The sequence below is a fragment of the Mercenaria mercenaria genome, unplaced genomic scaffold (genome assembly GCF_021730395.1).
Source record: "Mercenaria mercenaria strain notata unplaced genomic scaffold, MADL_Memer_1 contig_3813, whole genome shotgun sequence".
Classification (NCBI taxonomy): domain Eukaryota; kingdom Metazoa; phylum Mollusca; class Bivalvia; order Venerida; family Veneridae; genus Mercenaria; species Mercenaria mercenaria.
The window spans coordinates 1-69,805 of record NW_026461990.1 but is presented as its reverse complement, the minus strand read 5'-3'; the positions used below and the strand labels follow the sequence as shown (position 1 = coordinate 69,805).

The 69,805-nt window shown below is 34.2% G+C and overlaps 2 protein-coding genes across 2 annotated transcripts; both read left to right on the top strand.

Moving 5' to 3' along the window:
* The first annotated feature begins 21,469 nt into the window (after window positions 1-21,469).
* Window positions 21,470-43,358, top strand: LOC123526829 (uncharacterized). The gene is made up of 5 exons (XM_053534572.1): window positions 21,470-21,760; window positions 35,335-35,774; window positions 35,918-35,989; window positions 38,854-39,205; window positions 42,778-43,358. Exons 2-5 carry the CDS (start codon window positions 35,388-35,390, stop codon window positions 42,861-42,863), a joined length of 897 nt encoding a protein of 298 aa, XP_053390547.1. The 5' UTR covers window positions 21,470-21,760; window positions 35,335-35,387; the 3' UTR covers window positions 42,864-43,358.
* Window positions 43,359-50,692: 7,334 nt separating this feature from the next.
* Window positions 50,693-55,647, top strand: LOC128553424 (trichohyalin-like). Its single transcript, XM_053534571.1, has one exon. The coding sequence runs from the start codon at window positions 51,026-51,028 to the stop codon at window positions 52,109-52,111; it is 1,086 nt and encodes a 361-aa protein (XP_053390546.1). The 5' UTR covers window positions 50,693-51,025; the 3' UTR covers window positions 52,112-55,647.
* Window positions 55,648-69,805: the final 14,158 nt, after the last annotated feature.

Here is a 69,805-nt window from a genome sequence, read left to right as displayed (position 1 = left end):
GATCTGTTACTAATTCGCGGCCGAACAAGTAACAAATAACGTACGGGTTTTAGTATAGCTTAATGAATCATGTTGAACATAAGATTTGGAACTTCATCTGGTTCTAGTTCATCTGTTACCTATTCGCGTTTGAATAAGGAATAAGTAACAAAATGAAACCAGTTACTTATTCCTTATTCGTCTTATATGATTTTTCGGTGAAATAGATATGAGATGTGTTCAGAACACGTTTTGTAGGTGTTACAGTGAGTAACAAAATCAAGTTGAAGAAGTGGTGAACGAGATGAGATGTTATCTGGTGTTTATTCATCTTTTACTTATTCGAGTTCTAATTATTCGACTTCTGCAATTTTCTGGTGAAAGAAAGAGCCATGTGTTCGGAACACGTTTTGTAGGTTAAAAAGTGTGTTACTAAAACATATTGAAAAAATGGTTATCGAGATGAGACTTTATCTGGTGTTAATTTGTCCGTTACTTATTCGCGTTTGAATAAGGAATAAGGAATAAGTAACAAAATGAAACTAGTTACTTATTCCTTATTCGACTTGTATCATTTCTCGGCGAAAAATGACAAGTGTTCAAAATAAGTTTTGTAGGTCTTATAGTGAGTAATTAAATCGTGTTGAAGAAATGGTGAACGAGATGAGAATTTATCTGGTGTCAATTTGTCTGTTACTTATTCGCGTTTGAATAAGAAATATGTAACAAAATGAAACTAGTTACTTATTCCTTATTCGACTTTTCTGATTTTTCGTTGAAATAAATATGACATGTGTTCAGAACACGTTTTGTAGGTGTTATAGTGAGTAACAAAATCAAGTTGAAGAAATGGTGAACGAGATCAGATGTTATCTGGTGTTCATTCATCTTTTACTTATTCGAGTTCTAATTATTTGACTTCCGCAATTTTCTGGTGAAAGAAAGATGCCATGTGTTTGGAACACGTTTTGTAGGTTAAAAAGGTGTGTTACTAAAACATATTGAAAAAAATTACTTATTCCTTATTCGACTTGTATGATTTTTCGGTGAAATAGATATGAGATGTGTTCGGAACACGTTTTGTAGGAGATGAGACTTTATCTGGTGTTAATGTGTCTGTTACTTATTCGCATTTGAATAAGGAATAAGTAACAAAAAGTACCTAGTTACTTATTCCTTATTCGAAAAAGGAATAAGGAATAAGTAACCAACTTTCTCGTCATCACTTGAAAGCTCATGTTGAGCTATTGATTTCACTTTAGGATCTTCAGCCTCGTATTATTAGAAGCATATTAGTAGCTTTATTTATCAATTTCTATAATTGTATGATTACCAGCACAGTGGACACAGTAATAAAGGAAGGAAGGCTTTGTTATTGTCTATGATATTCAAACATTTAAAAATCTGTTGTTTCAATTAATGTTAGCAAGAGAGGGAGACATATTAAGTACAGAGGGCTCTCTATCTAAGTAAGAAATTACTATAAAAATTAGATGTGTGTATGTCCAACCGGATGCAAATGTGAGGATTTACAACACTAAATGTTTGTATATTAATTTTTCTAGACAACCAAATTTACCTGTATTCGATTTTATGCTTAATAGTTTAATAATGCTGAAATAATGCATAAATTAATAGTAGCACAGGAACGCTACGAAACGTTATTGTGTAAAAATGACGCCACAGACGTCTTCATGTTAAGTGTCAGTAGCTACGCAAAATTTATAGCTTTTATCTAGAAAGTATATGATTTTATTCAAGCTAACAGGCATTATTTGCCGAAATACTTTTCACAAATCTTTCGGTTTCGAATAATGATCAATAATTCTCAGTTTTCAAGTATTTGTATTGAAACGTTGGGCGGAATGTAAGAACTTTGTTATTGATGGGAACATAGACTGGTCAGTTAGAAAAGCAATTTTTAATAAATTGAGCAGATTGATTTGCAATACTATTATTTCTCTTGTTCATTGAAAATTTACATATCAAAAAATATGTAACTTAATGACGGTTATATTTTGTAAGTACTTAACAATTATTAAAATTCATTTTGATGCCACAGTAACATTACAAATCAAATTGGGTAAACTGATTATAGATTAATTGAACTTGGCGTTTCGTAAACCTTCTTTAATGATGTAAGGAAAATATCAGGTTCATATTTTGCATTTACTGAAATTGCATTAAAGGATCCGCTAAGATACAAGTTGTATAGAAATGTAATAATTATTTTGTTATTTGCTACGATTCGTCAAAATTTGAATACGATACCATTGAAATGTCGTTATTCATGTGTGCATACATTATTATCCTAGAGGCCTTTATCATCACAACAAAACATTGTTACAAGATACTTGTATATGTTCTTTTAATCTTTTTTTCCTCCAAAAACTCGTGGTTATGACGCATCAATGACATTTTCATAGAAAGGAATATCTGTTTCGTCGAACCATATAAATTCCCCTAAACATGTTTCTAGTTTAACCATCCTGTTTTCGTAAAAGTTTAAATAATAAATACCCTTTTACGTTTTACGTTTAAAAAAGGAAAAAGAAGTGGCGACCTTGCACACTTATTGTACGCGTGCGATAAAATTAATCATAAAACTATAAGCATATAAAGCAGGCAATAAAAAAGTTGTTGCAGCTGCTGAACTTATTTTGTCATTTCAATATACATGTTGCCATGCTACATTTTAGAATAAAAACAAAACTAAAACCGTTTGCAATTGATACTTTATGCTAGGAAATTATCAAGTTGTATAGCTATTTATTTGCCTCAATTTATTTCTTGTAGTATACATTTGACATTATACCACTATTTAAGTGGACTGAAAATGCGTGGTAGTTACCAGGGACATTAATTCGTAATTTAATTTGTCTACATAATGCCTTGTAGTATTTACAGTGACATACTCTATCATTGAAATGCTCAAAAATGCCATGTAGTATATGCTTTCACCTGCCAAAAACATTCCAGCTGTCTCAGTTAATGCCGAGTAGCATACCCGTGGCATTCCTCTTCTATTCAACCTGAGTCATTAACGTCTGGTAGTACACCAAGTGTCTGCCTTCGTCATTGCTGGCCCATTAATGTCCAGCTGTGCCTTTTGAACATTGTGGGAGTAAAGGTGAGGTTAAGTGTGAGCCACTAGGTGGTATAAGTTTCCCAGTGATGTTTTTGCAACTGGTCATTCAAAGGCGGTGAACCACTGTGTTCCTTTATTTGTTCGTTTTGTTCATGTGTGTTTGCTTTAAATGTGCGCGTGGATACACGAGTTCGTGAGCGCGCACTTGTTTGTGCGTGTGAGTCTGTCTGGTCATATGAACACCCGCGTGCTGTGGGTAGCGATTTAGTGAGGCTGCGTTGTTTGAACGTGATATCCTCTGTTTGATATTTATCCATGACAGCCCATCTCAATTAATGCCTTATATAATGCTCGAAACCATTCTCCACCATTCAAGCCGCTGAATGCTAAGTAGTAATCTGTAGACCTTCCTCTATCATCAAAACTGCCGTAATTAATGCCTGGTAGTACAGTCGAAACCTTCCTAAATCATTTAAGCTGCCTGAGTTAGTGGCTTGTAGTTTACTCGAAGCCTTCCGTTACCATTCAAGTTGCTTCATGCGTGGTAGTACACCTAAGACGTAATTCTATCATCCAAGCTGCCTCAATTAATGCCTGGTAGTATATTCGAAACCTTCCTCCATCAGATTAAGATCCGCCATTTAAGATAGTTTGAAAACTGTTTTGGTGTTACCTAAATGCAAACAATAACAATACGTATCTAATCAATTCGTTTTTATGGTTTTTAATGTATGACGAGAAAGTATAGTAAACATGTACGTTATAAATTTCATTAACAGCTATATAACGTTAACATTTGTTACATAATATCAACAGCTATACGACTATAACATTTAAATTTGTTACACTTGATTAACGGCTGTGCTAAGTTGATATTTGTTACATATAATCAACAGCTACATAACGATAACATTTGTTACACATGGTTAACAGCTACGCTCGCTCCGCGCATCTCAGAAGGGAGAGCGCAGGTCTACGGATCGCGTGGTTGTGAGTCCGATCTTCGGGCAAGGGCATTTTTTAAATCTTTTTTGATATCTGGGGAAGTTAGTAGTTACTTGCTGAGAGCAGGTTTGTGCTAGTACAAAATCCAAAAACACTGGTTACGTTATCTGCCGCCCGATAAATAACTGAATTTCTGATAAACGGCGTTACACTCTAAACAAACTATAAAGAAAAACATGTCTTTGAATACTATACGAGCTATAGCTCTGAAACTTGGAGTCTTTTGTAAATGATTTTTCTTGAATACTACAGCTTGACACTTTACACATTTTGCCATCAATAGGTGAATAAGATAGCCAAGAACTATACACGTAGCTGTTTTCTTGCATATTGCCTTCAAGCACTTACAGCCGGGTATTGGCATCCGCATGCGGTCTTTGACACATAAGTGTATATCGATGGCCTTTCTAAAAGTAATGACAATCGCGCGCTACCGTCGAAGTTTGTCACTCGTGATTTACATGAATGATAAATCAATGTTTTCTGCAAAGGAAGTGAAGGTTTTTTAAGACAGATTTATGTCCAGTGGGTGTATCACACATGTTAAACGAGGAGCAAAAGGCCCAAAGGATCAAATGTGCTAAATAAACACTGACAAATGCTCTCAAATTTAGATGATCGCACAATGCCACAGCTCCTAACAGGAGATGAGACCTAAATATACATTTATGAGCCACAGCGTCGCTTTTACAACAGACAGTGACTGCAATAAGAAGTAACTTAAAAAAAAACATTTGTAATACATCTTCAACTCAAAGAGTATTGTTGTACAAATTCATTTACCGTCTAGAGTTTTATAGAGACAAAGTAATAAAAGCTATTAAAAGAAAATACAAAAAAATGCGTCTCAAGGTCTGGTTTTTGCGGTCTCCAGTTGATCCATAACAACGCTGCAGCTCACAAAAGTGACATCGTTCAAACATGTCTGAGAGATGTAAAAGTTGTACAACTCAATTATCCCGCTTATTAACCAGATCTATGTACTTTTAAAAACTAAAACAAAACTGGGTGCAAATATTTATCGAATAAAGCACTTGGAAGTGGTATTTATCTGTTACTTAAGACCATACCAAAAGGAGACTATTTTGCAGCGCTGAAACCTTAGATTTATCGGCTTCGAATTTAAGGGCGAACTATTTGAATGAATAAACTATATTTGAAGTCTGTGAACAGATTTGGTACCATATTCAAGCACGATTGTTATTATTTTTTGAATGGCCCTCGCGTATTTTATCTAAAGTCGATCTTAAAAATTAAGACAAAATATCTATTAAAATGCCATGATATCTAAACTATAAAGTACATTGCGCATGACACTCCATCTCATAATGGTGAACATTCATGCCAAGTTACATCAACATTCCACCATGCATGAAGAAGAAATGCTCCGGACAAACTTCAATTTGACCTTTGACCTCCAACTGTGACCTTGACCTTTGAGATGGGAACATGGTGTTGCGCATGACACTCTTTCTCTTTGAGATAAACATTTATGCCAAAATATACTTAAGGACGCACGGTCGGGATAATTGCATTTTAACAAGGAAACTATTTTTTCTTATAAATATTTTTTTCACAGTTTCATAAAACCGAATGCATTGCGGTCATTTAGAAACCCAAAATTATGAAAATTGATTGCATAGTAAAGAAGTTATTGCGTAATAAAGTCAGTACCCCAAAAATCAAAAGTAACACTTTTGGCTAATTGTGATAAGATCACAACAGAAAACAGAATGAACCAGTTCATTGTTACTTTATGAAATGAAATTATCTAATTTTTTTAAACTGTTAATTATTAACTTGTTTTTCACACTTTTCTAGAAATGTTAGACGCAAATGAGCAATTAAAATCTTTATGAAAATGAATATCAAACTATGCCAGTGGTCAGTTTTAGAAATCGTAATGTTTTGTCAAAAGCACCCATGGAAATTGCATGCACACACAATTTTCCTCTATAAAAGATAATAAATTTGAAATAACTACTCAGACTTGCTAGCAAATTGTACGCAATGGTTCTACAAAGAAATAACCACTGAGTAGCTTTAGGACAGATTCAGGCTGGTGTATCTTAACAACAAGTCACAAACCGTTTTGGTGTCCATCGGTCTACAATTTCTCGGCTTCACCAGCGTTTTCGTACTACTGGTACCGCCAACGACCGACCGAGACCAGACCAGCGGAGGGTGGCGACAGCACGCCAAGATATCAGCATTCGCCTGGTACACATTGCCAATCGGTTTAGAACTAGCAGAAACTGCTAGAACTATTCCAGGACGCCGAAATCCGACGGTCTCTGCTCGCACCATTCGCCGACGTTTGAGGGATGCTGGTCTTCGATGTCACATGCCATACCGTGGCCCACGCTTATTACCACGCCATAGACTTGCCAGAAGACGCCCATGCCCGTTGGCGCTTAAACAGATTGGACAGCGTTATTTTTTCTGACGAGACCAAAGTAATGGTCGACTCAAGTGACCGAAGACAGCGTGTGTATCGCCGCCGTGGTGAAGGTTCAGGGATAGCTGTGTCGTGGAGGTGGAGCGCAGCGGACGAGCGTCGACTCTGATATGGGCAGGTATAACTGCAAACGAAAGGACAGATCTTATTTTCTTGGATCAAGGTGTGGGACGTGGAGGAAGAAGACGCCGCTTAGGACTGAGTGCTCAACGGTATATTAATACCGTCCTACAGCCTGTCCTGGTTCTATTCGTTCAGCAGCATCCTGGGACGTTATTTATGAAGGACAACACAAGACCACACGTGGCGAGAGTATCCTTGAATTTTCTGCAACAAAACGGGGTACAGCTTCTTGCTAACCGGCCATCCATGTCTGCAGACCCAATTGAACACCTTTGGAACCACTTAAAGCAGCGAATTCGGAAGAGACAAAACATTTGTGACGTACAAGGACTTCGGATTGCACTACAGGCCGAATGGCGTCAGATTCCACAGGCAACTATTCGCACCCTAGTAAGGTCCATGAGGCGACGATGTACATCTGATAGAGACGCTGATGGAGGACATTTCTTTTCTAAAGATCCCGACGGTGACATTACGAATAGACATTTATGAGTGACTCTGTTTTGGATTTTTATTTCGTTTTTTTTTTTTGCCTTTGTTAAGTTTGCATTACTGTGATGAAAAAAGTGTGATTTTGGAATTTTCACCTTAGGTACTTCGATGGACTGGTGTACATTTGATTTTAAACATTTTGAATTATTTTCAGTTGTTAAGTTTGCGTTTCGTAACAAAGTTATGATTGTACCATTTTCACGTATTCGGAATGACGCGGCCAGTGATTTTCAAAACACACACAAATGGAATAAAATTGATAAAACGTTTAGGATGATCAAATTAGTTGTCTGCAGCGGATAAATAGCTGCGAAGATAGAATGATATACCACTATTGTTTGAAAATTTGGATTTACTTTTATGAAAAGTGTAATCAATAAACCAAATTCAACAGCCTTGCAGAATGTTTTGTTTAACCCTTAACCTGCTGGTGGTCAGTGATTCTGTGATCTGTACTTTTCGTCATTCAGGCAGTATATTTTGGTAAGCACCCCTTTAAACAGTAAATAGTACTGTACAATTTGAAAGATGGGCAAGTTCATCACAGCAATTAAGCAGGGTAAGAGTGATTCAGTGTTGTTATATTTTCTGGTCCTTTTTGATCATGGAGTCCATTCAACATATGTGTAATAGAGTTCCGCTTAAGCCGGTGCTAGTGGGCGTGAGAGGTGTTGCACATTTTATTATCTCTCATGAACAGACTCAATCAAACCGAGTCTGCTATTTTTCTTCTTGGTTGCATTCTTTGCTTCCAAAGGATCGTTTTACAAATTTTATTAACTATCACAACATCAATCTTTAAGTGCCGTGTGGCGGTTGTAAAAAGTCTCCCCGTACTTGGATTCAGTGTTGTTATATTTTCTGGTCCTTTGGGATCATGGAGTCCATTCAACATATGTGTAATAGAGTTCCACTTAAGCCGGTGCTAGGGGGCGTGAGAGGTGTTGCACATTTCATTACCTGTCATGAACAGACTCAATCAAACCGAGTCTGCTATTTTTCTTCTTGGTTGCATTCTTTGCTTCCAAATGATCTTTTTACAGATTTTATTAAAAACCTACACGTACGGTTTCTTTGGTGGTATAAATAATAATACAATGAATGTACATTACAAAAACATTATGTACATGACATTCTCATGGTCTTGTGTAAGAGGAAGTGTTTCATACTAGATTGTGCATAGACTTGTCTCTTTTCTTTTATTTTCAAACCACGTGTTTGTACCTGTCGCCCCATGTCTTCAGATATCCACACATGCTTCACATGCGTCCCCCGAGCGCATATAAACTTCCAAATGTAAAACATTACCATCGGTCAAATTTAATAATCAGTAAACGAATATCTTTTGTTGAGAAAACTTTTACATTTTTTTGTATTTTGATGCATGCTAAATGTACTGAACAGATAAATTGCCAGAAGATATATAATATGTGATGACGCAATATACATGTAAATACAATGGGAAAAATCGGGGATTACCCAATATTTTTATGGGTTTTAAGTTTTATACAAAGTGTCGTTTACGGAGCTGGTTATAAAATGTTTTGGTAAAGATACGATGTGAAAAATCGGGGATTACCCAAAATATTACGATATTTACTTTCAGATTCAGGTTTTACACACGTTTCGGTTATTAAGTAGGTTCGGTACAAAAAGCGTTTAGCGCATATAGCAAGATTAAAGCATCGGTCTCGTTTTTAAATACCACACGTACTTAAAAATCGACCCTTTGGCGAGACATATGTTCTTACTGACGATTTGATAAAAGACATTGTATCTGAAATCATGTGTCATCCGCCTTCTGATTCATGCGGGTAAGTTGGGAGTTACAGAATCCAATAATATTGGTAAGGTTAACTTCCTGTCTTACATAAATGAAATACTATTCAAAACGGCGTAACCCCCCCCCCCCCACCCCTGCCCCACAAAAAAAACAACACACACAGACAACATTTTATTTAATTTGGTATTATGTATTGAACTAATGTTTTTCTTTTTGCTTTTTTGCATTGTCTTTATAATAAAATCAGTTGAAAATTTGTCATTTCAAATAGCAAGAAGAATTCTCTAAAAATTGATTAATGTTCATCTTCTTTACATAAAAATCAGTGTTACTATTTAAAACCTTGTCCGTTATAGCATAAAAAAAACATTACACATAGATAAATTATAAGTGCACTTAATAAGTCGATGAAAATTGTTTATGTTATCTAAGAAAGTATGTTAGAATTCAAGCGAATCTTTCCTTTAAAAATATATACCAAATATGACTCTAAACTATACACTAGACAATATTTTTCTGGAGGCTAAGAAATCTTCCACTGATTCATCAATTGATAATGTCTAAGTGGGAAATACTTTTGTTTTCATTTTTTCTCTCTCTATTTTCTTATAACTACGTGTAATAGTCTTGCTGTTTCATATTTTTATTTGAGATGTTTTGCTGTGTTTTCTTTAGTCTACTTCTTATTTTTCACATGTACTTTATATCATGCAGACAAATAATAACAATATTACTTTATTTTCAATGTAATGCAGCACTTTTTTCATATAAGATTAAAATAATTATAGTTTCTGACGTTGCCTAGAATTTATACTCTATCTATGGTTCTACATACTGTTTATGTCACAAAGGATATTTTTCATGTCTTTCGCGTCTCTAGATCTGTTACATGCTTGTGATGGAGTTTTTAATTAAGTATGTTAGGGGACCGTTTGGTAGGTGGGCTAAAGAAATGTGTTCACCTCGTTAAAATTTCGTCTTCTTCTTCTCATTAATATCATTATTAGAGGGCTGCCAATAGCGGTTACAACGTCACAATAATTTATTATATGTCATATATCGACATTCCAGTTGCTTGATAGTAGAAATTTGCTTGATGGTAGAGGAAGACCACATGTCATCCTCCGTACACTGTTATTATGGGTGGGCACCTAAGTAGAACCACCAATCTTCCTTAGGCCAGCTAGATGAAAAACTTACATGAAGAATTCTACGCAACAAGATAAGCTCAAATCCACATCGGTGGGGGCAAGTGATTCATAGTCAGTGACCTTAAACCACTCGGTTACCGAGGTCCCTGCATTTTGTTAGTTATTGACAGCATTAAATTGGAAATGATTGTTTTCATTTTCTTTCTAATCTTTTGTTACTGCAGTTAAAGTCATTATCCTCCAGATTTTGGCTAAAAAAGACCTTTCTTTAAAATTAATGTTTGGTCATATTATGAACATTAGCATACGAGTTTTTGTTTCTGAAATAGTGGCAAATCAAGAACACAAAGATGCCAGTGTCGGGGATATGACCTGGGCCGCCAACGCAATGAAAACTTTTCTTCTGTCTTTACCAATACCGCCATGGAGGAATATGTGTACAACACGCCAATAAGATAGGTATTTATAATTATGACAGTTAACCACGAGTAGAACGTTAAATAAACGCTTTTCGATTTCCAGTGTAAAAATAGTACCAACAACTAATTCTCATGTGTTTCCATAACATAAATTATAGTCTTTCAGTAATCAAGTTTCAAAGCTTTTTTAAGAAATAAAGCAATAATGTCCTGATACCTATTTCTTTTTCTTTTATGTTGTAGTACGATACGGAGGCCAGTGTCTTTAAATTGCTACTAGACAGAATTTTGATTTGACTATTGAATTAGATAAAAAAAAATCTTTCTTTGCAAATATGATCTCAAACCGAAAGTCAGTTTTCAAGATCTGGCTTACTCTTATGATAGTTTCATGAGTTAGACATTTAGAAATATTCTTCCATAGAAATTACTTTTCCATTAGATCCGGTCGTGTATAACTGGGAGAAAAATCGTGCATAATTAACAAGGTAATTCACATGCTGTTAATATATGATTTTATTTTTGAAATGCTATGTCAGGGCAAAGTGTTTATTTCTGCATCTAGGACCATGAATGTATTGAACTTGTGCGATTGTTTATCATATCAACGATTTTGGAAAGTATCGCTCGACATGTTTTTTATTTAAAACCGCATGGAAATCATAAATCTTGAAGCATGTCAATACGTTGTAAACGGTACGTACTTTAAACACCTAGGATGTAAAATTTGTCTTTCTATTTTCCCAGTTGTAAAGTGATATGCAAAGATATGGTAAACGGCATGTTTGTTATCAAGCGGTTACTGTCCTCTTTCTATTAAAAGAAACACTCGTGACAATGACATAATTGTCTGTTTTCATGGAAAGGATAAACACTCAATTTGAATATCAAGCTTACACTTCATGTAAACAACCTCTTTAGATTTAGAGTTATACGAGAGTTATACAGCTTGTCTCTAACTGGTTTTGAATGTGTTTCATATTATCACCATTACATTTTCAAATAAAGTAAACTGGCCCAGTTTATATATCATGCCAAATATCACATGATAATCTATCACATGAAAATCTTATCATGTGAAGAAAACGTCCTGATAAAATTTGGGTTTTTGTTGTTTCCAGTGGTTTTTTTACTATGTATCAGTATCGATACGACTTAACCTGCCTTCACTGATCTGTTATTTATCTTCTCCTAAGGTAGCTGTACTGGATTCAGCCATGGCATACCTCTTGTTGTTATTGTAATGAAAAGACATTCAATATATCTTTTGTTCTGGAACTGATTATCAGCGAATGGCAATGCTAGCTTTCCTTTATACTTAAAGCGATGTCTTTTTTACTCCTATGAATAAAAGCTACTAGTATACAAATTCAAACAAATTTATTTGAAAAACTTCATCACGACCCATGACCCTCGACAAAATAGCTTTAAGAAATAAGTCCAACAAAGAGTAATTATGGTCATTATGAGCAAACGTAGTTCTTCTATGAAATATATTGAAAGCTTAGAGAAGTTTAATTTACATCTGATCAGAGTTCAAATTAATTTGAAAGGAATGCTCCGCTACCAAAGACACTTGACCGTAAGCCTACTCTCTGTCTTTACCATCACTATATTGTGGTCCTAAATGGAAGAAATCCCTTTTTGAAATTATGATGACCTTCACTTTCGTGCGAAATAACAGTCGTAGTCAAAAAGGCATACCTTCGCTTAAAGTTCCACAGCGCTTTAAATTTTATGTTAAAAACAGATTAGATAGCCGTCAAAATAGATGGTATGCATAATTACGTGGTTAGAAAAGCACTACTTTCATTACTGCACATGAAATTACGGAGTTAGAGCCATAGAAGGAGGTAATAAAAAACAATGGGTTCAATAAAACTTTCTACTGTGTTAATCAATATTCAAACCTTCGACATATATTGCAGAAAACAACTACCAAAATAGGATTTCACAAGGAATTAATATATCATATGTTCATAACAAGACTTGTGGCAGCCACATTATCAACAAAGGCATTGTGAACTTAAAATTCAAATATTCATATTGTTTATCCAAATAGAAATATAAAGTGAAACAAAACAGTCCATTTTATCACAACAGAAAGTCAAAAAAGATCAATGCGTGGTACTCTCATAACACTTTCCCTTATAAGTACAATGAAAACAAATCAATACATGATGAGTTCAAACTCGCTTCCTGAAAATTAAAAATAAACAAACCAGTTTACTGATTTTTTTTTCTGCAGACCCCACAAGACGCCAAAATACAAAGGGAAACACACCAATCCAGGTAGTGTTACCTTCATACTCATTGATCCGTTCAAATACATAGACAATAATGTCAAACAAATGTGTGTTACGTTCATAATCATTGTCCCATCAAATATAAAAAGAGAATCAAACAAACCAATCAATAGTGAGTTACCTCTATGTCGTGTAATGTACATTGTTCGATAACTCAAACTACCCTTAACTCGAAACGGTTCTGTCGGTCTTGACGAGTTCGAGTTAACGGAGTTCAACTGTATCTGTGTGTAATATTCAAATACTAACCGTCTGATAGGTTAATATTTGGTTACCAATCTGTACTTGTTTGCTTTTGAATTTGATACGCTCAATACTAGCCCTATCTATACAAATTAAAGAATTACAGGTTAAGTTATCTCTTTCATATGCAAATAGGTATACTAAATATAGCTATGTCGTTTATCTGTGTTTTGAAAATCACTGAAAGAGTCCGTGATATCAAGGACAAAGCGTTCCCTGTAAAATATGGTCAGGTATATTTCTAGGCTGTCGGGTAACATTTTTGCAAGCCTGAGTTAACAGGGTTCTTATTTGCAAATATTGTTACTATATTCGCTGCGGCAATTTACGCACTAAAATGGTAACTATAAAATGAATCAGTTCGTTATATTTTTTGTACTTTACGACATATGTTAGTTTTTATCAACATGCAGCCATGCAAAATTATAACAGACGCAGATTTATTGAAACTATTACATGTAACAGATTAGAGTTGGTTTTATTGAAACAATTACATGTAACAGATTAGACTTGGTTTGGTTGAAAATATTACAAGTAATGGACTTAGTTTGACTCACAAATGACAATATCGTTGAGAAGGTTTGTTACATTTGTTGCCGGGTTAAATTTAGATTTAAATGAAGTTGAATTTCGGTGTTTGACCCGTCATTTTTGGGGTAAATGCCGTTTTCAAGGGCTGATACCTCTTTTTCAATACCGGTGACCTGTGATTTTTATTGCATATTTTTGTTTCGTAGATGATTGTCCTTCAATATCCAAAGTTTGAAGAAATTCTGTAATTGGGAAACATTTCGCCCCGAATTCTATCATACGTCTTTAATTTCTTTATCTGGAATACGATTCAATGAAGACAAAATAAGCTGGTAAATCTAGTTCTAACTTGTTCATTAAAATTACATATGTCACAATTGACACGTAATTATTTTTAAATACACTCCACCCTTAATATGATTTAATGTTTTTTAAGCTTCCTTTGATATTTTCAAAGCTGTACGGGTTAGTTTTATAACAATCTTACACTTCATTTTAATAAAAGCATTGCCTGGCCATAATTCCTGGATCGATTGATTTAAAGTTACTACAAATTTTATACGAAAACAAGAAACAAAAAAATAGAAACCAGAGAAAAACAAACTTACATGTATGTAATGCAAACTGAAGAAAATGGGGGTCGAACGCCCGACAAAAAAGGTATAATACGAATACCGGAACCGATCGGCCAACGAGGAATAACTTACGAAATCGTAAACTTAGTGTATTGACTTAATTTTATGTTATTGTTTTGTTTTCACGTCTAAACGCAATAATACTGTGCGCTACCTATAGTTCGGTTTTGAGGTCAGCGATGTTTTTGTACTTTTAATGATGGAACAGTCCGTTGTTTAGGTAATGTTATTCAGTACGATAGTGGTTCTTACCTAAATAAGGCAAAGTAAATCATGCCGATTTCCCTAATCGGTAGACGAGTCGATAAATCAAACCCTTCAAACTGCATGCGTTGTTTTGGTTTGCTTCCCACGTGATGGTAGCGTCTAAATATACTTTCGCGTGTCGTACTACATTATCAATGTTTACAAAAATAAAGCGTTGCCACTGTTTATAAAAGTTCAGGAGAAAGACTATAAAAACTCGAATGTTCCCGTAATTCTCGACACTATAAACTGCTCAACCATTATATTACATGTAAATATATGAAACAGTGGCGACATTTTGCCTTTCGGTAATAAATTATTTTAAAATCACAAATCACAATGTTTGGGTTAGTCACTTGAGGATGATTTTTTACAGCATACAAGTGTGCTTTTGCACGTGTATATACTGCACTACACGCAAAAGAAGTTTGTACTTAAAATGTATTATTGGATGTTTCTAATATAATAAATCATTTGATCTGTCAAATAGTTACTTTTATTTTTTCACGAAATTGGTTTGTCATGTCGTATCTATACCTACAGCAGTCCCTGTTAAACAAAACAGGTTATGGTTCCAGGTTTAGAATAAGCGTAGCCTATTGATAAACCAGAATGATGCGAGAACCAAACCAAAATAAACAGGAAACGCATGCAATATTCTTAATTACGTGGTTATTTTGTACATGAAATGTTGATTTGCCCGTTTAGTTATTAGTGAAGTGTTGAACTTGTTTTAAAATAAAATGTCCGTACTCATGAACTTCTCGTGTGTTAAAATGATAAACATTCGCATGTTATATCATACAGGCAGACTTTACTTGGCAGAATGATAGAATAGGCAGAAAATCTAATAAAAAAGAACAACATGAATTTATTTTGCAAGCCCTTGGGAAGATACTTTCCTTAAATAGTGATCACATGTTTTATTTCTTGTGTAGCTTAAACCTATACGTTACGAAAGTTTGATATTTACGCTATAGGATAAAAAATTCGACATATTTTTATATTGAAACTGTATCAAATTTTTAATTCCTCTTTGATTTTATAAAGAAAACTTATATGTCGGTAAGTAACTGTGAATAGCATTATGAAGTTTAATTTAGCAAACCTTGAAAATATAAATGTTGAAATGTAAAACCATTTACAAAAATTAAAAGAAAACTATTACCTGCTTTTATCGCATATAAATTAATTATCAAAAAAAATAAAAATAATAAAACATGAGACATGAAGTCTCTGAAAAACAGTGCCTTAATATTTTTATGTATGAAGTGATTTACTTTTGCGTAGTTCTAACGGCAGTTCATTCCACAGTTTTGACCAATAGTACAGAAACTTCAGTCTATCATTAAATGTTTTGCACTTATTGTATGGAACAAAATAACGCCATTCAGAATTTTCTGACGATCTCAAACCTTGTCTACTAGGAGCATACTCTGTAAGCAGTTCTGATAAATACATAGGTGCTCTGCCAATGTGACAGCTATACATGAAAGAAAGTATCTTAAACTAAATCCTTGCTTTCACCGGCAACCAATGTAAACCATACAATGCCTGTTTGCAACTGTCAATTTTCCTCCTGTTAAGGACAAGTTTGCGCACATGTTTTAAATACGTTGCGTCTTACGCATTTCACCGTTAGCTACACCATACAGTATGACATTGCAGTAATCCAGATGTGAAATCACTAGAGACAAAACTAAAATTTTAGTGGCTGATTTTGTTAAATATTTTTGGATGTTTTAATTCGTAGGTAAGTCAACGTGGCTGTAAGACATTTGCGATTTACATGAACTTTAAAGTTCAAGGTTTCGTCAAAAAAGCACCAAGATATATTAACTGAGCTTTTCCATTTGGTATCATCACAAGCAATGTTAATCGAATTTGTAAAAGATATATTCAATTGAGGTCTGCTACCAAACATAATAACTTTTGAACTGTTAATTTTCAGGTTGTTTCTTTTCATCCAGTCACTGATTATAACTGCGCACGGCTCGGGGTCTCAGATCGCATTCACATTTAACATTTACATTTTCCTGTCGCAAATGCAATGGAATGTCAACGGGGAAATCTAATATTTGTAAGGACTTGACCGATAAAACGCTGCTTCATTAGAAATGTTTTATAAACAAAATCCGCAAAGTCCGGTGATAGGAGTTGGAGTATAGTTACAACAGTCAATGTGTCGTGTTCTCAGTGTATGGATTCTGTTTTATATTTCTTACTTTGATATACTTTAGGATCAAAGAGTCCATTTAATATATATTAATGATAAGACACAGCTGACGCTCGAGCAAAAAGGCATGAGGATTGCTGCATATTACAATTCCACTCTTGTACAATTGAACTGACACAGCCTTTGTGATATTTGGTCAGCTTCAAAGGTTTCATTAATAACTGAAAATCATGGCATATCTTAGGGTATATATCTTGTATATTTAAGGTTTTTGGACGTCTTTGACACCCATTGCGTCTATCACGTTATTAAGTGTTTGTAAAAGTGATCAAAGAACTCATTCATATACCAATTATTATGCATGTAAATCGTCGACCGTTAGTGGTGCATGTAGGAAATTATTTGTCTTTGTACTTTGTAAACTTTAAAAGTTTAAAACAATATTTTGGCACACTTTATTGAAAATGCTCTTTAAACATTGTCATAAATCTCATCATTTCTAAAACTCACAAACGCAAAGACAAGTTTCGAAATATAATAATAATTGTTGAAATATTATAGTTATACCTTCATGATGCTACATCGTAGCCTTAAGATTGTTAAAGTTTTTCGCTCAACATATGGAGCACTTTGTGGCTTTTGAACTTTACAGATGATTGTCTTTGGTAAGTAGATAGCTTTTATTGCTTTTGGGTCAATATCTCAAGGGATAAAGTCAGAGTAACCTTGTGATTGAAACTGGTTTCTGCACAATTACTGGAATAAACTTCTGCCAACATAGTAACATACCCATCCGCCTCCAACAGACAATCATGGGGGAGGGGGTATATTTTTTTGTAAACAGCTCTTGTTACACGTAACATTTAAAGTTAAACGACCATTCGCATGCAGTTTGATGCAGAGCTTTAATCTATACAAAAAAAATGAAAAATAAAACATGCCTATTTTCCCTCAAAGTCGTCATCTGGTCGTTTACTTCGTTACTTGACAAATTCGTTGATATATACTTTTTATACATTTTGATTAGTTACAAACCCGAAAATCTAAAGTAATTAGACCTACACGCTTTCTCGGTAGACTGAATTATAATTTTATATAAAACAATGGTCTTAACGAGAGAAACGAGTCATTTATGATTTCATGCACTATGAAATATCAATGACATCTAGGATGGAAATTACTCTTTTCAAAGAGTATACACTGGTGTTCATCATATATCTTATTAGTGTAGATGGCAGACTATTTTAAGTATAAAACCTTGTTCTTTTGTTTTGTGCGCTTCTATGCATAGTTTTTTTCATTTCATTTCACGAAAGATCAAAATACGAGAACGTGCAAATAAGTGTTAAATATAGTCTGCAGTTAAGTGTCATTCAACCTTGCAATGTTTATTTTGACTGACTGCATCGGGTTTTACGTATTTGCCAAAATAAAATGTTATTGCAAATATCGGGTAACAAGCTATTTGCACATTTTTTAGTATGAAATTATCCGGGTTCAGTTTGTATCACGATTTATCATGTAGTCTGGATGAAACTTTGAATCTATTTCGTTTTACTTTAAACCGCATGTTATTAGCTGTGCATTTCAATTCGTTTCCTCGTCTGTATTTTACTCATTTGATGTAAGCATTTGTACTAATGTGAGGTTGCCATTTTCTGCATGGGACTGTTAAGTAGTATCTCACATATTACATAAATTATATAGTCCTCACATAAACGATATTTTTAAGGATATTTATTATCATACCTGTTACCGTAAAGAAATAACAATGTCACTAAGTACCTAGAGTAAACAGTAAACTTTTCTACAATATATGAGAAGTTTGTCCTATGTCCTTACGGACCTACAATTATGAGAAAATGATTTAAGCGCTTCGTTTCATTGAAAACAGAAAATAATCTCAATGCATTTCTTTGAAATAGTTGTTTATAGAAAATAAATATTAGTAAATTCGGTTTGATTGAGTATGTTCATGAAATATAATCAAAATTGCAAAACCTCTCACGCACCTAGCACAGACTCAAGCGGAATTCTACCATAAATGCATGGAGATATTATACTGCGGTGACAACAGCTACTCAAGACTACTATTGTAATAGTTAATTAAATGTGTAAAAATACTCTTTGGAAGCTTTGAACGCAGCAACGGTAAATAATAGCAGACGCGGTTGTCACTGTTTGTTACTGAGGGATAATGGAATGTACAACACCCGTCAAGGCTCAAGAACCGGCTTTACCAAAATCAATCACTGTCATAGAGATATAATGACTGAACACCTTGAATAGTACGAACAAGGACTGCCTGCGCGTTGACTTGTCCTTTAATCAGAGTGCCTAATCTGATATGTTCCTGATTCTTTCCTTCAGAATAAACTGTGCCCTGAGGAAAAAACTACAATACGCAGCTGGTGATATTATGGGACAAAATAAGAATAAAAGTACCTTAACATGTTTTTACTAAGTTTTGCATTCTGTACTGCATGATCACCTGATGACTTAACTAATGTTAAACTCCGTTTTGTTACTACAAAACAATTTGAATTATTATAGGTAGGTAAAATAATAAAATATACAAAGTAATCATTTAACAAATCGTCTCGACTAACAGTTTCCTTCTGTCGATACCATAACTGAATAGCATGAAGTACAGTTTTGGCATAGACAATTATATTATTTTTAATAAAATGAATTTAAACCAGCCCGACAACACCCATTTTTAGGACAAAATATAATACACATAAACGTATTCAGCTTTTAAGCAAGAAAATTTCATTTTACAACAAAAGGTACAATAATACAATTAGAAAGAGCAAAAGTATATCCGTCCCATTGTTCTGCAGCTTTGTGCTTATGGTTCACCCGTTGCACTAAAAGAAAATCTCTCGGAAATTGTTTACATTTGCGATCTGTAAATTTTGAATCAACCTTTTGTTTAACTTCTTGATATTATTGCTGAAATATTCCTGTACAATACAATACAGTTAACGAAAAGAGATTGAAAGATAAGCATCTGCATAATTATGTACAAATAGTTATCAAGATTTTTTACTTAGTATTTCAGTGTTGGTTTCACGATTTTATAACAAAGCCTGTTTAGATTGAAGTCCCTCCTTGTAAACAAACAGTTTGACATGCAAGAAAAGTACTTTTGTTACGGACTACACTTGCTAAAACATAAAGGAAGACCTTGAACGATAATATCAAATATACGGGTAAACATTCTGTTTTGTGAAACAATAGTCTAAATTTAAACATATCCATATATGGGTATAAAACGAACAATTTCAACGAAAATATTTATTTCATTGAAAACGAATACTTCAAGGAATTTAATAGGATACAGGCCAAAGAGGGTTTACAGGGGTGGGCGATGCTCTCTTTATTATTTTTAATATTCGTTTTCAAATAACAATGTGATGATATAAGAAATTTATGTTCAATCATTGTTATACTCAAGTCTTTCGCAGAGATTATTAAAATGTAAAACACAAGTTTCACCCCTAGCACCGCTTAAAACTGATCAGTAGATAAAACAACATTGAGCCAAGTGTACTTGCTTTTTTAAAATATTTTTGTTTCCTTCGGCATTTTCTTTTTAATGTTTTAAATGTACTGTATTTTAAAGTATATTCCCTCTAAAACTGAATTCTGCTGGAAAAACTATGTTTTGAGTTGTATTGAAACCATAGCTTTAATAAGTTTAAATGTACAAATAATGTCGTGAGAAAAGATACTTTTCTCCGTCTCTTGAAACTCTATTATAAACACCTCTTACAAATACAACGCAGCATTGCTTTTGAAGCTCAAAATACAGTAAAATTATTCATCATATATCAAGCTAGATGTTTATAATAAGTACTATACTTCTTTTAGTAATTATGTTTATGAAACAATATTTTTCTGCAAACACATACTGTAGAACTCAAAACAAAGTTTCATTCGACTGGTGATTCCTCACCTAATGAAAATGAATTCGTAATAATTTTAAGAAATCGTATTTATTTGCGTAATTTTCAAAATAGTGCAAAGAAGAACATGTTACACACAAATCCCTAACTCACAAAATATTGCTTGTGCTTGTAAGCAAAGATAAGGTCACGCACAAATCCCTAACACAGAAAATATTGTTTGTAAGCAAAGGAAAAGTTAGGACAAGTAGATATATAAAGCCAAATTTGATCGGTGTTTTACGATATAATTCTAATATGCTTGTCTCTGTTAAAACACACTTACGCTAGAATGACGTCACGTTAACGTGCGGTGACGTCAATGTTTTTGTTGCGACCAAGAAAAAGCGCTACTATATTTCATCTACTGTTTTAGATTAAGGGCATATAAGAATCGAAATCATGTATAGCACAATCGTGTTTTAACACTATTTATACACTCTGGCGGTAATACGTCGTACAAATAATTTCACCCGGGCTGCGCCCTCGTAAAATTATTACGCCCGACGTATAACCTTCCATCGTGCATAAATAGTGTTAAAGCACACTTTTGAATAAATTATTTCTTAAATAAAGGGTAGAGATCAAAATTGACCGGCTACCGAGCTACATACGAGCATACTTCAAAATATTTTAATTGTGTCGGAAGCTGTACACACAGAAACGATCAAACAAGTTTAAAATGAATTAACAAACATAGTTTATTGTCATGTTTAAAATTGTGTGATGAATATTTGCCTTTATTTCGATGCTCTCCATGGTAACTACTGCCTTTTAAGGAAATATATACATCTTACACAACCCCTTGTGCTTCCTCCGTAACATTACTACGTCATAAAGTGTATTTAAATGGAATACACACCCAGTAAACAATCAAACGACGGGTAACGCTCATTGGTTTTATCATTGCTTAATTGCTTTACTTATACAAATATAATTCATATTTCTATATATCTTTGCAAAAACAAGGAATTCATACTTTAACACATATAATTTATATACTAGTAAATCCTATAAAGTGCATTAAATTAAGGCGATAATAGTCTAAAGAAAATGTGTTTGAATAAGTGAACACTTCTGACATTGATTCAAGAAATTGACAATGGATTGGGCTTTGTGGACTTTAGTTGTTGCGGGAGGCACAAAATCAACGGGAATAGGCAAAAATAGCTAAGGTAAATTTTTCAAGATAACCATTGTTTTTAAATCAGTCTGATTTTTATGTACATATGCATGTCATATTTGAATGATAATAATGTTCATAAAGTAGCTTTTACAAAGTGTGCATTTACAAAGTGTGCACTTTTATTAACCACACTATGTAGTTTGCATACTAACATTTCTCTAATACTTTTTTATTTTAAGTCAAGCGAATTCTATATAAGCTTTTGTAGAAACTGTTCGTCTTAGTAAATGAAAATGACAAATAAAGAATACAACACTTATACAAATATATGTATTGCATGTGATGGAAACAGATTAACAGATGAAAGTGTGTCTGCTATAATTTGTCGCACTTATGTCATTTTGTACTTTCAATTGTTATTTGCGGGTGGTTTAAGAAGTTAGTTTTGATCTGGTGTGCCAAGTTATATTCTTTAGTAATTCTTATTATGTCGACATCAAAGTTTAAATTTTAAGTGACTGAAAGTAATAATAACGCATATTGGAATATAAGACCTTTCTAACGTAAACGTAATTACGAAACGGAATACCGAATCCGTAAAATTTTAGGCTAATTTGTGGTCTATGGGAGACAATTTCATCCAATAGTAATGCAATAGTATCTCCCTTAGACCATTATTTGCAAATAGCATTTACGGATTCAGTAATCCGTTTCCGATTTACGTTTACGTTAGAAATGTCTATTGTGGATGTTTATGAAATCCGTTATGTTCTGGAATGGCTGCAATGGGTCATATCTATGTATTCTAATCAATTTGATATTTTGGAATATTTTCAAGCTGTGACATTCAAGAACGCGTAAAGTATAATATCAGGTTAATGATGGTGCATTTGATAAAATCTATAAAAGATTCTGATTTAGGGTCAAAGGTAGTCCTTTTAGATGTATTAAGGATTTTTGTTTTATATGGCTTCTACTCGTGCAACATAAAGGAGTTCAGCCATATTTGGCTGAAAAATAACACTAGCCGTAAACAATAGACAGTTTTTGCTATCTCTAGCAGCACTGTTTTGGAACCATTTGGAACTTGTTATATCATCCAGGTTATTGTCCTTTTAGAACATTGTACCGTTATTCCATGTAAAATTTATTACAAGTTAAAAGTTACAAAAATATGTTTGATTTAAGAAAAGTTGGTGCTTAAGTCTAAAAACATGCAACATTTAAAGGTTTAAGACGGAACTAAAGATCGACATGATTTCCGGTAATCATTTTTATCGAAGATCTTTCATTGAATTATTTCCCCTTTTAATACAGCGACCGAGTACCTTCAAACTGAGCTGTCTCCAATGGTAGAAATCATTAGACTATCAACGACGATTTCTACTAATTTAAAACTGATTGAGGAATTTGATAAATAAATGATATTTGCATAAAGTTTTCTAAAGAGGAAATCATCTTTTGCAATTATCACTGAATTTGGAACATTGCTTAGAATATGTAACAAATTGATTGAAATACTATGTCATTTTCGTCTTACATTTCTTAAACTCGATTTTAAATTGGATACACCCACAAGCGGTACTCTCCGCGATTTGGGATTGGCCTGTAACATGTAATTTGATTCGTTTGATTTTAGGCGACATTTGTCATTCTACTATATGGCACTGCCTGGGAAAATATATGTTTTATCACTAAATACACGACAGTTTACATCATCCCTCCCCGCATCTCTCACAAAGGGAAAGACAGGGATACTTAACAGCTAATAAGACTACCACAGAAACGATTTTATTTTGGCTTCAAGAGGTTTTTCCCACTTTAGGGCCGCTATTATACGAGTCGAAGTACCTTTACACGACTACTTTTCATGAATCGCTTGATGGATATTTATCAAACTTGGTATTATTATCATTATAAAGTCCTTTCCGAATCTTTTTCAAACCCGGCGAGGGGCATTGGACACTTTGCCACTTTCATGGTAGGGGGAGTAGAACTAAAAATAGAGATACATTTACACTTCCTCTTCTTATGAAACATTCGATGGATCTTAATTAAACAAAGTCTGTTGCATCATTATAATGGCCTCTTGAAAGTTCTTTTAAGATGAAGACACTTGGCCCCTTTTAGACGTGGTTTTAAAGTATTCTTATAAAGTATTCTTGTTCTTATTATTGGGAGACAAGGAGCGCAAATTTTGTTCCAATTGGACCAATTACATGCATGAAACTGCATTCTCAAACCTAAATAAAAACAAGATTTAGCCTGAGGTACATTCCCATCAAAGTGGTGGGGGTGGGGGTTTACTATAGTAAAATTGTAATTTATCCCTTTTCTCGTATCCTCGTGGCGATGGATTCCATCAGGAATGAGGTGTCGAGAGTAATTAATATAAGTTGTAGAACTTGCTTCACAATCGACCTAAATGAATTAGTATAAACTAAATAGTAAGTTTCGGGTGAGCTACCTAAGGCCACTGTGGGCTTTCTATTCATAAAAGATTCAACATCGTAAAAGAAATAGACCAGAGACTCCCTTTAAGAAGAAAGCGACAGTGTTTTTAAAGTGAAATAAGTAGTTTTACACATAATTCTGATCTTTGAGACGTTTTTCTATATGAAGTACTTATTTATCACGTCTTTCACAACATCTTCTCAATAAACCTTATCTCATTTTTCTTTGCAATATTTCTTATAAAACATCTTAAACATTCCTCACTTTTTCCAGCGGCATTGTTCTTTAAATCAGATCAAATTTGTGGTTGAAAAATCATCAATAAGGTCTCAAAAGTAGTGCTTAATTTTGCAATAGAAAACGAGGGTTCATCTTGTGTATTCCTGACATTTATTCGTTTAATAGTATAAAAAACAACAACAGAGGAACAAGATGGTCCTATATCGCTCACCTGAGTGATATTTGTGTAAGTGGAAGCATATCATATGACATACATATAAACAAACGGACTGGGAATAGAAATGTTATGGTGTGTATAGTGGTATCAAGGTTTTACAACAATCATCGTGAGATAAAAACAAAAGTAGGTAATGTGACATAAATCAGTCCAGAGTTTTCTAACTTGAACATCTGAGTACCCTGATGACACTGATGAAATTTCAAATCAGTCTTTCTTTTAAATTAAATTAAAGGGAGGTTATTTGTAAAAAATTAACTGCGGAGTTGTCTACCCTAATTGTCCGGGTCCACTTGATTTCATAAATGAAATTTGGAACAAATCATGCAAGTATTTACCAAAATATGTTCATTTCAATTAAAGACAAAGGGGGGTATTTTGAAATAAAATCAGTCCAGCGTTAGCTACACACATAATCTGAGACCACCTGAAGACATATACTTGAACTTTCAAATCAATCACATACACATGATTAGGACTGGATAGGAAAGAAAAGTGCAAAACAACGTGATATATAGCAATTTTTGTAAGTCAAGAGCACATAACTCTGGTCCTAATAAACTGATTAAGCTCTTAGAACTCTTAGAACTCTTCCAAGATCTTTTAATCATACACATTCTGTGTGAATATTACTTGGATTGATGAAGAAATGAAGTTGCGTGAGTGTAAACAAGGGAACATGCAGCAATTTCTGTAAAATCAAGGGCGAGTAATTCTAGTCCTTATGGTCAGATTTCACTCATAATCAAACTAATCTGAGATATTATGCTCATACACATTCTGTATAAATATGATTTGTTAATAATAATGTTGTAACTATAACTTGAGTTCCTGGGTGTTAAATAGGATCCACCAATTGACAGCAAAACGTATTATCCATATTAGGAGTATCATCTGGACAGCGGGATGTATTATTAAATGCAATTATAATGTATGCCTGTGTAAGTGAAGAAGGGCTCAACATAAAGTCTCTTTCATCATGTTCATAATAATATTAAAACAAGTCTGCGACGAGGAGCACAAATTTTATTCCAATTGGACTAATTACATGTCTGAAACTTTATTCCCAAACCTAAATAAAAACAAGATTTAGCCTGACGTACATTCAAATCGAAGTGGTGAGGGTGGGGGATTTACTATTAAAATTTCAATTCATCCCTTTTCTCATAAATTTTGGTATGTTTATTAATAATGTTTGAACTATAACAACAAAGGGGCTACATTTTTAACTTGATATCCTCGGAATTTGAACAGATTGTTTGGCTTGATCAAATCTAGGTCAAGTTTGAATATAAGTCATCTCGGGGAAAAACTAGGTTATTCTTTCAAATCAAAGATAAAGCTTCTTTGTGCAATAGGGGCTGCATTTTTTCATCTGATATGCATGTAACTTGGTCAGACTGTTTGGCTTCATGTAATCGCAGATGAGTTCTTATCTGATTCAGGTGGGTGAAAAACAAGGTGGTCACCAGGTCAAATCAAAGAAAAAGCTTTAACTCAATCTTCATAAAACATGGTCAGAATGTTTGTTATCACAAGGTCTTGCAGAATTTCGAATCTCGTCTACGTGGGGTCAAAAACTAGGTCACTATGTCAAATCAAAGGTAAAGCTTCTTAGAGGCCTAAACTTTTTGCTCCAATCTTGAAGATACTTTGTCAGAATGTTTGTATGTATGAAATCTTAGACAACATCTAATCTGGGTAATGTGGGGTCAAAATCTTGGTCACAAGGTCAAATCAAATGAAAAGGTTATTTACACTCAAGAGGCCACATTTTTAGTTTAATGTTAATGAAAATTTGTCGGAATATTTGTCTCCATGAAATCTCAGAGGGGTTCAAATTGGGTCAGGTTAGGTAAAAAATAGGTCACTAGGCCAAATCGGATAAGCATGGATAGACAATGTGTCATGTGCAACTACCATTTCACTAGCTCAAAGGTTAAGATCACAGTCTTCGGTTGCACTTAACAAATTTTCACTACATATGTACTGATGATATGGTCCTTTTGTCCGGTCCATAACTTTGACATTCATGGTTTGATTTAAATATAATTTGAAACAAATGATATGCATGGATATACAATGTATCATGCGCAAAAACTATTTTACTAGCTTAAAGGTCAAGGTCACAGTCCTTGGTTGAACATAGCCAACTTTCAATACATATATAGATTACTAAATTTTCTGGCTTTCCTACAACATTTCTTTTGTAAAAAATGGGTTCTAGGGTCCTTCTTTTAGTTTGTAAGCAGTACCATGCCTGTGACCTTTCTCATGTTGCGGGGACATCCGTGTCTATGACAAATTTCTGGTTTTATACAAAGAAAGTGGCGCAACAGTCCCTGTTAATCATGTTATTGACGGCGTTTTGGTAAAAAAGTGTATTATATACCAAATGCATGGCCAAGAAAGGAATTTGGGCCAAGACTGATTTTAAAATACATTTATCATAGTGTACTGTAAGTACTAGAAACCACATTTGTATATAGAAATAGCAAAGAAAGCGTGGAATCTTTCTCAAGACAGAAAAAATAATATCAGATTTTTACATACTATTTGAAATATTCTTAAAATTTTGTTAATAATTATGTCTCATTCCCTGTCAAAGAGAGTGTTGTTTGTTAACAACGGCAATAACATGCCCGAATACTGCATTTCTAATGCGGCTATTTTAAAGCTGTGAGCCAGATAAGTGTGCCTGGAAGTGTACCCGTGGCCTACTCCACCATTCAAGCGGCTTTAAACTTTAACTAGTGTCGTTGAACTTCTAATTCCTTTCTTGGAGGATTGAAATTCAAGTTTAATAAATACCCGTATAATATATAAGTTAGGCTTGCAATTGGAATTAATGTTATATTAATCTTATTTTAGACATGATGTTGTTTTATTTTACATCATGGCAAAGACCTGTTTTCAAATATAAATGTTTGACTCAACTGAGAGGAGCAAATAGTAAAAACAAATTCAGTGTCTTCAATGTAAGTTCTGTTTTTCTCTGTTTATCTACTTTTTGAACTCATCAAATAATTACGCATAGTATTTTACGTCGTAAAATCAATGATACCATGCAGCTCTTGCATATACATAGCATGAAAAAATACATAAACAAGTTATTGTGTATAACTAAGAGAAAATCTTAAAATTTCAAACTTGTACACGGACATGTGCTTTATGTTTTGTTTTGTTTTAACCCACCTTGCTGTTAAATGTAATCCTAAGATGGTATACGATGTTTATTTTCTTACTTGTGTGGGTGCGTTTGTATGCTTGTGAGTCTAAAACGGTGCGGTGCTGTTTTCTTATGTGTTGCTTGTTCGTTTTTCTATGTTACTTAGTTGGGTGGGTGTGGCTGTTTGTTTATCTTTATCTTTTGTACACGAGCGTTTTCGCTATTGTGGTTTCTTTGTAGTATGGCTGTTACGTAGCTCTGGGGCTTTGGTTTTAGTGCTCTGTGCTTCCAAGAAGTCTACCCTTACCTATTATCTTTTGTGTACGTGTCACCCAGAATGTTCAATTTCCCACCCTCAAAATTGGATATAACATGCATATTCTACTACAGAAACGTGATCTTGATTTTTCCCTACGCTTAGTAATGAACAAGTTACAATATAAGCTATATATAGTAACAGCCAAGGAAAGTAGTTCTAAAAAGGGCCATCCAGCTGGCTTACGGAAGGTCGGTGGTTCTACCCAGGTGCCCGCTCGTGATGAAATAATGCACGGAGGGGCACCTGGGGTCTTCCTCCACCATCAAAGCTAGAAAGTCGCCATATTACCTATAAATGTGTCGGTGCGACGTTAAACCCAACAAAATAAACAAATAAATCTAAAAAAGGGACCTGCGCACGGCACTCTGTCTCATGATGTTGTATAATTGTGCCTAGTAACATCAAAATCCCTCTATGCATGAAGAAGAAATGCTCTGGATAAAGTCATTCTTATATCTGATATTTGACCTCTTAGTGTGACCTTGACCTTAGTCCTAAAAACCTGTTTATTGCGCATGACACTCCGTCATGCGGTGGTAAACAGTTGTGCCAATTTATATTAAAAGCCCTCCGTGCATGAACAAGAAATGCTCCGGACTAGTTTTCATTATTCTATCATTTGATCTCTAAGAGTGATCTTGACCTTAGAACTATGGACCTGGTTCTTGCGCAGGACACTCTGTCTCATGATGGTGAACAATTGTGCTAAGATGAAGAAAATATGCTCCGGACAAAGTCAATCTTATATCTGACATTTGGCCTCAAAGTATGACCGGGACCTTAGACCTAGGGACCTGGTTCTTGCGCATGACACTCTGTCTGATGATAGTGAACAAGTGTGCCAAGTTACATCAAAATCCCTCCATGCACGAAGAAGATATACTCCCGAAAATGTCATTCTTGAATTTGACCTTTGACCTCTAAGTGTGATCTTGTGTGGCGTTTTTTTTCCTCCTTTGCACTCCCCCTATTGCCTCCTCCTTTTCCCTCGCATTTACGCTACTTTGTGCCTTCCCCACCCCCAATCCACCTTTACTTTGAGTAAGTTTCCGTGGCTCCCCTTTGTTTTGGCTGCCGGAATCCTAAGACGGTACACGATTGTTTTTTCCTACTTGTGTCGGTGTGTTTGTATGCCTGTGAATCTAAAACGGTGCACTTCTGTTTTCTTATGTGTTGCTTGTTCATTTTTATAAGTTATTCAGTTGGGTGTGGTTGTGTGTTTATCTTTGGTACATGACTGTCTGCACTTTTGTAGTTTACGCTGTAGTGTGACTGTTATAAAGGAACGTGGCATTCCCTTGTATATTCGTCCTTGTTCAACTTTCCCCTTCGGTTCCCCGCCTCCCATCACTCCCGCCCGATTTTGCCCCTTTTTAGCCATTCTTTCCCCTCTATCTGTACTAGAGTTACTGCCCTCGAAGTAGCCAAACAAATTATTGTACAGCTAACATTGTTAACGGTCTCCATGAAACTTACAAAGATGAATGTTATGGAGGATATTCTCCGCCACAATACAAACTTACACATTTCAAATTAGTAAATGCAAAGTCCATGCACCTAAATGAGATGTTTTAACTTCCTGTGAATGTAAATTGGTTTTTGAGCTTTTCAAATTGATAATTATAAATTGCATGCACCAAGATGACAAATTCTTACTTCCTTGTGCGTAGACTAAATGTTGCAAATGAGAAATTTGAGTTTACACTTCCATAAATCCCAAATTCTGATTCTACTATGTACTCTTGTACATTTGTTGTTGCAACTTGGTAATTTCCAACTTGCATTTCATTCAAGTGCGAGTTTTTCACTACCACAAGCCAACTGTTAACTTGTATGTTTGAAACTTCTGGATAAAATGGTCCATCCTTAAAATAAATTTTGCATAAAGGATGCTAATATTAGGTCGTTACCGATTGTATTACTTTTCGTCATAATCTACAGAGCCACCTAGCGTAAAATATTGCAGTTTTCTACATTTCCCAAATAAGATTAATGACTGCTTATTGGACTTTCAGGCGAACTTGAAGGTCGCCAATGGTGTTGTTATTTTAGCCGTTCGTAGTGATAAACTTACCGAAACAAGTTTATAGTCAGTCCTACAGTTATGTTGTCTTTTAACGTCAACACAAGCCGTAATGTAAGTTCGCACTTTATCAAATGGTGATAATGCAGATTTTATACACTTCAGTGGGCTTTTCCAGAAAATATCCGCCTCCTCCCCCTATAAAAGGCATTTCAGGTTACAAATAACCACCTTGGACACCCTCTAACACATCCCCTTGTACAAGTATAAGTAGGAGAAACACCACCTGGACAAATGAAATTTACAGTTAGTGATTAGCAAATTAGGACTTAAAGAAAAGAAATGTACGGCGTACAATTTGAAGGGTGCAAAAAGGAATATACATTCAAAGGAAGTTAGAAGATGTCTCGTAGGTTCAAGGAATATGTATTTACTAATTTGAAATATACTATATAACAGTTTGTATTGTGGCGGAAAATACCAAAAAGCAGTTTGCATTTACAGGAAGTTAGAAGTTGTCATCTAGGTGCATGGACTTTGTATTTACTAATTTGAAATATGCAAGTTTGTATTGTGGCGGATGATACCCTCCATAGAATGTTGTCATAACTTTTAGCAAAGGAATTTTATTAATGGAAAATATTGCTTTCTATTAAAATATTAGATATTTCTATTTGCTTATAACATAAACAAAAATGTTTCATATTATTTTTATGTGCAATGCATAGAAGGCGATGCAATTATTTCAAATTTAAGACCAGGAGGAGAAAAAAAGTATTTAAGTATCATACTTTCTTTTTCGGAACTTTGTAGCCAATAACGCAATTACATTCAAACTCAATCGAATTATACATAACACCATTTCAGCGTTTTCTGTACCTATTTGATAGTGTTTCTGAAGAGACATTCTAACGTTGGGAGTTAATGGGTGGCAAAAAGTGATTTCTATCCATGAAATACTTCAAACCTATTCTTTTTGGGGAAAAAATCAATATACATTTCTAATGTAGAGTTTATTTAACATAATAGGTATTTTGAAATTTAAAAACAGAAATATTTCGGATATTGTTGGTTTAAGCAAATTAAAACAATCATATATCTATTTTTCAAATCAGTAACATGTGCTCGGAATGTTCATAGTTTTTTATTTCCCTATTAATGTTTCATTTTATCCTATCTTAAAGAATTTTTCTATGAGAATATGGAGCCTTGGTCCCATGGTCAAGGCTGATAATGTGGTCTCATATACGGACGATGTTTTTTTATACAACAGTTAGAAATACAAAATTGTTATATTGCTTGTCAATTGTCATATTATTTGCCTTTGTAACGCATTAAATTTTAAAGTGATGTAATATGAATTTTGGATGCTTGTATTTGCTAAGTGACTTTACGTGCCTTCGAAAAGTAGGCCGATTTAATACGAACCAGCATGGTGTCTGTCATATCAGTTTGATAAGAATAACTGTATTAGTTCATTTAAACTCTCGCCGTAGAGGTAGTACAATAAATCTGACAAAAGATAAATGCAGTTTAAGACTGAGTCAAAACTTGTATTCAGAACTGACAGAAACTATCGTTTAAAACCTTAAAGTAATATGAAATAATTAACAAATACGTAAATTAATATACACGTATCCATAGTTCGTGACATATGCTCGGTTTATATTCAACATATGTTTAAGTATGATAATAAGTCAACAAGTAAAAGGCCCACCGGCTTAGTTCATTAGGTAGAGATCTTATGTATGGATCGCAGGGTCGTGACTTCTGGGCGCATGTTTTCAGTGACTATTTGATAAACGACATTGTGTCTAAAATCATTAGTCTTCCACATCTGATTCATGTGGGGAAGTTGTCAGTTACTTGCAAAGAACAGGTTTGACCAGGAACACTGGTTAGGTTAACTATCCGCCGTTACATGACTGAATTACTGTTGAAAATGGCGCTAAACCCACAACAAACAAACAAACAGACAACAATTTAAATGTAAAACTATAAAATTAAGTTTTTTGAAAAGCTTATCTATCATAAGTCAAAAATATTGGCCTTCGGTCTGTCCGACCTGGCGCAATGCTTTTGACTGTTGACCAACCAGTCATTTAATGTTGACATCAATATTTACATTAAATAGCTGAATTTCAAATTATACGTCTCGAAGTAGAAAGGGAAAAAAAATCATAGAGATATCAGTTTTTATTCAACTCTTGGGTTTCTACCTGATTTCTAATATTTGGCAGTGCATTTCCTGTAATTTTTCTTCGTTCTTAAGTTTAGCAATTTGAAATCGTTTTTTATAATTGTTCTGTCATGCAGCGATCAGTTATAAACCCTTATTTAGCGTAATACTAATATGCTGCAAGTAGAGAAGAAATAATGTCCGTTTGAAGTTTACTGCGTGAATAAATGACCTTTTGTAAACAAACTATATTTAGTTCTTTTATCTGTTCATTCCATGATTTAAGATTGACATGATACTACTTCTTCGTTATATTTAAGAATACCACTGATATGCAAGCATTTGTTAAAACATCAAAGACTCAAATCTGACACTGTCAGACAGATAACGGCGATATGTTTCACTTTTGTTTCTTTGAATGAAATTAAAACTAGTTTAAGAAAAGTAGGAAAGAAACTTAAATAAGAATTTTAAACGAGATGCAATTTTTATACGTCCGTTTGAAAAACGAAACTTATTTTGAAAACGTCCCTGGTGTGCGGGCGGTTTGGCGGGCGCAGTCCACAGACTTTGTCCAGAGCATATCTTATTCATGCATGGAGGGATTTTGGTGAATCTTGGCACAATTGACCAAAAGTGTCATGCGCAAGAACCAGATCCCTAGGTCTAAGGTCAACGTCAAGCTAAGGAGTCAAATATCAGACACAAAAAAAATGACTTTCTCCGGAGCATTTCTTCTTCATGCATGGAGGGATTTTGATATAAACAAAAACGTTGAGCATTATCTTTTTATTTTCAAACGAACTTTTTCAAAGACATGTTTTTGTTTGTTTATGACTAACAATAATTTACAGGTATGGTTGATCATAGGAAAGAAAACATTTTTCGTGAGCAAATATGTAAATAGGCTATAAGAATTTTACGACACCTAATCCCTCAACAATTTACAAAATCCATTTGCAAAGAATAATCAAGAGCTAAAAATGTATGAGTGAACACAGAGCGATTTCAGTTTATATTCTATCTTATGTTCACACCAAAACTATACCAAAAACTTTGTCGAAAGAAGTTATTTCACTTTTTATGAGACGTACCTTGTGTTTACAAATGTATCTAATTTGCATAATGAGCGAGGTGTGCGGAATTGCATTTACCTTGTGGAATCTGTCGATACAGAAACTTTTGTTCATATAATGCAGACGTTCTTTAGTATAAATGCAATGCTTGTGTTAGTGAAAAAGAAATAAACACAGCTTAATTATTTACTCGCATACGTTTTATTGCAACAGATGCTCAATCTGGGATCCATGGCAATAGTAAATCATTCAGCACCTTCTAGGCCAGCTTTCTAAAGTCCGGTTTATGCAAGACTGCTAAAGTTTGTTCCATTCGTCTTTAAGAGCCTTTTTAAGACCAGTCATGGTATAGATCTTACGTATTTGTAGCCTACGTTTCAGTATGCCCTAAATAGCAAAGTCCATGGGAGCTGCATCTAGGCTTTTTGGCATCCATTATGCAGGAGTTATGTAATTTACTTTGCGTTTGTTGAGATTCTGAAAATCAATGGTCATTTTAGCAGTGTGACTAGGCGCCGAGTCTTGATGGATTACCATATCATTCTCTCTTCCAGGAAAATGGCGCGGAACATCTTTTTTTCAGAAATGGCTTTAGAACCTTCCCAATGTAATACTTTGCATTGACTTTCACCTCTTTATTGATAAAAATCAAGATGTCTTGCCGTAAAAACTAACACCGGCCCAAACCATAAACCCAGATGCAAATGCGTCTCGTTTTACGAACTTCAGTTTGTTTTGGTCTGTCTAATTAGAACGAACCTAGCAAACACGACGTCGACCATAACTACCGCCCATATAGAACATAGCCCCATCAGTGATGACTACGGTTTTCCATTTTCCACAGTTAAGACGGAGATACAGACGCCATTATCAAACACGTCGTTTCATAATCTGGGCCTCACTAAGCCTATGAACACGGCATTTTTTCCTGAGTTTGGCTTTTATAATTCTGGCTATAATTCTGTCAACAGTGCCTAAAGACACTCCACACTTAGCTGCCATTTCCTGTTGTGTTGGCGGATTCACCAATTTAATCATATTACGGATTTTCCGTACGGCGTCAACAGTAGCAGCTGTACAACGTTTGATAAAAGTTCCACTTTTACCTGTTTTGCGTACATTATTTCAAATAACACCTTTCCTTTCCCATGTTGAATGCGATGCACAGTAGCAACAAAAATATTATGTCCCATCTGTTTTACTTGTTTCACAATGTGTCTGTATGACAGTTTTTGCTTCAAAAGCCCTAAAATAATACCCACAACTAATTCATTTATTTTTGGTCTAACCATATTGAATTTTCAATTCAATTGTGTTTAGTAGTGTACGATACACTACTTTACATAAATTAATCGCTTTACACGAGGTTTTGTAAGCTGAGAGATCTTATAGGTGTGTTTTGATAGTGTTTCATAATAAATTGAACACCTCTCGTACCATTAATTATCCGCTCTAATTTTTGATACCTTTAATAATCTGAATTAAAGCATGCGACTGGCAAATTAATATATAAAGTTGCTTTAATTGCACTTAGTTCAAATTCAATCTAAGTTACTAGTTTAACGGTTTGTCTAATCTAGGTATCCAGGACATGAAAACAGTTTTCGAGAAATATAAAATATAAATTTTCAGAAAATTGAGCTTTAAGCATTAATTTCTAGCTTTTTTAAATGCAGGTTATCATTACAAAGTGATACAAGAAGTTTGAACCTTCCTGATAGAGACAATTTAATATAAAGATATATACTATCATTGATTAATCTTCATCTAATGCATGTGACCAATGTGATCTCGTAGTCAAATAGTGTTGTCACTTCAACTTTTTATCAGGGTTTAATCCGAATTGTTAGATGAGGAAATTATATAAAATACTTTGAAAGGTTATCTTACTGCAGTAACTGTTATATCTTCATGGCACAACTTATTAATAATGTTTTCTTCAACAGACATGAATAACCATGATTCAACCTGATAGAATAAATATATACAAGTATTGACCATGGCTACAGCAGCGCCATCAACCGAGCGGGTCTATCTTTTCCGCCTATTAACTCTAACTGTAGATTGCGGCACTACAGTAATTAGGAAGATATTCGACCATAGAAGCTCGAATGCTCCACTAACGGTGCTCCTGACTAACGAGAAGCCAACCATTACTCGCCTTAAAACACAGAAAGCAATTACGAATGTCCAATTCGACTTGTTGTATCCATCAAGTGGTCAAGCTCCAACGTCAGCCGATTTCGACCTAAGTCTTTCCATATGCTTGCTGAGAAACCTTAGACCATGTGGTTTGAATAGGAAGTTTGATTGGAGTTCTCCACCTATTCCAGGGGACACTTCACTTGAGGCAGATATATGTCGGCTGAAAACATTTCGTAACGAAGTAAGTCTTGCAAATTGATACACAGATTAATGTACACTGTCTAACTTTTAAAATACAGATCTAAATGTTTTATTACTTCTAAAGATAATAGTGGTTATAATCACAGACACAAAGTCTAATTAGACAAATACATTTTATTGTAGCTGGCACATATATCAACAACAACAGGCATCAGCGAAGCAACCTTTCTTAACAAATGGGCTGACATCGAGAAGGTTTGTACTTAAATTTAATCTTACTCATTACAGTCAAATTTCTTTCATAATCGTAATGATGTAATTACATATATTATATATTGTGTGGAAATACGCCGTTTAGATGATTTGTTAGCATATGGCAGTTTATACTATCGTATTGTATGTGTATCATACTTCTGGTCTGTTCTTTTGTTTTTAATTCGTAACTGGCTAGACATTTGATAAGTTCTATAATAGATTTCGTTTAGTGTTAGCTACGCTGCGTTAAGTTACTGGAAACAGTAGTTTCAGCTTCACTGTATAAACAATACAAGATGGATACGAAAATTTTGATAAAATTAAACGTTTCCTTTATTAGAACTTTACAATTATACAGGTTAAAACTTTACATGAAAATATGCTGAAATATTTGTCATTCATATAAGTTTGTTGTTTTCTTTACAATACCTTTGCTTATATTTGAGAAAACCGACAAATCCCATTTCATGCTCAATTAAGCTAGATTCTAGTATACTAATTCTTATTCATAGTTATTTGTACATCAGTCCTAAGATTATTTCACATCAAGCTTAACATTCTAAAGCTGATTTTAAATAGATTTACCAAGCATATTAACGCGTCTGCATCCTTAATTATTCTGGATTATTTAAGTTTATTTTATACAAACTTATCTAGCATTCAAAAGTTTAAACATACTTAAGCTTATACCAGGATTTGACTAAGCAAAATAAACTAATTCATATTTAAATTTAATAAAGCTAAAGCTTAATTAATGATTAATTTACATGGCGTACAAAAGACTTTTCATATATAATTTTAAGGAATACTACAATTGATCTTATAAATTTAACTGGCATATTAAAGCTTTATTATATTTATCAGTTCAAGCATACTAAAGCTGATTTTATAAAGTCACCTACTAATTGTATATCAAATGATAAAAAGTAAGGGTAAATTTCTCGGAAGCACAGAGCATCAAACACACAGTCACAGGATCACGCATCTGCAAAGTAAGCCCACAACACAAAGAAGCTGTAATGGAAAAATAAATAAGGAGTAAAATGGGGTATGGGAAAAGGAATTTGAAGGGGAAAGTAGAACAATATAAAAAAGGAAAGCTACGTTCCGTTCTTTAATAACAGTCGTCACACTACAACGTAACTCAAAGTAGCGTAGACACACATTAACCAAAGATAAACACACAGCCACACCCAAGTAAATAACATAGAAAAACAAACGAGTTTGATACAAGAAAACAGTAGGGCACCGTTTTAGACTCACACGCAAACAAACGAACCCATATAAGCAGGAAAAAATACAACCGTGTAACGCCTTAGGAATCCGGTAGCCAAAGTAAAGAGGAGCCATTAAAACTAGCTCAAAGTAAAGGAGGAGGGGATGCAAAAAGTAGCGCAAATGCAACAATATGGGGAGTGAGGAGGAGGAAAAACCTTACAACAAACTAAAGTTAACTTGTACTGAATTTACCCAGCACGCTAAAGCTTATTTCATAAAAGGTTTTCCTAGCATATCGAAGTTTACTCAGACGTAATTTACCTAGCATTCTAAAGCCGTCATAATAAAAGCATTTTAACATTGCGGGTAACAAAAGCGTTTAAACCGAATTTCTTAACAAATCCGAAATTTTCAATATATGTTCAACTGTCGACCGCAACTAAAAATGACTTTAAAGCTGGACTTAGGATCAAAATAGTGTATGGTCCTTGTCTGTGCTTATTACTAAAACAATTTTCTGTGACATAAATATAGAGACATGTTGTTAAGATGTGATAATAATTATGTGTTCAACAGCAAAAGTGACTCGCATTTTTTTTTGAACGTTTATTATATCATATAAATTTGTAGATAAACGCACCCCTCACATGTATTAACTGTCCAGTAATTAGTTCTATTATACATCCATGTAGAAATGTATTTATCAAAAAGAACCCGAATGATCATAGAGTGAGTTACGATCGCTGACTGCACGACGTTACAATAAGCTTAGATAATAATAGATCTAACCATTTACTATTCTAACCTCTTCATTGTATTCAAACTGGAAAAATTTGTGAATAAGGGGATATTATTAGCTATTTAATGTTAATGATATGCATGTAACATTTTGCAAATCTTTAGTTAGCATTGATTTTTTATATTTACAATTTTTATGTCGGTAGGCCACTTGCTCTGTAAACGAGGGGTCCCGGGTTCGAGCACGCATTGACTGCACATTTTTCTTACTCTTTGAACAAGTCGTCTGATTGGTTCAAATAAAAATAGATTTGCGAATATAAATCTAGTAATATTGGAAATCCAAAATATACAGAAAACGAATGTAAATGGGTCGTTCTCAGATCTTCGTTCAGATCTTCGTTTAGAAGATCAAGTACTTTAGTCAGACTGGTGTTGCATCTAGAGTCATAAAACTATGTAGGAATGTTGTCCAGCATGTGACTTTGTGAAACTTTATTTCCCACTTTACTAAGCCAGAGTTAAAATGGGAATCCTTCGGTCAAACAAACACACTGTAAAGACGTAAAATTAAGACCGACCGTTGTATTGGTGATGTATGGCCTATGTTTTGCATGAGTTATTTTCTACTTTTCATCTGAATTACAACCAAATTATCATAGTTTACCCAACATAGACCTGTCATGAGAATTCAGCAAATATAATGCAAAAAAGATAATTACTCGTGTACGCTATTATACGAAATGCAAAAAAGATGAAATTATAGAAAAATATGAATTGGGTGCTAAAACATAAAATGAAACATGTGTAGATACAGTTAAATATTATTTTTCAGCGTTCCAAAATAATTTCATACAATTATATTGAAATGCATAGTTGCTATGTAGTTTGTCTTTTTTAACCCTCAGGTCCTCTGCAGACTGAACGCATCTGTTCCAAATCCTGTTCAAAATCTTCAGCAAACAATTCAAGATTATAAAAATAGTCCACTAGATCCCGCAACAGAAGAAAAAGTAGAAAAGGAAATAGAGAAGTGGCAAGAATTTGAGAAAGAATTGGAAACTAAAGTACAGCATGTGCAAGAAAAAATGACTGACATGAAAGAAGATATTTGCGCCATAAAGGATGATGTTGCTGACATGAAAGGGAATATTAACGACGTAAAGGATAATATGGACGATATGAAAGGAAATGTTGACTTATTAAATGATGATGTCAACAAAGTTAAGAACGAATTGGAACAATTAAAGAGTACTAAAGGTAAACATAACAACTAAATATACATTAAACGAGTAATAATAATCAATGCTGATCGTCAATTCTTTAACTTCATGAGTTAAATATTTGTATCTATAGCACTAATGAATGTAACTTTTGATATATTGAAAACATTTTTTTTTCAGTGAAGTTTGAAGCAGTATTGATTAATTATTACATACTTGTTTCTGTTCCACGATATGTTACACTGGTACCGGAAACGTTATTTATTTCCATACACTGACGCCTGAATTTCATCTTGGGTGCGTGACATAATTTAGTGTGTGCTGTTGCGCGATTTTTAGTATTGTCAATCCTTTTCAGGCTATTGAACAAATTCATTATATTTACATTATATTGATACATGTAGATGAGTATGTAATGAAAAAGATTACTACATTTGCATCAGGAAATATGCACTCGTTCTTCAGCGGAAGAACATTGCGCCCCTAATACCACAGTCACACATACGGTGCAGATAGCTACGTTTAGCTACGGATAGAAACGTAGTAATTCGTACCGATCCGTACCTGACCCGTACGGATTGGTACGAACTGATACGGGTTACTACTTTTAGGTACGGCTCAGGTACGGATCGATACGGATTACTACGTTTCTATCCGTGGCTAGACGTAGCTACCCGCGCCGTATGTGTGACTGGGGTATTAAGTCGCGCAATATTTCCGCTGAAGAACTCGTGCATATTTCCAAATACAAAACTAATAACCTATAAATGTTCTACCGGTCGTGGAAAATTTAGACCGAAACTATTTACTCTAAGAATACTTAGAAAAAAAGTTTTTAGTAGAAACACAATCGTGTAATGAAAGCCAATGACTCTTTAAAAGATGCATCCATCCGCTGAGATATTCAGTTATTTAAAAAACATTCAGTAATAATAATTTGGCTTTTATTGTTTTGCATTTCACAATTAGCAATTTATCCTAATCGTATACTTTATAAATCCTTCATAAGCTTAGTAAAAGGAATAGCGGATATGTCTGACCTATAAAATTTCTTACAATTCTAATACAGTATCACTATGATTCATGGTACAATAATTAAAACAGAGAACATATAACAGAAAACGCTGTATCACTACGTTTCAATTGCTTTAGAATGTTTAATGTAAACAGAGTCCCTTTTGAAAGTGGATACTTGCTTACGAATAGACTTAATATACTGCGTTCAACAAACAGAAAATAATGTTAAGGATGAGCACAAACATGCACATATAGTTAAATATTGCAAGAAATCTCTTTAAAAATTGGAAAGATGGTTTTTGTTGACAGGTGGCCATTCACCGCGGGTAGAATTTTAGTTATCTCTGTTTATCAGGAACACAAAATAACTGCCCCCAGTACGATAAAAGAAAATCTTCTGCAAACAGAATGCTTCCGTTGCCCGTTTTCAAAATACACACACTGACCTACAAGAACCATTATGTTGTCATAATGATTTTTAAATTACACTGGTATGATCTATTTTAATAGCTTGTACTTGTGTTAATACAAGAAACATAAAGTGAGTATAACGGGCTTACAAAAGTAGGCTGTTAGATATTTAAGTAGTGTGCTAGAGAGGCTAACGGGCAGACATATTATGAAATTCATTTAGCTTTTAAGGTAGTTCTGCATGTTTGATAAACCGATTGCGTAACGTCATTTATCCGGAAAACGCAGAATAAGGCCGGGATTCGGCGTACGGAATTGAAAATGATTTTATGATTTAATCGAAACCTGAGAGTAAATTTATTACAATGGCACTGTTGCTATATTTCTAAAGTCAAAATATGATATTAAAACATATGACACATTAAAAAATGTCTTAAAATTAGCGTGAAATATCCGGTTTACTTTAATCTTGGTCAAATATCTCAAAAATAAGGACACGGACCTATGATCTTGAAGGGGAAAATATACTAACCCATTTCAGTCGCGCATTTTATACCTAAAACACGCAGTTCGGTAGATTTGTACTACGAACATCAAACAAGTGATAATTCATCTTCCATCGTGTACCGGTCACATTTCTTCAATACATCATGTGCAAACTGCCGTGACCTCTAGACCCGATGTTCATTAGGGAAGGTCACGCAAGTTTTTTTCTGTAACGTTGACGAAAGCATAAAATATGTTGATAATCTCAGCAATATGGAATATTGAGACAATGTGACTGGTGCACGATGGAAGATAAATTATCGCTTGTTCAATGTACTAGATACCAATTCACCTATCTGCGCGTTTAAGTTGAGAAATGTACGCTTGAAACGGGTTAGTATATTTTCCCCTTCATGACCCTGGTTCTTATAGAATACCTAAGGGTAGGGTATAACATGTACAGAGGCATTTTCTTTCTGGTCTGGCGCCTGTGCACACGGCCCTATCTTTTTTATTTGCTTAATTTTATATGTATATTCTGCAGCTTTGAAAATCAGTGTTTAATCAACATCTACATCGTAGAAAAACTTTCGATCCAAACGGCAGAACTACCTTAAGTGTTAAGTCACGTTGCTGCCTAAACAATTGATTTATTTGATCCTTGTCGTAATGGGTTTCAAACGAAGTAATGTCCCTTTATGTCGCATGTAGCTAAAGAAATATTTGACATATAGTGATGAAACATTCTATAATTATTACAACATTTAGTGGGGTATGACGACGTCATTTCATGGCCGATTGGAAGGTAAATTTGTCACAAAGTCATCCAAGTTTTAAGCTGTGAGATCGTTTGAAGACACTGTGTCACAGTGTTATATTTAAGAAAATCTAGGTCACAGTTAGGATGTATATGATTTATATGAAACCTGGTTAGAAACATCTACGTCAGGTGTTATATCGCGACATCTGTGGTAAAGGGTAAATCAGTTCATGGAAGAAAAACTTATAAACACTCCAGAGGCCATATTTTCTATCTATAACCTATGTAAAACTTATCACCAGGTTAGTATTCCTTAAATCTATGTCATGTTTAAAAGTTGGTCACATAGGAAATAAGGTTGCTATGTAGAAGAATAGAAATAAAAATAGAATAGAATTGAAGATGTCATGTTGTATGAATATTTATGTCAATAATATCTAGGCCAAGAAAAATATTGTTATACTTCAGATCTGCTAGGAATGTATAAAATCGTCTTAGAATGTTAATATATATTTTAATTCTGAACTCAGTTATCAGAAACAGTGTTGTCTGTGATCATAAACTAGGTCACACTGTCAAATCACAGAAAAGCCTTGTTATCGTTATGGGGGCCATATGTTTCACCTATTATTTCTTGCACAGGAAGTATCCAGTGTGTGTCCTTATTTAGGTACAAGGATTTAATTTGATCAGATCTAAATATGTTGAAAGAACAGTAATATAATTATAAAAATTTCAATCATTTCTTAATCTAAAACAAAAACAACAACATCAAGTTAACTGACATTAAAAGGCATATATAGATATAATCGATATTTGTCTGAGAATCTGTCTCTTGTCAATGTTAAGAATGTAATATACATTGTATGCTGATTTTTACTCATAAATAAAAATTTACCGCTTTAGATAAATTAGTGGAATAACGATTATTTCAGGCGGATCAGAGAGGGAAGTGCAGGGAATGCCGAGCATATACCAAATAAAGAAAGGTAATGTAACATTTGTGATAGCAGTCACCTAAGATACTAACTGGACATACTGGATCTTTGTTCATGTTTAAAGTTCCTTGCCGTTTCTGTCAAGTTGCTTGATAAACAATAATTGACTGGTGAAATTAAATGTCTTAAGCTCCGACAAATGCTTTCTATGGTTAATAATTTGTCTGAACAAAAATTCTTGGTTGTTTAAAAAGAGCATTACTTTGCAAATTGGATTTCTGTAAATGCAGTTCCAGATGTCAAGTCAATATCTTAGGTAACTAATAATTTGACATAATGTCTGTAGTAATGCTTAAAGGTTTCTATCTATTAGAAATGTTTGACAAAACAAGAAAATAGTCTAATCAACAGTGAGTTCGAGGTTTGTAATCTAAGTTATTTATCAATTATATTGACCATGATAATCTATTTGCTCAGCATGTATGCTTACTACGGGCATTTAAGTCGTTATTACCCATTTTGATAACATGAATAACATTAAGGATTCGCTTGATATTTGCGGTTTTGAAATTTGAACATCACAGAAAAAAAGAGACGTTTTACATGAAAATTGTACAACATATAAGATAAAAACAATATTCTAAACAATCCAATTGTCAATTTACTAGTAGATTCTTGAATTCCCCAAAAGCGACCACATTTAGGGATCACCCTTCTGGACAGTTTAGCGCATTTAAGATCTCACCATTTGCAAATTTTTCAATATGGAAAACTTCATTTTTATTCATTTGCAACAATGTACGAGTGCTGAAATTTCGAATAACCTGGTTAAACATCGATTTCAAACATTTTAAAAATCGTTTATTTTGTTCCTTTACAAATGTATTTTTTAATTGGAGGGGGGGGGGGAAGTAACTTCTTGAGAATATTTGGTGTTCAGGGCAGTACGGGACAATAAGTTTTAACATGTATTTGACAGGGATAGTTGGTAAACATGTTGTTCGTTTATCAATAATAGTTAGACATTCAATTTACGGTTCATTATATCTTTTTTGATGGAATAAACATGTCTGTTTCACGAAAGTCACTGTGTTCATTTGGTAATGGCAAACTATCAAATATTGTATTTAATACAGACAAATAGAAAAGTGATAGTCCTAAAATTATAAAAAAAGGAAGGTTTGATTCATTTATTTTTTCTACTGGTCCGCCAAACGTAGACCGACAAACGTATTTCAATAGATTGTCTTTTGCAAACGTATCTAAGGAAGACAACTATTGTAAGCAGATGTACATACATTGTTATGACTTTCATAAAACTGACATGATTAATCTATAAAAGGAGAATTACAAACCGTAAAACTAAGTTCTAACAATTGTTTGTAAGAGAATAACATCGTTATAAGCATTGTAGGTACTCAATATATGATTTCCCGTTATGTCCCGTAATGTCTCCTATTTAAAATGTGCTCGAAAAGTTGGCCCTTCTTTGGAAACACAATTCAATTTGTAAAGAAATGAAAAAAGAAAAATCTCAAAATTCATAAAGACGATGTTTAACTTAGTTATTTGACATGTCAGCACTCGTACATTGTTGCATAAGGTGAGATTTTAAACGCGGTACACTCTACAGAAAGTTGGACCCTTAAGGTGGTCCCTTTTTAGGAATTCAAGCATCAATCAGTTAATTGACAATCGGTTTCTAGAATAATATGCTTATTTTATAAGCTGTTCAATTTTCATGCAAAACAATTCTTTCTTTCTATGATTTGGTGATGTTCAAATTTTAATGCGTCAAATATCCATCCCATTTCTTAAAGTCTTACTCGATTATTAATGTCTTATTAATATGATTATCACCTATGAGTCGTTCCATAATGTTAAGAACGGTATACACTTATAATGATTTTTGTGGTGTTTTACATTGTAGACGGACCCACATTAATATACTCTTTATGTATTATATATTGTTTTCTCACAATTCTATTTATTCTGACAGTGTGAAAACAAGTTTCAATGACTACAATTTCTTTTGTGATATACTATTGAAATACAGAGGTAAAACAAATCTGATTGAAATGCTGAAATAATTATGTTACGATAGATGAATTTAACTTCAGTCTTGACAATTTCTATGATTTAGACTGGGATGACTCTCGAGAAGCATGTTATGGGAGATATATTTCTCAATTATAGATAACTTGTATCTGGAAGACATTTCTGTACGTTTGCAATTTATTTACAACACATTTCTTCAACAGGGCTACCGGTATCATAAACAATGATAATAGTTATTTTCTACAGTAGCTCTGATTGAGTTAAAAAAAATTGAAGCAATTAATGCGACTAGGTATATCACTGTATAACTCAGTTAGTCATTTTGCGTGACCAGACTCTGACCGTTCGTTTCCACATAACATGTGTTTAGGATGCTACTATCACCAAAAACGTATTAAATTTAAAACACGATTTAGTTTGTGTCTGTTGTGTGTTGCGGACTACAATAAAACTCAAAATCCTGCAACTGATAATCGTTAGTGAAGTAACGTATGTAACCAGGTATCCAACAAGAACGTGATGGTGACGTGTCTAACTAGTATGAGCTGCAGACGTTCCCGTAAAGCACCATGTTTTATATCTCAAGAACTTCCTGGTTTGTTTTTTAAATGTGTTGCGAACTAAAAGAATATGCTGAAAATATTTTTCCTAGACCTAAGACTGATAACTCTTCTGGAGGTAGAAGAGGACCCTATAAACCATCATCAAAATTTATGATTTCCTTGCAATCTATCCTTCATGTGGCCCTATATATCATCATCATTTCAACTGTCTTGCTGTCGATTCCTCACGTGTACAAAATGTATCAAAAGTAGAGGAGAGCCCTATTTATTATCATCAGATCAATTGTCCTTTCCATCGATACTTCATATGTACAGTTTCATGTCCCAGATAATAGGACAGCCTTGTATATCATCAACAGATCAACTTTCATTGCCATCAGTACTTCACGTATACAGTTTCATGTACCGAAGCTAGAGGAAGGCCCGATATACCATCATCAGAGCAATTGCCCGTGCCACCGATACATCACATGTACAGCTCCATATACAGGAAGTAGAGGAAGGCCTTGAATATCATCAACAAATCATTTGTTCTTGTCATCGATACTTCACACGTACGGTTTCATGTACCAAAGATGGAGAAAGGACTTACATATCTTCATCAGACCAATTGTCCTTGACATCGATACTTAACGTGTACAATTCCATGTACCGGAGCTAAATAAATGTTTATATATCATCATCAAAACAATTGCCTTGCCATCGATTCTTCAAGTGAACAGATTCAGTGAAAGGAGATATGGTCCGAGAGCTCACGGACTTTTATTGCAACAATTGAGGCCAAAAGAAGTTTATATATTTTTGGAAACAATATTTCATATCCTCCATGAAAACCCATTTCTTAAGTGTCAAAGCCGTGCCTATCTATATTTTGTTCACTTATGTTTGTGATAGGGGAGGTAAAACTCACTTGTAAAAAATTAGGGGGTAGGGTAAAGTTTACGACTACCAGTTTTTTCACTGTTTAATTACAGTAACTATCTTATTGTCAGTTAAATGTATATATGTCAACCAATGTCAGCTAAAAGAAATTCATCAAAAAGGAATGAAGGGCAAACTTGATATTTAAGGTCAAATGTCAAATTTATGTACAAATCACAAAAACTGGCATATTTGAAATTTATTTTTATTCTTAAAAATTAGTTTGTTATCATACGTCACTCAGTTTTACTTATGTAATGTGTATATATCAGCCAAAGTCAGAAAAGCAAATCTTATTGCAAAACGTCAAAGTCAACCAAGATAATTGAAGGTCAAAGTTCATTTTCATGCAAAAAATGTGAAAAATGTTACCTTTACTTTTTAAATCTGTTTAATATGTATTCACATTATTAGTCACCGAAGTTAATTTATTTTAATGTCTGTATGCCAGGCAAAGTCAGCAGTGCAGATGTAACCCCAAAACTGTCAAGGGTAAAGCTTATATCAAAGGCCAAAGGTCAAATTTGTGTGAAAAAAATGCATGAATAGCTTCCTGTTTGAAATATAAATGCTATTTCTAATCATTATTAGTAATTGCTCGTGATTTTTTTAAATGTATATATGTCCCACAATGTCAGTAATAAAGATATCGTCTGAAATCAGAAAAGTTCAAATGTGATATTAGGGGTCAAAGGTCATTTTCATGTAAAAGAATGAAGAAATGGCTCTTTAACTTCTTCTTGTTGATAATATTTTGTCGATATTAGTCAACGATATCAGTTCAGTTTAATGGTTAAATGTTAGGCGATGTCTAGTATGCAAATATAATTTCAAAACATTCAGGGTCAACCATAATATCAAAGGTCAAAGGTCAAAAAAGTGAGTAAAATGTTGCAAAAATATCACCTGTTTGTAATAATTTTTATTGTTTAAAAGTATTTGTTTTGTCATTTTAGTAACTGATCGTTATTTCCATATTCGCTACGCTCAAACGTAAATAAATTATTTATCCCATAATCAAAGTAAATCGAGGGAAGAAAGAAGAACAAGTACATAAATGCATTTTAGGATTTGTTGTCTGCATTGTCATGTATCCACATTGTTAACACATTTCAAACTTTAACACAACACATCATGCATGAACTATAATACTATTTTGTTGGTTTTTTACAGAGCGAAAACTGCAGATATTTATATACACAATATATACAAAAACTGCATAAAACTTCTTTATAATTATATCCTGTTCAGCTGACTTCAATCATATAAAATATCAATTTTCTTTAATTCCTACACGGAAAACTTACATATATGAATATACTTTCCCAGTCAGTGTGCTGCGAGGCGGCTACTCAACCCTAACTCCGTCGTGGGAGGGGGAAGTAGAAAGATACCAAGTCTCAAGACCAGCTACCATCTTCCGGCGGCCTGACAACCCCCACAATTTATTGCCGAAAAACATTATCCTCAGTGAAGATAATGTAGTTTATAGAAATTCAATTGCTAGCCAAAAGCATGTACATTCATTAAATGTATGTCTTCCGAACATATCATTTCATTAAACTTATAATATACGAGTACATATAAATTCATTTGAATTCTTACAATGTATTTATATCTTAATGAGACTATGACAAAATCGATTTTGCACTTTTGGTAAAATACTGTCTCTATCTTTCTATCTTACAAGAAAAAGTAACTTTATATTTTTAAAAGATCTTTAAACAAGTCAAATGATTGTATCATTCGTGGTACGTCAGTCCATTGTAGAACAGTTCCCTATATGCATCATTATAAAACACATATCCATCCCAAGAAATCTAGGCGACAATGTATCCAGAAAAACTCCTCAACTCTTGGAATAATCTGTAAAATATAAACTAAACTGTATTATTATCAACATCGTGATGAAAACTGTACCGATTATACTTAAATCAGCTCTTACAATTAAGCCGAGCAAGTTAACCAAACATATCATAAAATACATGAGGGAAACTTCCATGCAGTGCTATGTGCTGTTAATATTCGAAATAATGTTAAAACTCGTATTACATTTGTTTATGACGTGGCTGTCACACTTTTATGAACATAAAAATATAATTTATTTTTAGTTCCTAATTTCTTTCTTTTGATAACTGTTTTCTCCAATATTTGAAAATCTGTCATGAGTTTAACGATTAATTGATATACAAATTCAGTTGAAACTAATATTGAATTTCTAGTCCTGGTTGCATGACTATTGTATAATTCCGTTATAAATATTGAAATAAATGCCACTCCAACCGTTTACAAAATGTACAACATGTATATCGACCGATTTGTTATTATCATTATTATTTGTTTTAACTTTTATATCTTTTCAAGACTTCAATATCTTATTGAAATTCAAAAAAGCTTCCAATGGGTGGGCGGGATGGGATCCAGTTTGTATACATGTAAGTTGTGTGTGTTGTGTTAAGCAATGCAGACAACCTCGAATGATTTAACTGACTATTCAACTCAGCTATATACCAACTGAAATTTGCACGAAATAATCGTGCAACCAACACTTCAATAACTTTTCAATACAGTAAAATCTCGATTACTTTAAACCTAGAATAAATACATTTATTTCCTAATTCGCTACGCTCAAACGTAAATAAATTATTTATCCCATAATCAAAGTAAATCGAGGGAAGAAAGAAGAACAAATACATCAATGCATTTTAGGATTTGTTGTCTGCATTGTCATGTATCGAACAACAAAGAAGGAAAGGGATTATATTATAATTTTAATGTAAGATGCAACTATTGTTACACTTCTGATAACTTTTAATCGTTTCTAAACCTAAATCGACCTCTTCACTATCACTGAACAATTGATATTCTATACAGTAAATATCGACTTCATAGCCGTCATTATATTCATAAAATATATCAGAATGCCCTAAAAGTATAAAACACGTATATTTCCCGATGTTAGTAAAACTGAGATGTTCAAGAAAAACTTAAGTTGTTGGAATGCAATATTGATACACATGCAAATGATGTTAAGAAAAGTCAATGTCAGATATTGTATACAGACGTAACATTTTGAATGACTTTTGCTCTTTGCATGCATGACTGCCTTTGAACACTGAACAAAGATTTAACAAATAGCCAGTTAACTGACGGCATGAAGTGCAGAACAAATACCCTTATGCATCTTTATGAAATGATACAAGTGTTATTTTGTGTTCAATTATCTTAATAGATAGTATATGCGAGGCCTTTTAGAACATACCGTCATTATAAGAAGCCATTGTGCTAATCAAGTATATTCAATATTCAAAAGATACCCAGATAAATGATATAATGTTGGAAATATTGATGCAACTGAAAATCTAAATAATACGTGCGTGAAAATATCTGAACAAGGGAGACAACCCCACTATCAAACAGACTATGACATTGTATGATACGTTGAAAATAATATGATTTAGAAATAAATGTGTTTGCATAAAAACGTATTTCTTTGCTATATCATAATCTTATAAACATAGAAAGTGTAATTGCGATAAACATTGACAAAATAACTATAGAACCCCTAAATATAGCCCTTGCCCATCGGCTTGCCGTAATACAGCTATAAATCTCGGGCCTTGGCGCTTGTTCTTGCCCGTCGTCTTGGCGAAATACAACTTTATATTTGCTAAATCATAATCTTATAAATATGGACCGTACAATTGAGATAAAAATTGACAGAATAACAATAGGACCATAAATCGCGCCCTTGCCCACCGGCTTAGCGTAATACAACAATAAATCTTGCCCATTGGCGTTCGCCCTTGCCCTCAGCTTGGCGTAATACAACTATATATTTGCTAAATGATAATCTTATAAATATGGGTAGTGCAGTTGCGATAAAAAATGACAAAATAACTATAGAACCATAAAACTCGCCCTTGCCCATCGGCTTGGCGTAATACAATAATAAATCTCGCCCATTGGCGCTCGCCCTTGCCCTCGGCTTGGCGTAATACAACTAAATATTTACTAAATCATAATCTATATAAATATGGATAGTGCAGTTGCGATAAGAATTTACAAAATAACTATGGAACCATGAATCTCATCCTTGCCCATCGGCTTGGCGTAATACAACCATAAATCTCGCCCATCGGCGCTCGCCCTTGCCCTCGGCTTGGCGTAATACAACTATATATTTGCTCAATCATAATCTTATAAATATTGATAGCGTAATTGCGATAAAAATTCACAAAATAACTATAGAACCATGAATCTCACCCTTGCCCATCGGCTTGACGTAATACAACAATAAATCTCGCCCATCGGCACTTACCCTTACCCTCGGCTTGGCGTAATACAACTATATTTGCTATACCATATAGTACAATTGCGATAAAAATTGACAAAATAACTATAGAACCATGAATCACACCCTTGCCCATCAGCTTGACGTAATACAACTATAAATCTCGTCCATTGGCGGTTGCCCTTGTCCTCGACTTGACGTCATACAACTATATATTTGCTAAATCATAATATAATAAATACGGATAGTGCAATTGCGATAAAAATGACGAAATAACTATAGAACTAAAAACTCGCCCTTGCCCATCAGCTTGATGTAATACAAAAATAAATCTCGCCCATTGGAGGATTCCCTTGCCCTCGACTTTGCGTCATACAACTACATATTTGCTAAATCATAATCTATAAATATGGGTAGTGCAAATGCGATAGAGTATCAAAGGAAGTTAGTTGTAAGACAGAAAGAGCAGGAGTTAGAGTTTTTGATGGAGAAGAAAAGATTATCAGATGAAGTGGAATCATTTAAACAGCAATTAAATGAGGATATGATAAGGAAAAAAACAGAAATGAGACAAAGTCATGACATGATAGAGGAGATAGAAAGGAAAGATATGGAAATGAGAATTAGAAAAGAAATGGAGGAAAGTATCAGAAAAGAATTGGAAGTAAAAATGCTAAGTGGTGCAAAGGAGGAGCAACGAAAACGGGAGGAATCGGAAAGAAGGAAGCTGTTAGATATTGAAAGAGAAATGGAAGCAAGAAACCGAAAGGAAATAGAAGAAAGAAGAAGAAAAGGGGAAGAAAGAGAGAAATCATTGAAATTAAGGAGAGAGAAGCAAATGAAGGAGGAAGATGAGCTGATGAAAAGCATATATAGACTTAAAGTTAGAGAAGAAGAAGTAAATGCTGAACAAGAGACGGAAAGTGCTGATGATGAAGAAGGAAAAGAAATAGAGGAGAGGATACGAAGATTAAGAGAAGAAAAAGAAAGCTTGGAAAAGAGACATAAGGAGAGAAGTGGGAAAGCAAAAGAGGATATGAAGGAGCAGAAAGATGAAGAAGATACGCGAAGATTACTCAGCAAGCCTAAAATACCTCAGTTTGATGGAAACCAGTTTGAAGAATTGGAAATAACAAGACTAATTGAAACAAAGCTTTACAAGGAATACATACTGGCCCAAGATGTAAGAAATTCGATAACTGAAAAAGCAAGAAACGTTCTACTTACTCTTAAACCATCAGCTTCCACTAAGGAGATACTGAAGAAAATGGAGGATATCTATGGAAATATTAGAAGTGGAGACTCCATCATACATGATTTTTACTCGGCAAAACAGACCACAGGAGAGCCGTGTTCAGAATGGGGTGTTAGAAGAGAGACACTATTCTATCAAGCACTAGAAAAAGGAGAAATAGAAGAATCAAAGAAGGATTTAAAGTTAAAAGAGAGATTTTGGAGAGGTCTGTTGTCGGAGAAAATCAAGATAGCTATATAGCACGACCATATGGAAGGCCTTATAGATGGAGACGGTATGGTGATAATAGAAGTGGTGATGATAATCCAAAGAAGTCGGAAGAAAAGAAAAAGGAAACCCCATCAAAAGACCATTCATCAGAGAAGTCAAAGGACAACTTAAACTAGATGCAGTCTCTGTTAAAAGGCAAACAAGAGACAATCATCAAAGCCCTGACATGAAAAGAAATATGTTTCACAGAAAAGTTGGAGATAGCAACGAAAGTACGTACAATTATAGTTGAAGATATAACAACAAAAAGCCTCATTGATACTGGATCCATGGTAACCACAATTTCTGCTAAGTTTTATGAATCATTAGATCCTGTTCCACCATTATATTCATTAGATGAGTTTGAATTGGACATCAAATGCGCCAGCGGACAAAGTTTACCATATTGTGGCTGTACTGAAATAGACAGAAAAATTCCATCATTATCGGACACTGTCTTCAGTATTCCTACATTCATCGTTGAGACCACCGATTACCACCAATCTGTTTCAGTTATCATTGGCACGAATTTAATTAGAGAAGTGAAGGCAAATTCGGAAAACAGATCAGAGAGTGAAGCTTCAGCTTGGAATATGGCATTTGAAGCAATTTCCAATTTTTCAGTCGGAACTGTAAAAGCAACAAAACCTACTACCCTGCATCCCATGGAAACAAAAACAATTACAGGATTTGTCAGGAAACAAAAGAATATCAAGGCAGCCGTAACAGAACCATTAGAGGATACTTTTGAAAGTCAAGCAGCTATATGTCGAAGAGTTGTCAGTCTAAACAATCCAGGAAAGAACGCAAGGGTCCCAGTTAGAAGCCAATCTATGTCAACTCCATGAAGTGAATGTCATACGGGAAGCACCTATCTTCGACAGGAAGGCAACATCTGGAAAAAAAAGTGACAAAGGTTATAATCTTGATCCATCGAAGTCTGCAAACATCCACCAGCAGCAAACAGCACCTGAAAATGAAAACTTACATATGAGTGGAGATAAACAACTCAAGAATAATCCTGAAAAAGAAAATACATCTACAAATACATATGGAGTGGATCTGAAAGATTCAAACTTAACAACAGAACAGAAAGAAAAAGTATATGCTCTTTTTGAGAAATGGAAGTCAATATTTCCGAAGAGCTACGTATAGACAAAGGTCGGCACAAGTAGCAGCATATCTTAGCTCTACCGAAGCAACCCGTGACATTATCATTAACTCTTTTTTCAATTCACCTCCTCAAAAAAGGTGGAGCTAGTGTTTACAGGTCGTGAATTTTGAGAAAATGACTTGTAAAGTAGTGTTATAATAATTTATATTTTTGGACAAATTGAATTATTTCTGTTAAAGAATTGCTAATCCCGCAATTCTTCAGTTAAGATATACATATATTGTCGATTTTAGTACTGAATAATGTTCGTTGCCTAAAGTCTGTGATTGTCGCCAAGGACCCAAAAGCTTATGCCTTAATTTTAGTCTGAAAAGGGAAAATTTACATTCTAGTCTAAAGGAGGTAAAATCACAAGGGTGAGAACCATCTAAGAATTGTTGCGTAACTGGGGACCAGTTCTTTCTAGAGGAATTCTTAAAGGTATACGTGCGTGTTCGGTGCGAATGTTTCTTACAATTTGGTAGAAATGCATTAAACGAATAGATGTGCAAAAATGAGAAATAAAATTACATTGAAGTATGAAAAGTAGTTGGTATCATTACAGTAAATTTGAATTAAGTCGATATAGGGTTGTCTTACCCAACTTGTCTGTGTGTGTTAAGACACTTGATGGTTTTAGTCAGAGCTGAATTTCTACTATATGTAAATGGTTACACTGTTTCATGGAGGTGACTTGAACTGTTAAAGCAGAATGGTTTATTGCACATCAAATGCGTGTTTTAACCTTTCTGTGCTGTCAGCGCTTTGATTTTTTAATAACATACGTCAGGATATTTCCCTGTATCAGTTTCTTACAGAAAATTGGCGTTATGTTAGTACTAGTTATTCCCAAGAACTATGGTTTATCTTAATATAACTGAAATTAAACACACTTTAGATATGAGTGACATTGAAGAAGCCGTGGTCGATACGATTTCAGGTCGGACCGTATTCACGTTCTAAGCGCTTACAAGTACCTCAAGAAAAAGAAGAGTAAAGGCAATTTTAAAAATTATTCCTTCTTAATGAGCAACAAACTTGTTTGATAGCACCACGGAGGCAAAACATCAAATGTCATAAATTATTCGCACACTGTCATTATCACTTCTATGGTTATCTACAATACATTATTTTAATAAAACATATTTTCCAAGATGCATACCTTGTTAATTAAATACTTACTGCTCCTTTTGCTAATATCTTTGTCGGAAAGCAGTTTTATTGAAAATAAATCATTTAAAATTTTTGATGATTGACATACTCTCTCTTCCTTTATAAATGATGGTAAGACTCCCAGTCCATCTAACAATATCATAAACGAGTACCTAAAAAGTACAAAGGTTATTTTAATGGCAATATATGTTAAACTCTTCAATTGTGGTCTACATGCAGGAATATTACAGCTGGTTAGAAGGCACTATTATCCCTATCTATAAGAAAAAAGGAGATCCAAAAGACCCGGTTAATTACCGCCCCATCAATATTTTAAGCTGCCTAGGTAAACTTTTCACCTCAGTACTGAATACGAGACTGACAAGGTTTTTGGAAGATAGCGGAATACTACTCGAAAACCAAGCAGGTTTTCGAAAAGGTTATTCGTGTAGTGATCATATTTTTATATTACATCTCTTAACAGACCTTTTTTTTTTAAAAAAAGAAAAAAGAAAAAGAAAGAAACAGAAGCTTTTCTGTGCCTTTGTTGATTTTTCTCAGGCCTTCGACAAGATATGGAGAGTAGGTCTTTTGGCATAAACTTTTGCAAAATTTTATAAATGGGAAACTTTTTGAAGTTATTCACAATATGTATAAAATATTAAGTCTTGCATTTTACACAATGGTGAAACATCATCTTCATTTGTATCTGAACTCGGGGTTAGACAGGGTGAGAATTTATCGCCGGCACTTTTTACACTGTTCCTTAATGATCTTCAGTCGTATATGCAACAAAATGGTAACGTTGGCATAGAGCTCAAAGACTTACATGACTCGACTCTATGGCTTAAACTCCTTATTTTGCTATATGCGGACGATACCATTATACTTTCCGATTCTCCGACGGATTTCCAAAACTGCTTAAATACATTCAAGGAATATTGTCAAACCTGGCGACTAAATATTAACATAAATAAAACAAAAATAATTATATTTGGTGCTAGAAACATAAATGATTATAACTTCAAATCAGGTACTCAAGATATTGAAATAACAAATAAATACCACTATCTGGGGGTGACCTTTACAAATAATGGATCTTTCTTAAACGCAAGAAAACATGTCGCTGAACAAGCAACAAAGGCTATGCATCTTCTATTAACAAAATCAAATAACCCTGATTTACCAATAGACCTAATGTTGAATGTTTTGATCATACGGTTCTGCCGATACTAACATTTTGGATTTGAAAATCTAGACTTACTCGAAAAAGTTCACAACGATTTTCTTAGAAAATTAACAAAAGCAAGGAAAAGTACCCCAATGTATATGATTTTCGGAGAATTGGGGAGATAACCTATTGCTATTACTGTACAAGGTCGCATGATTTCATATTGGAACCGTCTATTATTAGGAAAGGAACATAAACTGGCATACACCTTAAATCAAACAAATTATGAATCTAAATGGATTATGAAGATAAAAAGCATCTTAAACTCTGTGGGAAGACCAGACCTCTGGCTAAATCAACATAATATTACTGAAAAAAATATGTACAGATCAGTCAAACAAACACTTGTAGACCAGTTTAAACAATTATGGCACGCACAACTACAGCAATCAAATAAAGGTTTAATTTATAGCAGTTTTAAAGAAAGTCCGGAAATCGAAAAAATATTTTAAAATTACCGATGAGAGATTGTATTACACTGTTTAAATTCCGCACAGCAAACCATAGGCTCCCTATAGAAACGGGTAGATGGGATGGGACTGCTTTTCAGGACAGGAAATGTAATTTATGCGATAGAGAGGAGATATGCTCGGAGCGGCATTACTTGCTTAGATGCGACTTTTTCCAAAATCAAAGAAATACTTATTTAAGAAATATTAATATTCGCGAAAGTACCGACTATGGTTTTAAAACCCTATTAACCTGAACTTCTGAAAGCATCCTGAAGAAAGTGTGCAGTTTCATAACTATTTAATTTATAACTAAATCCTTCAATAGATAAATACCAGTGTCTCCCAGCTATGCCTATAGTCTCTTATTTCCTTAACATATTCTTTTATCTATTTTTTGCAAACATTAATAGTTCAGATAATGGAAACCATATTGCTGTTAATAGCATTTGCTATTGTTAAGTACAATGAGTACTTGCTATTGTTAGGTACAATTAGTACTTGCTATTGTTATGTGCAACGAGTACTTGCTACTGTTATGAGTACTTGCTATTGTTATGTACAGTGTCTGCCTGAAATTATCATGTTAAATGCTGTTTCTTTCTCTTCTCATTTTGGATACATAGTTATATTATTTCACTTTTTTATATTATACATGTCATCCACGCATTACTTTTTCATATCTTGTAATATTGAGAGCATTGATGGTAAAAATACATTATTTAAAAACACGCTGAAATGTTACAAAAAGCATTTTATGATCGTCACCTACGCTCAATACATGGTAAAATGCTAAAATATATCAACTGGCTAAACTTAACCCGGGGTGGGTCGTTGACTTCAAACCATTTGCCCCTCATCGATGTGGGTTCGAAACCTCATTTGGGGCGTAGAATTCTTCACGTGAGGAAGCCATCCAGCTGGCTTATGGAAGGTCGGTGGTTCTACCCAGGTGCCCGCTCGTGATGAAATTGTGCACGGAGGGGCACCTGGGGTCTTCCTCCACCATTAAAGCTGGAAAGTCGCCATAGAATACTTCATTATGATAATAAATATTCGGAAATGATGAATAAAGTGGCTGCAGGGGAAAGAAAAAGCTATGAATCACAGGTGTTTGCTTATTTTGTTCTATAACTGTGTATGCCGTAAAAGGAGACCGATAGTGGTGATTTTTAATCGCCAAGGGAAGCATTAATTCTTTTTTTTAAAATAAATATCTTTATATCTTTGTAAAGAGAAAAGAATGACGAACACTTCTATAGGATAATAAATAGTGTGCGTTCATTCTAATGAAAATAATATTTGTTAAAAAAAATCCTTATTTGTTTCTATTGGAAACTATCAACCAGATAAACAATTGATACCGCGCAGCCAGGTGATTTCAAGGGGGATAATTTTACCTATAAGACGGCAAAATTTACCTTATTGTTGGTCATGACATATTGGTTTAAAGTTATTGCACCTTGTGTCATATGATGTAGGTGATGATGTGGAACAACTACTTCCATTCAGTTTGAATCAAATTTATTTCGTAACAACTGATATAAAGTGAAAAAAACTTCAAAATTATCCTTACATTCTAAAGGGGGCATAATTCATGAAAAATTGGTGCAAGATTTATGGCGCTGTGTCACATGATGTGGGTGATACGATGGAACAACCATTTTAAGTCTGAATCCAATCCATTTAGTAATATCTAAGATAGAGTGAAAGTATATTAAAATTTCATCTTGAAGTTCTAAGTAAAAAGAGGAATAATTTATGAAATATTATTCTAATATGGCTAACAATGCTTTAATCATCTCAACGATGTTATGTTGACGTCACGTCAACGTGATATTTAGCGCTATGTACGCATCAAGAAATAGAAATATTTCATGAAATATTTTACTTAATAACATGTTTTAAACGAAATGTCACATTGCACAAATGTTTTGATTACTTATACACATACTGAATTAGTTATTCGCTTTGCTCAATTTCGCAATAATTTTCACTCGAATTGAATTATTCAGCAAGACGTATGACCGTTTCCGGTCCTGGAGTGTTTTAACAAATACCTACTATTAGCGCCATGCTTGCGCGAAGAAACAGTTCCATCATATTTGAAATTTTACAATAAAGAATATATTAGAATCGAAATAATTTATAGCAAAACAGTGCTTTATCACTATTTATACACTCGGGTGGTTATACGTAGTCCGAAATAGTTTCACTCGGGCTGCGCCCTCGTGAAATTATTACGCCCGACGTATAACCGCCCATCGTGTATAAATAGTGATAAAGCACTGTTTTGCTATAAATTATTTCTTAAATAATGGTGTAAGAGTTGTGCCATATGATGAGAGTGATGATGAGGTTTAAGTTTAAAGCAAATCCATCAAGTAATTAAAGGAACGGAGAAAAAAAGGGGAAAGTGTAAAAATAACTTCAAAGTTGGTAACCAAGGTGGGACTTGGAAAGACGCCGACGCCGACGCCGGAGTGAAAGGACAGCTCTTCATATACTCCATATGGCCGACCTAAAAATACGCAATTTACTTGCCAACCTGTACTTATTTATATTAAGTGGGTGGGATATGGCAATGCATATATGTTTATTAATAAAGCTTAAAGCGCCTATAAGGAACGAAGAGCAACATTTTATAGCCGACGCAAGAATCGGTAGTCATTTGGCATGTTGTACAAGTTGGGTTTTGCCGTCATGCGTAAAACTACCGGAAATTTCAGTCTGTGCCAGAAATTTTGATTTCAATGCATTAATCATTAAATATCTGCATTTTACTCTATAGATCTACATATAAATAACATATACTCCATAGACATTTAAATGCTTGTTAGTTTAAACAGATTTTTTTTTCAAGTAAACATAACATAAACAGCATTGTTACAACTTTAATATTGGAATTAGGAAAAACAAGTTACAAGGCATTTCGTTCACTGAAATCAGATTCTGTAATATGTCTGTTTATTTTATAGTACGTATCTTTCGTCTTTCATAGTAAACTGCAAAAAAAGCCCTGCATATTTTAACATTTAAAAAAGATTTGATGACATGTCGAAATGAGCCTCGCTGTGCAAAAACCAGCCTCGCAGTATGGTATAAATCGACATCAGTAAATGAACAAGATAACGTGTGTCTTGCATTTTTTATTTTTTTAATATTTCCAATAAAATAAAAGGAAAAGGCAAGGAAACGAAATAATACACCTTTGTTTGCAGCAGTAGTAACCGAGTTCCGGTTATGATGTCACCGGAACAGCGCTTAGCCTAATCAATAAAAAATGATAAAATAAAATAAAATATCAACGCCGTTGTACTAAAAGTGACAAATGCCATTAAGTTAAGTTTTTTCTTCAACGAGTAACACCACCTGTGGATAATTAATTGGTTTAAGTTTCAAGGGAAGTGTGTACCTGTAATTTTCTTTGTCCGGTGATAAGACAATTTCACAAACGGCGGAGAGTCGATGGTGTTTAGGTTTACGGGGGATTGAGTTGGTTATAAAGAATGGTTTGTTGTTGTTGTTGTTTGTAAATTATTTTCTATCTTTTCTTTTCGTTGTGTTGCAGCAGACAGAGCTACTGAATATTTAGTTAACTTTATAAAGGACTGTATCTTACCCGGAACCAAAATACATGGTATATATATACTGCTGGAAAGCATTTTACTCATATTATAGCATATTGCAATTATATAACTTGATCGAATAAAATAAAAGTATGTTTAAATTAATTGCCGAAAGTATCAAATGACGTGTGAAGATGTAGAGCTAATCACAGTTTCTGTTTCCGGCTAACAACCGCCAAACGTATCAAAATGCAGTGAAAATTTTACGCTGGCCAGATATTAAATTTCCAGCTACCAACTGCCAGAAGTATCCAATGACGTGTGCTGATGCTGATCAAAGTTTCTAGTTCCGGCTAGCAATTACCGAACGTATCCAATGACGTGTGATGATGCTGATCAAAGATTTTAGCTCCGGATAGCAACTACCAAACGTAACCAATGACGTGTGATGATGCTGATCAAAGTTTCTAGTTCCGGCTAGCAATTACCAAATGTATCCAATGACGTGTGATGATGCTGATCAAAGATTTTAGCTCCGGATTGCAACTGCCAAACGTAACCAATGACGTGTGATGATGCTGATCAAAGATTTTAGCTCCGGATAGCAACTGCCGAACGTATCCAATGACGTTTGATGATGCTGATCAAAGTTTCTAGTTCCGGATAGCAACTATCAAACGTAACCAATGACGTGTGATGATGCTAATCAAAGATTCTAGTTCTGGCTAGCAACTGCCAAACGTAACCAATGACGTGTGATGATGCTGATCAAAGTTTCTAGCTCCGGATAGCAACTACCAAACGTAACCAATGACGTGTGATGATGCTGAACAAAGATTTTAGCTCCGGATAGCAACAACCAAACGTAACCAATTACGTGTGATGATGCTGATCAAAGTTTCTAGTTCCGGCTAATAATTAACAAACGTAACCAATGACGTGCGATGATGCTGATCAAAGATTCTAGTTCCAGCTAACAACTATCAAACGTAACCAATGACGTGTGATGATGCTGATCAAAGTTTCTAATTCCGGATAGCAACTACCGAACGTAACCAATTACGTGTGATGATGCTGATCAAAGTTTCTAGCTCCGGATAGCAACTACCAAACGTAACCAATTACGTGTGATGATGCTGATCAAAGTTTCTCATGCCGTGTATTCCCAGTCACAATTACCACTTTAGATTTTCGCAATAGAGAACTGTGGCAAGTCTATATCTGCATGTAGTTTTCGTGTGGCTATCGATGTGTAACATTAACGTATTCGCATCGACCGTTAATTATAGGCTATAGCATTTATTTTTATCCATCGGTATTTAACAAATTAGAAGAGTTAAAGACCCACCAATACCTAGTGGTCTACTTTTTCCTCCCGCATGAACTTTGTGCAAATAATTCTGGTAATACTGGTATCATATAACTATTCTACAAGATGACAGGTGGACAAGCTCAGTCCGGTTTTCATAACTTCACCTGCAAACTTACTTAGTCATTCTCTTCTCAGTATAGTTTTATAAAAAATAGAGTAATAACTATCTTACACTGTATATAGAAACAAAGTGCTATCTAAACTCACCTTAATACGTGAAGTACCGTGCATACTACTACAATAATTGAATACTATATTTAGTAATACATTGTCTTAGCCTTATATCTGTTACTGTCAAACTGTTATTAGACACTTTTTATTTCTCATTTCTCCATACAAAAATGTATAATTACAATTATGGAACAATCTGACTGAAGTAGATGATCTTCTAAACGAATATCCGAGAAGGACTCATTCTTAATGTTCTTCTGTATATTTTTGATTTCCAGAATTGCTATTTTTAATTTCGCAAATCTATTTTTTATTTTAACCAATCAGACGACTTGTTCGAATGTCAAAGATTAAGAAAAATGTGTAGGCTGTCAGGGACTCGAATCCGGGACCAGTCGCTTACAGAGCAAGTGCTCTACCGACAGAGCTAACGCTTTACCGACAGAGCTAACCGGCTATCTGACACTTTACGTAATAAAAAATGTAACTATTAAAAACCCAGTCTAAGTATAGATTTTTTATTCTTAAGTAACACTTCTGCCTGGCTAACGGAATGGTCGTCAGAACGAGGCTATCAACAGCACGTCTTCAGATCCTAAGTATAGCGTAATAGGAGATGTACTTCAGTCAGACAGCATTATGGAAATACAAAAGGTTACAGTTAGTTAGTGGTGTGTCTTTAAGGTAACTTGACAATAGCCGCTACTGACCTTGACATTTTAAAGGGATAAGTACAAATATATATAACTCTCAAAGATAGAACTGAAGCTCAAACAAGAGATGGCACTATTAGAGACAAACGCCCCCGAGGTTTGTCCAAGAATGCTACAGTTCGATGCGCAAAATATGCCAGAATAGTTAAGGTATGACTAATTTTTCGACAAGAGAAAAAAATTCTCCGAATGTAACCTTGACCTTAGAGCTAGGGTCTGGGTCTTGAGCATGACACACTACCCCATCATAGGGAACAATTGTGACAAGTAATGTTTGATGATGGCAGAGTTATTGACTGGACAAGAAACATAAATGTTAACTTTTTAATCTAAGTTTGACTTTGACTTTGAAACTAGAGATTTTGGACTTGCGTCTGACACGTCATTTCAATATAGGGAACGTTTATGCCATGTAATTTTAAAATGTCTTCATTGACGGAATAGGTATGGAACTGACAAGAAACACACCATGTAAACCGTTAACCTCTAAATGTGACATCGACCGTGGAGCTAGTGGTCTGGTTGTTATGCACGACACGTTTTCTCGTTATCGGGGAATATTTCTGCTAATTAATTTCGAAATTTCTTGATTAATGACAGAGTTACGAACCGGATATGAAACAGACCCTTTTAACCTTTCACTTGACTTCTAAGTGTAAACTTGATCTTGGAGCTAGCGGTCTGGGTCTTGCGCGTAATCATTTTGTGGGGTCGAATCTACGTGAGTTTTTTTTTTTTTTTTCATGTTTTGTCTTTGTGTGTGTGTGTGTGTGTGTGTGTGTGTGTGTGTGTGTGTTTTCTCTCTTTTCGTTTTCATTTTTATTTCCCGTATTTTTGTTTCTTTCTTTGATGGTTTGTATTTGTATGTATGCCTTTATATAAAACAACAGTATGTTTATTATTTGCATGGCTTAAATGCATGCATTTAGTCAATATCATCTTTCATATAATGGTAAACTTTTCTCATCTGCCATGTCGGCTTACGATACTTCTCTGTTGTGTTGTCACATAGTTCATGAAGGAACATACCGAAGAATATTCCTCCTGCCAATAATCGATAGCGGTCAGATTTTCTATATAGAAATAAGAAGGGCATGTACACATTTTACTTAATAACAAAATTACTAAAAATAAGAAACCTTAGGTGCAAACATATTACCAAAGTTCAACATTTGATTCATCACAAGGTTTTTTTTAATTAAATTTTATCTTAATTTTTGATTCGTTCTTCGCATGAAGTTTGATGCCATCATTTCGTCATTTTTTCCCTTCTTTGTTTCCATATAAAATGTGCAAAAATCTCATACATGCGTTTCTTCAAAGCCTTTTTTGTATAAAACCATTGATATGAAAGCTTAGGTGCAAGAACTTTCCTACTCTCATTGAATTTATCTTTTGAATGATATCTATTTCATTTTTGTGAAATAAAAATTTGATTCGTTCTCAGACGGTTTATTTCCACTAATTTCGAAGAAAAATTAACTTCAGCGCGAAGTTGTTGTTGTAGCGTCATAAGCAGACGATATTATAGTATGCCGCGTGAACATGCGGTATTGTGATCAAAAGGTTAAAGTTATGATTTAATCATTTAATGTAATTTTACTTCGCGAGTAATTCATTTTGTGTTAATATCACAAAAACAATATAAGATAAATATTGCATTTTAATATTTCGGTTCTAAAAAGAAAGAGATGCGCATTTTTTCTTATGTTGTTGTTCTCACCTTATTTCATATACATTTAAATATCAAGTGTCAATTATGCCAATTATGTCCTATCCTTCCTTTCCTATCGACCCTTGGATCACAAATGCAAACTGTCGTAAAAAAGTAAAATACAGAATTTTTTGTATATATTTTACTTAATAAATTTGAGTAAATAAATTTCAAGGTCCGCCTTGATCAAATTAAAGCTGGAAAAATGTCCGGAGCATTTTTTTGTGTACAAGAATGTTTTTGCAATGTAAATAATATCTGCATTTAAAACAGAATTGAATTTTGCTTCAGTAACTTAATGATATATTTTTGTTTTCGTGAACATTTTACCTGGTTTCATGATCTTTTCAGTTGTCATAAATGTCGTCGTGATTAACTTACTTTCATAATTTATTGTACATGTTCAATTCAAGATAATTTTACATGAAACAAATTTCTATATAGAAGTAATAAAATGTTGTATGCATCACGCATAAATCTTTTTTATTGGACCTGTAATAAAACTTGCCAATTACCTCTAAATAAGGAACGTTAAAACAACACAGACGTTTATAATACTGATAAGGCTGTAACTGCGTTTTGAATTTAATACGGGTATTTGTTTTGTAATTACAAGGTAAAATTATCATGCGATTTTAATCTTTTGCGTATTTTTTATTTTGCAAACAGTTTTCATGTATTGGTGGAATATGTGTAGTTATATTAAAATGAATAATGTCTGTCTGAATACGGCAAAATACCTGTACCACGCTGATTGCCACTATCTATTTTTTTTTTAAATTTTACAAACATACCATAATTTTCGATTCATTAAACTTCCTATTTTGTCTATGTGTTAAGAATTACTGAATTGATATACGTGTGATGTTCAACCATTTCAGATTAAAATAATTCAAAACCTACACCTGTGTAATTATAAATTGTAAACAGCTGTTAAAAAAAACAAAACAACAAAATAACTTACGTATGTATTTTTGTGACATAAGAATGGACGTGGTAGTGGCAGCAGGTATAATGCATATCAATCAGACAATTTTAAAATATATTCGTCAAGTTTATTAGTATTTTGTGACTTCCCTGTTCGATATTTTGTCTTTGTTTTCCTTTTTTTGGACAAGAATGTGTTATGGCCGTAAAAGTTATAAAATCGGATAAAACATGGTTCGATCTTCTTTTTTTTTGTTTGGGGGGGGGGGGGGGGAGGGGGGGGGGGGGAAGGGGCGGCGGTACCTAGGTCTTTTACACATATTATACTTAAAGACAGCGTTATTTAAAACAATGTAAAATCAGATCATATTTCTTAAATATATATGTCAGATTTTATTTTTCAACGACAGCATATTTTATAGATGGGAGACGCCGTAAAAATATCAATGCTAGTGCTATATAAATATAAAAGGATGTGTCTATGGGTACGAACCTTCTTTTTTTCTAGAGATTAAGGGTCATTTACATTGCAGATTTGGTTGAAAATGAAAAAAAAAATAAATAAATAAAAGACTTCATCGATATTTGCCTTTAACTTGAATTTAAATGGTTTACAGGTAGCAATGTTCAGCCGATTTGTTACATTGTTTTTCGAAACATGTTAAAATATACATTCTTCTTATATAGAATATGTATGAAAATAATTTTATATGAAAATATGGTTTTTATTGCTGATAGATATGGTCTATTGATATGAAAATTAATTTAATAATTATAAAATAAACATGTTAAAAATGCTATGGTTTAGAAAATTACATATTAAACATTCATTTGATAAAAATGACTTCTTTTATTTCTAATGAAAAATCCCTTTTCCATAATTTGTAACTCCAGTGATAATTCAAGCTTGTTTAATTATCTTATGAAAAACCTTCTCTTTTATTACACTTGATATTGAAATAAACATCCAGGTGACAATACCCGGAGGCAGTAGATATCGACATCGCAATACCGGTCACCTGTTACCAATATATGTTACCAATACCAAATAGCTGTTGTCTCCCCTGATATCGATTTTCTGCAATATCGGTCATGAGGTCAATTCTTCCTCATGTCTAAATGTTTACGAGAACATGATAATGACAGCGTTTTGAACCGGATATGAAACAGGACTTTTAAACTTTCACTTGACTTCTAAGTGTAAACTTGATCTTGGAGTGGGTTTGGGTCTTGCGCGTAACCAACATTGCTCCCTTATGTAAAAATTTATGCCAAGTTGTTTCCAATATCCCTCCAAACCGGCCACAGGGGGATATCAGAGTGATATATATCGACACGTAAAGATTATTATGATATGATTCTAAATATGACGTTGACCTTGGAGCAAGGGATCTGGTCTTGCGTGTGAACATTGTCTGATTATAGTTACCATTTATGCCATGATATTTCAAACCTCCATGGATAGCAGAAAATTGGATCGGATACAAAATAAACCCTGTTAACATTTGAACACGAAGTTGACCTTGGACCTTGGAGCTAGGGTTTATTTTGCTAAACATTTTTGCTAAGTTTACTTTAAACCTCTTGTTGAATGGCAAAGTTACGATCCGGACATATAACAGGGACTGTTTGACTTCTAAGTTGACCTTGACCTTGTAGAAAGGGGTCTGAGTGTTACACATGAAACGTCGTCTTATTATGGTTAATATATTTATGCCAAAAAAATATTTCATGGATGACATGAATTACAGCCCGCGACAAGAATTTACAAGTTACGGTCGGACGGACAGACAACGCGATTTGAATATGGCCGCCTTCGGGGGGGCATTGAAATCAAAGAAAACATACGGAGGTAAATAAAAACTTATTTGCTGATACATCTTTAAAGGATATAAGGATGTTATCAATAATTAAAATCTTAAAATTATCAATTTTTTTTTTTTTGTTTTTTTTTTTGTTATTTTTTGTTTTTTTTTAATCTTGAAATAGATATATACTTATATAATATAATAACCACAAAATATATTAAGGCCCTAATAACAACATACTTATTAGGCCCTGACAAAGCTCTGAAAAATAGATCTTCAGAAGCAACGAGGACAAAACAATTAGTAAATTTTGCAGACTCGATTTGAATGATAGTTGTTTTAATTTGTACGCTTAGTCAGCAGTGTACATGTATTTAGATAATTTACACACCATGCTTTGCACGGAAATGAATTTGCAAACCATGCTTTGCACGGAAGGTTTTTAGATCAGAGGGTTAGACTGGTTAATATTCATCACTAAAACCCGGCAAACTGTATGAAATCGAAGTGGTATGCATATTCATGGCATGAGTTCCGGCTAGCACTTACCAAAACGTAACCATTGACGTGTGAAGATGTGATCAAAGATTTTTGCTTCGGATTAGCAACTACGAACGTAACAATTACGTGTGATGATGCAGATCAAAGTTTTCTAGTCCGGTAGCACTGCAGAACGTATCAAATGACGTGGGATGATGCTGATCAAAGTGAATTTTAGCTCGGATAGGCAACTACCGAACGTAACCAATGACGTGTGATGATGCTGATCAAAGGTTTTTAGCTCGGATAGCACTACGAAGTAACCAATTAGTTGTGATGATGCTGTTCAAAGTTTCTAGTTCCGGCTAGCATTTACCAAAACGTATCAAGGACGTGTGATGATGCTGATCAAAGGTGATTTTAGCTCGGATAGCAACTACCAAAACGTAACCAATGAACGTGTGATGATGTGATCAAAAGTTTCTAGTTCCGGCTAGCAATACCAAACGTTTCCCATGACGTGTGATGATGCTGATCAAAGATAAGCTCCGGATAGCATCGGCCGAACGTATCCAATGGACGTTTGATAATGCTGATCAGTTTCTAGTTCGGATAGCAACTAACCAAACGTAAACCAATGGGACGTGTGATGATGCTAATCAAAGATTCTTGTTCTGGCTAGCAACTCCAAACGAAACCAATGACGAACAAACACCCTGCGATTGATGCGGATCAAAGATTCTAGTTGCCAGCTAGCAACTGGCCGAACGTAACCAATGACGTGTGATGTGCTGATCAAAGATTTTAGCTCGGATAGCAACAGCCGAACGAACCAATGACGTGCGATGATGCTGATCAAAGATTTTAGTTCCGGCTAGCACCTGCCAAACGAATCCAATGACGTGTGAGATGCTGATCAAAAGATTTTAGTCGGCTAGCAATGCCCAAAGTAACCAAGACGTGGGATGATGCTGATCAAGAATTTTAGTTCCGGCTTTAGCCAACTGCCAAAACGTATCCAATGAATTGTGATGATGATGATCAGATATTTAGTTCCGGCTAGCAACTGCCAAAAACGTACCAATTGACGTGGTGATGATGCTAATCAAAGATTCTAGTTCCGGCTAGCAAGTGCCCGAACGTAACCAATGACGTGTGATGATGCTGATCAAAAGATATTAGGCTCCGGAGAGCAATGTGAACGTTCCAATGAAGTGTTGATGATGTAATCACGGTTTCTAGTCCGGTAGCAAACAGCCGAAACGTAACCAATGATGTGTGATGATGTGATCAAAGGATTCTAGGTTCCACCTAGCAACTGCCAAAAACGTATCCAATGGACGTGTGATGATGCTGATCAAGTTTCTATTTCCAGTAGCAACTGCCGAACGTATCAATGACGTGTGATGATGCTGATCAAGATTTTAGCTCGGATTGCAACTGGCCGAACGTAACCAATGAGTGTGATGATGTTGAGTAATGAATTCTAGTGCCAGCTTGCAAATACTGCGACGTACCAATGAGTGTGATGATGCTTGATCAAAGATATTAGCTCCGGATCGCAACAGCCGACCGTAAACCAATGAGCGTGATAATGTTGACCAATGGATTCTAGTTCCGGCTCAGTAATACGAAACGTAAACTAATGTCGTTGTGATGCTGATCACGGATTCTAGCTCCGAACAGCAACTGCCGAACGATCTAATGAGTGTGATGATGCAGATCAAAGTTTTAGTTCCGACTGGCAACTGCCGAAGTATCCAGTGACGTGTAGAGATGTAACGCTAATGAAGTTTCAATTTTCGGCATCAACCTGCTGAAATAATCTGATGACGTGAAGAATGAAGCGCTGACCAAAATTCTATTCTGTGTAACAACTGCCGAAAATATCTACTGACGTAAGATGTTATGCTTGACTAAGTTTCAAATTTCCCGATATACAATCGACTGAAAGAATCCAAAGACGAGAAGATGAATAGCTTGTGGTAAAATGCATCCACGATTCTCGACCTCTTTGTGTTACAACTAATTAATTGTCCTGCTATATTAGCCTGTCTTTCAGTACTGCATATGAAAGCAACATACTGCACAAAATAACACAAGCTGGTTAAGAATACAGTATCATGCTGTCAACAGTGTATATTTTCTTTATAAAATATGCACACAATAACCAAACTATGCAAGAACCGCACAGTGTGACGCGACGTCATATGTTGGTGCTAAGTCATTTTTTTTGCTATATTTTCTATTAAAGAAGTTATTACTATCGCTATTTATAATGCAATATATATAATGTCATATATCTTAAACTGAAATAGGAAACCAAGCTCTATTTCATTTGTAACTTTTAATTAATATAAATAAGCTATTGGCTTTTTTTATGGGGCCCAATAAGACATAACAAAAGAAATTTTGCTGTAGAAATGTAACGGGAAATTTTTATGATGTACGATAAAATGACAGATGAAAACAAAAACATGTCTGACGCTCATGAAATTTTTCGTGAAATGCTCGTTGTCGTAAACTACTGACATCATACACGTAAGACAGAAACCCGTAATCAGGAACGCGTCGGATACACTTTAAAAGTTCAGACATGGGTGTGTTGAGATTCAGTAGAAATATGACATGTGGATTTAAGAAAAAGTTTTTTAATTCTTATGTACTCGTTTTCTTTAAATAATAAATCTATAATATTCACACAGAAATATATTTTGGCACTTTTTCGGATTATGGTTATATCTGACATTTTTATTTCAGAGGTCAGAAATGACATTTAGATTTTTAATGTTAGTTACAAATGTCCACGCTACTAGTAAAGAATATAACTGAAAACAATACGTAAAGTTCCAACTTGGTTGAATTACAGGTTACAAAGTTGCGTTGTTTTTTAAACTGAATTAAAATATTATTTAATTTCAGTATGAAAGCTTGTATGTTTTAAAA

Coding starts and splice junctions, on each gene's coding strand:
- LOC123526829 (XM_053534572.1), top strand. CDS start 35,388: ATGGCTACAGCAGCGCCATCAACCGAGCGGGTCTATCTTTTCCGCCTA. Junction 35,775..35,917: donor TGAAAACATTTCGTAACGAA/GTAAGTCTTGCA, acceptor ATTTTATTGTAG/CTGGCACATATATCAACAAC. Junction 39,206..42,777: donor ACAATTAAAGAGTACTAAAG/GTAAACATAACA, acceptor CGATTATTTCAG/GCGGATCAGAGAGGGAAGTG.
- LOC128553424 (XM_053534571.1), top strand. CDS start 51,026: ATGGGTAGTGCAAATGCGATAGAGTATCAAAGGAAGTTAGTTGTAAGA.